We start from the raw sequence: 72089 nt of genomic DNA on the forward strand, positions 1-72089 counted from the left end.
AAACAGCCATTGTTTTCAAGTTGTTTATTCGTTATTAGATATCTTAGACATAATTCAGAAATCTTATGCATTAAAATATCAATTTTGGAGTTGGATAATACAAGTTAATTTGTATCTTTCAAGTTATGATGTGCATACGAAACAGAAAACTGAGAAGGAGGTTTATTATTACTATGGATTTAAAACCAGTGGGCACCGCTTCGAGTTAAATACCACGCATGCGCAGAAGCCGGTGATCCGAGTCGTTCTTTTCCCTATATATTCTATTAAGAGCGACCCTGGTCACCAACGATCGCCACCACGGTTACACCGGGCTCAAATCTATACGGCTCCAAACGACTTGTCATGTTTACAGTACTGCTGATGAAATAAACCGGAATCGACGGTGTGACGTCAACAATTAACCTTCAACGGCCACTCTCTTAACGGCGGGTAATTTATTAAGCGAGGTATTTTGTTGTTAAAGACTGCCATTTACGATATCAGTAAGTAATACTTTATTCCTAAAAGCAACAATGTGGTTACGGTTGCCTGTCCCTTTAAGAACCGGGTCGGACAACAAAAATGGGGCCAAAGATTGAAAACGGCGTTTAAAGATAATAACACATATTTCAGCTTGTCTGTAAATATGTGTCTTTATCTAAGCATTATTTACGATAGTATTCGCATCAACGTATGATGTACTATATGTATATATATAATAATAGTAAGCCCATCTCTGTTATGTTGCAATCCGGAAACTTTGTTCCGGAATTATAACTCATCACGGGTGCACTCGGCAATTACGCATCCCAGTTTCCTTCTTTTCGAATCTCACTATTCGCAACTTTAGGACTAGGCTATTGCGCATGCGCTAAATATTGACAACAAATCTAGCTCGAATTTGTTCAGTTTTTGTAAACAAAAGACCAATCGACATGTGTCACAGTATCAGTACGTATTACACACAGAAAACGATTTGCTTTATACATACATTACAACTTACAACACTCGTAAGGTTATTGAGAATAAATTTACACCAACGCCTAATGATATGCATATAATTTCTTGATGTATTACGGACACACATAATGTTTATATATGGATAAAAACCATTAAAGATGCTATTTACAACGTTTAAATAGTGATAGGGAGGTTCGGTGCAGTGCCAAGGGGGGCACTACTACCCCCCCTCCTATTTCAGTTATTATGTGGTACCCGAATCTCAATACTACAGGAGTCTACATGTGTAACAAGTGTATAGAGAAAAGTGCATCACAATGACACACTACTCGTACATACACCATTCTTTATAGAGATCTCAATAGCCTGTAAACTTTACCTACAGTTTTATACTTACCTGTTCAACAATGAGTTACTGCACAATCACGCAGAATAAATAATAAATATTTCAATATTTTTATTTATTCACCAATCAAGAGCCCTCCAGGGGGTGGGAGCATATACAATTTGAACAATTGAACATTATAACTACATGATACAATATACACATGTATACCATATACACATGCTAGAGTTTCTACAATTGACATTAGTCTTGAATTGGCTCATCATAATGCTGATTGAAAATGCACTGTACAAGTGTACTATATGGGTAGTAAAGTAAAACAATATTATAAAATGTTGTCATGAACACAGAGGGTACCCAGGGATGGTGCCTGTGCCAAGTCCATTAGACTGGCAGTCTTGTACCCCAAGAATTCGAGACTGCTTATTTATAGATGTATTTATGATGTCTTTATAGTGAGCCACATCTTGCATATTCTGTTTCAGTATTCTATGGATTTAAAGCAAACCTTCTGAGTAAATTTTAAAAAATTATGTTTCTTACTATTACAAGTTCTAAGATGCCATAGAATACGGTAGATTTATTTCTAATTCAGAGCCCCAACAGGGCATAAGGAGATGTTACATACATAAGGGGGGGGGGGCACACCAAAAGACAGAATTGAAACAGGACAAAAATTACATTGGACAAGAAGGAAGGAGGAGTCACTGCACCTCTTATGGTTATATTTCAAGTAAACGATTGGAGCTGATCTTCAAGCTAAATAACACACAAACATACACACCTATACATAAAGGTGTATACACACACATCTATATATTAAAAATCATTAATACACCAACATTGTTTGCAAGTAATTAAGTAATTAGCCATAGGGTTTAAAACATCTAATCTATATGCAGTAGAAAACTCCATGCTTACTTACTCCGACATGTAAACATAATGGAGCCTGAACCCAAAAGTCATAAATTTCACAACTATAGCATATGACTCATAATAATAATGCAAACAGTTTGCCTCCTTGCTCTCTAGAAGTGAAAAAGGTTTTCGGTGATAAAACATATTTTCAATATATGACCAATTTAGCTCCACTTTGGGTCCTAAACCCAGAGTTTATAAATTTCACAGTTTATTTTAATCTTGCCCAAGGGAGGTAGGGTCAATGAAATTTACATTTTTTGTTCCCCTTAACCCATAGATACTTTATACCAAATTTTGTTAGAACTGGTTCAGCTGTTCAAAAGAAGCTTCAAATGTTCCATTGTTTATAACTGACTGATAAAAACAGATAGCAATAAGTCTCCTGAATGATTCAGGTGACCTAAAAGTTTAAAGTCCCTTAACTCCGCAACGACGAAGGCAGAAAGACAGTATTGATGGATGGACGTGCAGACAGAATGATTACTCTAGGGCACCTGCCATATGATGGGGACCTATAAATTACTTTGATTTTTATACCGATAAATATGCATGAAAATAAATAGTTTATGTTATATAATATTATTTAAAGAAGTCATTTCTGCCAAATGTATTCTCCTTGATGTATTTTCTACTGAAGATGTGTAACCTTTAAAGGGAGTGATTTACAAAATGTATTACTTTCTCCAAAATTTTGTTTCTCACTTTCAATGATCAAAATCAAAATCTATGTGTTTAAAAGATTTTACTTAGAAATTAAAGTTTAATACATTATAAAAGAAGCTCATTTTAGAGAGTCTATTATTTTATTTTTTTTGTAAAAAAAAAGTTGGTGGTATGTTGCTGTTAACAGTTTATGAAATTTTCAAAAGAAATGGATATAGATATAAGTTTATTATATCTTTCACATTTTAAGCATTCTTACAAAATTAATAATTCATAGGTTTGTTTGTATTCATTAAAAGACTCAAGTCTTTGTTTACATAACACATATCTAAGGCTAAAATATTTCTTTTATTCTTGCATTCAGAAGGTCAAAATTTTGGATGTCAACATTAAATGAGTTATGTTTTTAATGGTTAACATCAAAAATCAAAAATATTTCATTCAACAATCGTGAACCCGTCCCTTTAACCCTGTCCATGCTGACTGGTATGCAATGATAACAACTGTTTATTAAATCTGTATAATCAATACATGTTTTAAGTCTTCTCATAACATCCATTAATCTTGAGAAAATATAAACTCTTTTATTTCACAAAAACCAACAAATTTCCTTGCAGGAGTTGATGCATCAATTTGGTACACATATCATCTTTTCGGGTACTTTACCCCTGTAAAGGAAATTTGATAATGTTAATTTTGTGTACAAATTTCATTTTTACAAATTCATAGTTCATCATAACAATAAAAGTAAATCTGCAAATAGTGTAAAATCCAAGTGGCATGGTAGAGCTAATCTTTATGAGAACTTCATTGGCAAAAATAAATTTAATTACATTTTAATAAGGTGTTTTAAGTAAATTAGCTTTTCAAGTTGTTTAAGGTAGCTCACTACACTAAAGCTTATACTCTGTATGACACCATGTCACAAGATGACAATTTAAATGTTTTGTGAAATTATTTGTATCGATCTATTTGTTTGTCTATCATTGTAGCTCAGTGGTTAAAGCATTGGGCTAGTGAACGCAGATCTTGAGTTCAAATCCCCCAGCCTTTTATTCATATGAATATTCATGTGAAATTTTTTTGGTTGAAAATCATGTTTTTATCCAAATTTGTATATTTTTTGCCTCTTTGGAATATATACTTATTGTATATCATCATATATTTTATAATTAAATCAATTCATACTGATTTGAGAAACTATTTCTGGGTGTAGTGAGTCATCTTAAATAGCTATTGTTGGCCTACAGAATTGACCAACTCTGCATGCAATGTATACAAGTTATGTTATAAAATCTTGTGGTTTTCTACTGTCTATCATAATTGAGAAGTGAGTCTGTATGAAAATCACAATGTTATACATCCCTACCAAGTTTCCTGGTAAATGAATCTGATGACTATGTATGTCAGTTTGTCTCCCTGGGCCTCATCAGTCAGAGAAGAGATCAAACTGAGACACCAAAATTGTCAAGGAAATTCCCTGATTGATACCTTCCTGGTTTCAAATATACATTTTCACTACATGTATGTTTTTACAAGTTTTATTTTTACATATTCTCAAAATTCACATATTTAAACATTAAAATATTGAGCTTTATTCAAGAAACCAGGAAAGTTTCGGCCCATTTTGAAATGGAATACTGCAGCAATGAAACAAATCACATTAAAACGATTGTATCCTCTCATAAATCCTTTAGTTTAAGTTAGTATTATGGGCCTATAGTCTAGTCAATCTGTCAAAATTTAAGCCAAACCTCAAACTAATTGGTACAAAGCTAATTACCACTAAAAATAAGGTATTTATGTGTACAAGTAACATTAAAACAATACAAAATTATAACTTGAGGAAAATTCAATTTTGGGGCAAATATTGGGTTTACATTGAGAAATCGTGGAAATGTGAAATTTTTTAAATACAGTAATTATATCATATCAATTGGTATCAGATTATTTAAAACTCAAATTACAGGATTGGATATGGACAATTAATATAAAATCTTTTGTATATTTTTTATATGTTGTTGAGACTATATTCTAGTATAACTTAAAGCAATAAAAGCTTTTGTAGCCATTAGTTTGAGGTCATCCTGTACATTGACTAGACTACTATTTAAAAATTGTTAATCAAAATGTAAGAAGAAAAGGAGGAAAATTTTATTTGCAAAATTTCGCTTGCATTAATTCACCTGCACAAACATTCCGCTATATAAGCACATCTGCCACTGTGAGTCTATAAGTGGACTGTTGAGATTATCTAATATTACACATTTTATCCTCCAATATAAACATAACTTGTAACGTATTATTAGTATGCAAGTAAAAGTTGTTAATGATAGAATATTAATAATCAAGAAATGATCTGTCTTGTCTGTCTAATCATGAATTCATTGACTATCCTGCAACAAAACACTGGCCTAGAGCTGCCGGCTAAGCTCATCTGCCATTGTCAATCTACTACTGGACTGACTTAATGCCTGTTACAGTTGTCAATCGGTTAAAAATTGAAATTGAATAGCACATACTGCTAGAGTGGTCTTGAAATTCTTTGAAGCAATAAAACTTTACATTAATAGACAGGCAGTACACAAATACCTAGAATAAAACAAACTGAAACAAAATAATTAACTGGAACAAATACATGTATATATTACCTAGCCTTACAAACTATTAGATGAAAACTGAACATGATTTAAGCACACAAGATATTTTCCATATACCCTTCCCCACTGTCTATGGTCTGTCAAAGTCTAAAAGTATGGTTGACACTATCCATACTTGCATTATGTATGACATTAAAAGGAATACACATACATGTATATCTGATGATAAAAAGGAATGACAATCTTATTTATCATCATCTTTAGTACCATTATTGTTTTGTCCACCTGTAAATATAACATCTTGTTTTCTTCCATCACTTTGTATAATTGTTACCCTTCTACCATATAGTGAAGGAGGAATTCTATACCAAAAGGGTAGGCCTTGAGGTTCAGTAGGATTGATAACTGGACCCTGTGGTTGCAATGGAAGGACCGGTGGCTCAGTGGGAGGAACAAGTCTTAAGGGAGGATATGGTGCTACAGATGGCCCCATTCTCTGACTTTCTTGTGATTCAGCAACCCGATTTTTACCTGACCTTTGACCTTGTTCTATACCTTGATTTATGCTTGGAAGAAGCACCTTCTCTTTCTCTTGCAGGGATGGCTTTCTTAAAGGATTTCTTCTCTTCTTCCCAGGATTTTTAGCAGTGGACCTAAAGCGTGGCTGTAATACATTATTGGCATTGGAAGATATTTTCTCAGTCCTCTTAAACCCTTTTAAGGAGTTTGGGAGGTTTTCACACCCGTCATTGGCAGAAATTATGTGATCCAATGCTGTGACAATATTATCCAGTCTATATTCCTGAACACGAGGACTATTCTTTATCTGAGACATTATTTTGTTCAGTTTTTCTTGAATACCTTGAATCTTTGATGAAGTCGAAGTGTCACAAATATTTCTTTTCTTAACAGGTGGACTGATAACCTTGTCAGTAATATTTTCATTATGAATGTTAGTCTGATCCTCTAATGTACATCTACCAGTATTACGATAAAGTAAGGACTGAACCTTGTGTAGATGTTTACAAATATTCCCTTCCAAATAGTCATAACAGTTGCAAGTAAGGAGATGTCTACACAGATCTATACAGGGTACTTTTTTACATTTCATGTAACAATGTGTTTCAGGACATTTCTGACAATGCGTCACTACTGTATATAAATTTTTCTGTGATTTAAGGGTGAATGTGTTTTCATAAACCTGACAGACTGAGGAATTTTGAATCTCGAAACTACTCTGATGTCGATCCAAAGTCTTCATAATTTCCCCTGAAGGAATATTGAACTTTTTAGCAGCCAAATGTTTGAAATACAAATTATTTTCAATCTGTAGCAGGGTTTCCAGCAGAATGTCTATTCTACGATTTCTTTTTCCTTCAAAGTAAATTGTTTTTAATTGATTGTGAAAGCTTTCCAAAAACATATTTGTATTAACATTGGAATATTCACCTTTCCTGAAACACATTGCCCACTTCTCTTTTCTCAACAAGTAATAATTATTGAAGTATGTCAGTAAATTTGGATTAATGTCAGACAATCTTTGAACCAGAATATCACAATATGTATTCAATAATGTTTCAGTCTTAGCATTCATTGCAGCACATAATAAACAATAAATTTCGGCTTGCTGCTCTGTGTCTTTAACATGCTGCTGAATTTTTAATCGCCAGTTTTTGTGTACATGCCAAATACATAGGAAATGTTCTAAGTTTGATCCATATACATTCTTTGCTGCATTCCAACCAGCATTGTCATCATCTGTCATTAAAATATTTACTTTTGTTTGTGGAGATTTGCTTTTAACAGCATTTAAAAAAACAGAAATAGCTTGTTCATTTTCTTTATTGGAAATACAAAATGCAACAGGATAACCACGTCTAAATTCATCTGGAACTAGAAGGGTGATCAACTTAAATGAATATAAGTTTGTTTTGTGGGTGGAATCCATGCAAAGAATTATGGGTGCATGTTTTTCATACATGTCTAGCTGTTGTTTCGTCATTATTGCCAACATAAAGTCTTCCTTAGCCAGTCCAATCTTGCTGTCATCTACATTTTGTTGTTTAAAAATCAGAATGGGATCAAATATTTCTTTCCTTAAAGCATCTACTCGAAGAAATGTTGATGTTGCATCATCACTGTGTCTAATAACAGATGAGTCAATAATCTTTTGCTTTAGATTGTGTATTGTCTTTCTGTCAATCAAATGATAATGTTTCAGGTCTGTCAAGTCATCTCGATTGTTTCTGTCACTAAATTTGTCTCTAACTTTGTCTAAAATTGTATTTATAGGAATTTTTAATGCTAACATAGTTTTTATGTCTGACTTCAAATGATCTGGAATAGGTAAAAATTTACTATCTTCAAAAGTTGTTGAGTGTGTGTGTGATTGTATGTATTTTGCTTTAACTGTTCCATCCTTCTCTACCAAAACTGAAAATCTTGATAAGCATAAACCATCTAATTTACATGAACCCTTTTTTTTCTCCCTCCTCTTTCTATCTTTTGTATCACATGCAATTCGCTTTTTCCCATCCCTATGACAAACCAGTGTGTATCTCTCAGAACCATCCTTGTTTACAGTTTTTGGTCTATGCAAAACATATCTTGTGTTTTTGTTTATAGACTCTTCTGTCAAATATTTCTCAAAAGAATCAAGATTTTCAAAGTTCAAATCTTCCACCCTAATGTCTGCATCATGATTATTTATCAAATGACTCACAAGAATTTCAACATGATAAAAATCTAAGTCGCATGATGGAACAATACATGGCATTCTTTTACCATTTTCTTTCTCATGTACAGATTTCTTGTGCCTATTCAAATTTGCTTTATCATGGAAAATTTTCATGCAAACTGAACACTGATTTTTCTGATAGATACCACGTTCTACATTTGTAACTTGATCATATGAATGTATTGTCTGTATGTAGTCTGTAGATTTTGTCATGGGAGGATTTTCTAGTATATCAATTGTCTCTCGTCTGTTTGTAGTCTTCAATGAGTTCAATGTATCCAAGTTAAATTTCCTACATGCAGAATGATCAAAATTCCAGCAATAATTACTTTTGAATGCTAATGATATTGGTTCTCTCTGATTGTCTGGTGGTGATGTTTCAGTCACTGTTTCATAATGTCCACCCCCTGCCCTTGTCCAAATCAAATGAATTCTAGAATTTGAATTTCCAAAGTCATGTTCAAGCGTCACAACTTCTGGATTATCCTGATCACCACCAACAGTTACTAATAAGTTGATTCCAAAATGCCTAGACATTGCCAAAATTGATTCCTGCCCTGCAAAAGTGCCTAACTGCCTAAGATTATTCAGTTCTTGTTGAATTTCTGGATAAGTCATTTGGTTACCATTAGAATGATAGAAAAACATATGAAAAACATCCAAATTTTGTTCAATTTCATGTATTGCTGCATTTCGTAGCTCTTGGTGATGATTTTGGTTTCCATAGAGGGCAAGACTAACAGACCTAAAGAGACAATTCCCATCCCCTACTATTGGTTGTCTGTGAAGTCCATATAATGTCAAATATTCATCCTGACGGGTACGTTCAAGTTCAGAATCATCTAACATTTGTAAATGGACCTCATTATTTATGACTCTATCAATTACTGAGTCAGTCTCTGAAATCTACAAAAATGTAGTATTCATGTTAAAGACCATGCATTAATATTAGACAATAGACTGACACTAGTGTAAAATCTATTGTGTTAGAAATCTAACAAATTTGTGTAAATTAGCAGTATCCACCACAGTTAATGAACATTGGAATGACTAATGGTCATGGACATTTATTCAATGCTGATAATATAATGTTCAATATTTCTTCTTAATACTCCTTTTTTGTGTAGACCTTTCATCCCCTTTATGTACTTTTATTTTAATATGGTAAGTTTGGTTTTCAACTTGGCTTCTTGATTTTGGAGAGGAAGTAGAAATTAAAAAAGCAGTCAATGATAAATGATTTTCATAAGTCTTCAGCTCAGGCTAATCTGACATTCCTCTAACTCTTACTTGTAGTTTTATATATATATAAACAAGTGATAGATCCAGTCATGTATATATAAAAGTGGAAGTAAATGGTCAGAGAAATCTCAGATTAAATAATGCAGGCTAAGAAATGATGACTGTAAATATATGTGATACAAATTTCTTATTCAACAACTTACTTGAAACCATGGCTCAGATGTAGGATTTACTTATACTTACATCAGTTGAATCCAAAGAAAACTGTTGAGGGTAGGCATCCACTGTTCTCTACAATAAGCATGATAAGACTATAATAAATTTAAATTTTTCCACTTGCATATCTTTGACAGAATACTCCTAATGTAAATATATTCAATGGAAATTGAAACTAGATGTCTTGCACACACATATGGGTATTCATATAATACAGTTTACTCCTGAAGAAATCAGTTGAGTATATATTCTATCGGCTTTGTGATATTTCTTAGTATATATATAACTTACTGGTATCTCAGGAAGCAACTCCAATAACGGAATATCTCCAGTCATCTAAATTAAAAATTATGAACCACAGTGACAAAAGAATGTAATACATGTACACATGTACATTTGTAATACCATATTCAAACATACATAAAGATAAAATACAGACATGAAAATACATAATATATTGTTAAAATTGTATGTACATGTATATGCCCCTCGAGGGCCCTTGATTGGTGACGAAACAAATTTAAAAAAAAATACACAGAGACAGAGAGAGAGAGAGAGAGAGAGAGAGAGAGAGAGAATTTACTCTTTGTAATAGGCCAGCATTTTGAATTCTAACTGGTATCATTGAAAAAATCAAAATCTGTAATTTTTGTGTGGAGTGGCTTGTTGTACATGTATGTGCGTACATATACTTGTATACAAACTGTATTTCAGCCAACCAACTCCAGCATTCTAATTTTAAAGTAACATCCATATTGTATATATTCTTACAGGAACTGAGAACTGGTCACTGCCATCTTTCATCCCAAAGACTATAGTAAAGAGCACTACAACCTACAAAAAATAGACACATTCATGAAGTAACTGAGATATCTCTCTATAAGATTCAACATAATAAATGATCAGTGTTCCATCATTTTTAAAAGTAATTTATGACAATAGACAACTTTAAGCTAATTTAGACTAAATTAGATTGGATTTCTTAGTGTAATGGCATAGCTAAAAAGTTGCGTAATAATTTTTAACATGTATAAAATTTAAATACTAAGTTGAACTACATAACCACAATACTATTCTAACATTAGAGTTCATAACAATACTGTTATATGAATTTTCAAGATGAGAGACCTCCTTTCGTGTTGTGAACTGTCCACTAAGCCTATCCTGTGTGCATTGAAGCATTCCATTATTTTCATGATCATCACTGACTCATTAATAAAGTTATATAACTTAGATAAATTACAGCTGGGTTGCATGGAAATGCATATATATAAATGCTAATACACACGCATGTTTATGCGATGAATGCAATACATATATTGAGTACTTGTAATAAAGCATCTGAATAAATTACATGGAAATTAAATTATTCTGACACATTTAACCTATTAATACCACCAATTTATGTTTTGAACAAACCGGCTTATAAAATTCCAGTATTCATTAAAACCATTCTTATGCTTGTTCTATGAAACAACATTTAAAAGCAGTGTTTTACGTAACATGTGTTGTAGAATATCCATCACTAAAGGGACGTTCATGATCCGTTTGTTCAAAAATGCACTTTCAGTGAAAAAAACACCAGTAACTAAAAGATAAACATTACTTACGAAAAACACTGTCAAACTTCGCGCCATGTTGGATGCAGAAGGTGAAGGTCAGAAATAGCGCATGCGCAATAGCCTAGTCCTAAAGTTGCGAATAGTGAGATTCCTTCTTTTCCATTCAGCAGCCAACCAAGAAGGTCGGTCAAATTTTGGGGAAGAAAAACATTTTAAATATCTTTTACTAAATAAGGAATAAGTTGTTTCCAATTTCAAAATCATTAAGATTAATCATGTCAGATGATAATTTTACAATGTAATAACTACGATGGCTTTTACAATTTGAGGATTTGAGCAGATTTTAATGTTAGCACACGTGGAAGGTTTATACTGGCGGCTTGTAACTGCGTCAATTATACTTGAATTCTCATATGTGTAATTGAAATTACATAGATTCTTTTTATTTCAAATTGATGTAAGCATGCCGCCGGTACGACAAAAACGAGGTAGCAGAAAACCAACAGGGGGGGGGGGGGGGGGGGATGCCCAATCCCAGGTACAAACGGAGCCGCCGGTCCCGCAGGGTGGAATAACCAGCGACGAAATACCGTCTAGTAATGCCGTCCAGCCCTTTCAGACAGGTACAAATGCACTTCTGTCACAGGATTGGGGTTTTACCCCCATACCAGTAAATTCAGTGCAATTTTCATTGGGGCATAACGTTAATGAAATGATCAGGCAGAAAATTGTAGAGGGAAAATATGTAGACCTGGCTCTCTTGTTAAAAAATTCAAATATTGAAGACTCGGCTAGCGAGAGAATTTTTCTGATTGGAAATGATGGTCAGATGCAGAGTAAGCTAAAGAATACTCTTAAAATTACATCTATTGAAAAATGGACGGACGCTTTTCTCATTTATTTGAGTGTGTTCACGTCTGTCCATACAAGTAAATACCAGGACATGCTCAAGTACATGCATGATGTACGTACGGGAGCTGGCAGGTCCTCTGGGTGGAAAATATATGATGAGCAGTTTCGGCTCAAATTAGCAATGGATCCCACCAAATCGTGGTCAGCCATAGACACAGAATTGTGGGTTATGTACATGTATATGGTTGGGGGGCATAACATGGCACCTGCAGGAGTTCAGGGGGTAAATAAATGTTACATGTTTAACTTTCAGGGGTTTTGTGGTAGGAAACATTGCACGTATGCTCACCTTTGTATTAAATGTAGCCAAGAGCATGCAATGACAAATTGCCCCCTTGTTGTCAATGTTAACAAACAAGCTCCTTCTTTCAGTCCCAAACAACCTTTACGACAGGGGCCCCAACAAGGGAGTCGACCAGCACACCACATCCCGCAAAAGTCCCCTCGATTTGCCGCACCCAGGCCTCTGGGAGCTCGGTTCAACTCCTATTAGGGTCTCTAATTTAGCACAGTATCTGCACCAATATCCAATCAGGCATGTGGCAAAGGAAATATTACATGGGTTTACTTATGGCTTTAAGTTGAATTATACAGGTCCTCGAATTTTTACGTTTTCCGACAATTTGAGGTCAGCTAGTCAATTTAAAAATCAGTTACAGGAAAAAATCCTTAAAGAAGTTAAAGAGCGAAGGATAATGGGCCCTTTTTTACAATCTCCTATGCCTAATATGCATATTTCACCTATAGGGCTTGTTCCAAAGTCAAGTGGTGGTTGGAGGATGATTACACATCTGTCGTACCCTCCATTCCTTGGCATCAATTCATTTATTGACCCGGAATTGTGTACTGTGAGATACACAGCTTTTGATACAGTTGTTGACATGATCACTCGGATAGGTCCTGGTGCAGAGTTGGGTAAGGTGGATATTAAAAGTGCATTTAGGTTACTTCCAGTATACCCGGGTGATTTTGAGCTGTTAGGATTTAGATTTAGGGATCATTACTATATTGACAAGTGCTTGCCCATGGGATGCTCAATTTCTTGTGCAATTTTTGAAAAGTTTTCAACATTTCTTCAGTGGGCAGTTATAAACAAATCGGGTTTAAGGACAGTCGAGCACTATTTGGATGATTTTATCTTTGTGGGTAGGAGTGGATCGGGGGACTGTTTGCAGTTAATGACAATTTTCCAACAGTTGTGCAGTGAATTAGGAGTTCCATTAGCAGGGGAAAAGACACAGGGTCCAGTTACTTGCTTAGTGTTTCTGGGACTTGAAATAGATACAGTGCTTAGGAATGTTAAGATCCCCAGGGAAAAAATACAGGAGCTGAAAGGGCTGCTTAGTATTCTGATCAATAAAACTAAGGTTAAGTTAAAGGAACTGGAATCATTGGTGGGAAAATTGAATTTCTTTTCCAAGACTATCAGAGGTAGTAGGGCATTTAACAGGAGATTTTACGATTCAATGATGGGGTTATCTTGCCCAAATAGTCATATTAGACTCACTAGAGCATTGAAAGAAGACATGTTATTATGGCTCCATTTTTTTGACAATTTTAATGGTGTAGCTTATTTTCCTCATTCAGCATGGGTTAATTCTAGAGCGATCCAGCTATACACGGACAATGCTGGGACTGTCGGATTTGGTTGTGGGTGTTATTTTAAAGGAAACTGGACTTACTATGAGTGACCTTTAGAATGGAAAAATTTGGATGTCTTGAGGGACATAACATTTCTTGAGTTGGCCCCCATACTGTTGGCAGTAATGATTTGGGGGGAGGATCTAAGTTGTCATAAGGTTCAATTTCACACAGATAACAGTGCATTGGTTAGCATTTTGAACACTCAGTCGTCAAGGTCTCCACGGATTATGTATGTGATTAGGAAGCTAGTATTGTTGTTTATACAATTTAACATAACATTTAAGGCCAAACACATTGCTGGTATTGATAATGGTATAGCTGATGCCATTTCTCGTAAACAGTGGGGAAGATTATGCCAACTTGCTCCAACAGCAAACCAGATCCCAGATCCAATACCAGCAGCATTTCACGATCTGTTGTCTAGCGTGAAGTTTCTCGACTACTGACGGCAGCAAATTCCTCCAATACATCAGCAACATACAAAACAGGGCTTTTAGCTTTCGATAGGTTTAGGAGCGTGACTAACGCAGAAATGATATGGCCACCCCCAGTAGAGCAAATAGTCAATTTCATTGCTTACTTATCACTTAAGGGCTATGCAGAATCTACTGCTAGAGCTTATGTAGTGGCAATTGGGTATGAGTGCAAAATTCAGGGATTAGAAGACTCTACAAATAGGTTTGTTATTGGATGGCTTCAGGCGTCTGAAGTCCAGGGCGGATACTAGGTTGCCGATAACGGAAAAAATTCTGACAAACTTGATGGGAGCGTTAAACACTGTGTGTTCGAGTCTTTATGAAGCCAAATTATATAAAGCAGCATATACATTAGCCTTTTTTGCCTTCTTGCGAGTTGGAGAATTTGCCTTATCCAAGGGCAACAATCTTCAGTCAATTTTGGGGGTTGATGATGTTAGCATACAGAATCACCAATTAGTAGTGTGTCTTAGGTGTTCTAAAACTGATCAACTGGGAAAGGGGGTCACAATTATGTTAAATAGGCAGGGCTCAAATATTTGCCCTGTTCAAGCTATGGCCAATTTTTTACTAGTAAGACCTCATTTTACAGGACCTTTGTTTTGCCATTTTGGAGGGAAGCCACTTACCCGTTATCAATTTTCGGCAGTTTTAGATAGAATTATTATGGCTATTGGCTTGGATAAGAAATATTACAAGTCTCATTCTTTTAGGATAGGGGCTGCAACAGTTGCAGCAGACAAGGGGTTTTCAGATGAAGAGATTAAAATGGCTGGCAGATGGAAGTCCACTGCTTTTCAAGCTTATATTAGATCACCACTTACTCCAACATCTCCCATATCTTAAGTTTTCCCAATTTTTGGTATGCATTACAGTCTGTATGAAAACAGACAGAATAACAGTTTGGATAGTCGGTTCGTCAATCATAAAAAAGGCATCAATAGCGGCAAGAAATAGACCGGGGGGATGGAGCTTAGGCCTGAACCAAAGAGGAGTAGATATTTGGTGGCAGGGGTATGGCGGTCTAAAATTCATACACCTGGTCAAAAAAGTCAGATACTTGGCCACTTTAGAGGACCCCCCCCCCCCCCCCCTAAATATTTGCTTATCCATTGTGGGGCCAATGATTTAGGCCAAACTAAACTCCAGAGCTTATTGCATAGAATCAAAGCTGACATCAAATTGCTTTCAAGTATATTCTCTCACACCACACTTATATGGTCCTTCCTTCTCCCACGTATTTCTTGGAGACACTCTCAAAATGTAAGGGCTATAGAACAGGCTAGAAATAGGTTGAATAGGTGGGCAGCCAATCAGGTGTTTGCTTGTGGGGGGAAAATTCTCACCCACCCCCAATTCATAGGGAAACCAGCACAACTTTATCACTCAGACGGGACTCATTTATCGGACTTGGGAAATTATATTTTTCTTAGCAATATCCAAGGGGCCCTTGAATATTTCGCAAATGGGGGAGAAAGCAAACAGTTTCCTTGTAAATAAAGTAAGGTAGGCATTCAGACTGGGGGGGGGGGGGGGGTATTTTAGGCAATGGCACAGTGGTCGGTTCTATTGAAGGTTCCTACCCCCACCATGTGGTGGTGGGCTCCCTGATTAATTTTCTGCAATTGCACAAATGTAATCAGGTTGCCCATATGGCCAAATCGTCACCTTCAAGTTGGTTGTGAAAATATACGTTGACTGTTGATGATGGTTGAATGTTGATTTGACAGTTTAATTTCATTTTATGTAAATAATTAAGAGTTGAATACTTGTGTGTTGCATGTGTCGGTAGCATGATTGAGATCAACCCAGCATGTTACTTGCCCTTTCGGACGACGCATAATATGTTGTTGTTGGGGGTGAGCCCTGTTGTTCGGCGACCCCACAGATGTTGTTTCTGACCACTGTGGCCAATATATTCCATACAATAAACCCATACATTTACATCGTGTTTTTATTCTGAAAAAGACAATGGTGGTGAGACTGATACGTCTTTGATAAATAGATAATATTCAATTTCAGCGATCGTTTCATTCAGGTACTTGGCCTTGCTGGTCATATTCAAGACCTGGTTGTGGATAATGTAGTTTCCCTGGGTGATTTTCCTTTTCCGTGAATGCGAATGACCTCGCCTTTGTTATGGTTAAATGTCATTAACCAATTTCTGTCCTTTGTACATGTATTACATAGTAGGCTACGCTATCCCGACATCTAAAACTAATACTTATTTATGGAATATTTTATCTTTGTAACCGATGAATTAAATTCCCAAACATTACTTGCAAAAGATAAAGGTCTTAAAAAATCTATAAATTCTAAGTAATTTAAATTACTGTGATAGAAATTTTATAATTAATTAAACATTTCTTATGACCTCTACTTGCATAGTTTATAATAAATATGGCTCTAGCACTCTAATCTTTTTTAAATTATAAGCTTGTAAGAATAAATCTTAACTTACGTTTACACCAGCACTTCACGAATTCTTTCGTAAAATTTACAATTCGTAACTTAGAATACCGCAAGTTACACTATTAGATGCGTGATTTAAGATATGTTAGTAAAACTCAGTTCAGAAACTTAAAAATAAAATAGATCTAGTCCAATGCACCTGTATACCTAAAACACATTTTATTCGTAAACATTGTACCATTTTAGTCGTGTACCTGGATGACTTTTACCATTTTCATCCCGCAGTCAAAATAGCATGACATTAATTTGAAAGACCGCAGTGAACTGAACTGTCGGCACAATTAACAGCGCCATGCATTATTAATTAAAATACGGTTCTATTTCGTCTTCTTGGAATTGATTTTCAGATTTATGATGCAATCTTCGAATGCATAATAGCATAATCTTGAGTTCGGAATAGTAGATGGAAATGGAAATGTGGAATGTTCATTCCAAGTTTATAAATATACCATACATGTAATTAAATACCCTTTATTACAATATGCAGGGTTTCTGAATGAAACACAGTGTTGACATTGAATGATAAGGCGCGATAATCAAGGAATGCTTATTGTAGACATTAGAAGAGTGATGCCGCGTTTCTAACTTTGAGAATGAATCATTTTCTTTTTATCATTTATTTGTAACTCAGGAAGAAGCACTCACTCGGTATGCTGTTGTGTATTGTTTTACGTCACATTTTAGAATTTTTCACTCATATTGAGACGGCAGATGTAGGTGCTAACAAATTTAGACCTATGCTTAGCGCTCGGGGCTGTAATAGTGAGGGTTCTTTAATGTGCGAACGCCCACGGTCAGACGAAACTCCGCTCCGAGAGACCCGATACGGTTACGTCTTCTGCCAAACACTTGGCGAAGGAACAGTCACTAACTATGTTAAACTTACTAACTATGTTAAACTCACTATGTTAAACTCACTATGTTAAACCCACTAACTATGTTAAACTCACTAACTATGTTAAACTCACTAACTATGTTAAACTCACTAACTATGTTAAACGTGTTGGGTTTGATGCGACGCAGAGATTGAAACCGGATCCCTCCTTCGCAAAGCAAACGCCCAAATCACGACCGGTATGACGTAACATCCAACAACAAAAAAACCCCAACCCCATAACAACCCATACCACCTTTACATCACAGAGTTTATAGCTCAATGGATCCTATATTTGTACACGGATTACGATAGTGTTTTGTATGTGCTGCAGACACCAAGGGAGTAAATGGAAATAATTACGTCATTGTCGAAATTGTTTAAGAATAACCATTTCGTTCTCGGTTTTAGATTTTGTTGGAAAATATTTTCCATCAAGATTTTTCAACTTTGCAGGTTATTCTCCGACAGATTTCCAATGGTTATCAATATTAGATCCATACATAAATCGTCCCAAGGGTATCCGGGTTAGAATAGGTCCTCAGTACCCCTTGCTTGTCGTAAAAGGCGACGAAAGTGGGCGGTCCTTCGTATGAGACCGCTAATATTGAGGCTCCATGTCACAGCCTGTGTGGCACGATAAAGATCCCTCCCTGTTCAAATGCCGTAAGCGCCGAGCATAGGTCAAAATTTTGCAGCCCTTAACTGACAATAGTGACGTTTCCATATGCCGACATTCAGATTCTTGACCGGGACGTTAAACAATATTCAACCAACCCATCACCATACCTCAATTTATGAGTGTTCACAAAATATTAAAGTTTGATAGTAACTTGTTCGTTTTCGGGAAGTGTAAGTTTGATAGTAACTTGTTCGTTTTCGGGAAGTGTAAGTTTGATAGTAACTTGTTCGTTTTCGGGAAGTGTAAGTTTCGAAATATCGCAACTGTAGTACGACGCAAGTTTTTTTTTTTAAACTGCCGCAAACGAAGTTTAGGAGGGGCATACTTGAATTGTCTTGTCTGTCGTCCATCTGTAATTTGTTCAAACTATATCTTGAGCACCAATGTATAGATTTGATTAAAATTTTGTGTATATCTTATATGAATAACGAAGTTGTGCACCTGTCAATCTGATTGAGATTCTTTTTAACATTCAAGAAAATTGTAACTATTTTTCTCCTTTTTGAGGGGTTTTGTGTTTTGTTGTCACCTATACCAGAGTATAGTATAATTCACTTTTACTCCATCATCATCCAAGTACCTTACGAGAGTATTAGCGCCATTAGTTCTAGATGTTGTAGAAACAAGGTACGATGCTAGTGAATTGTACCTGAAATGTCATTATACAGGGGGTAATATCCATGCATCAGGTGCCTGTTGGCTAAGCTGATATATAAGCATTCTCCTTTAAGGTACAAGGTAATGTCTACACAACGGGGAGAAATTACGTAGTGAAAATATATATTTCTCTATGTATATGAAACGAATAGATAATCAGCAAGAAAACTCATGATGATTAGGAAATGAATTTCATTTTTGAAAATACACGAGTGTATGAACGCTTAGAGATTGGTGAGAAGTATGCTGGAGTGAAAACACTCTGGGGATCCGGGTTAGAATAGGTCCTCAGTACCCTTTGCTCGTCGTAAGAGGCGACTAAATGAGGGCGTTCCTTCGGATGATACCGTGATAACCAAGGTCCCATGTCACAGCAGGTGTGGCACGGTAAATATAGGATCTCCCATGGTTTGTGGTTTGATATGATTTATATTGTTGTATGATTCCGATCCTCGAGCATTGTGAAAACACACAACGAGTTGCATGCAAATCATGCCAAACCACAAATCATCGGTGATTCTTTTTATCACATGGTAACCACCCACCCACCCACCCCCGCTCATTCATTTACGCTGGGAATTTTGCTTCCTTACATTTTGTAAACTACGTAAAATTACGTTTGTTTTTGACGTCGCCCCCGGCGACGATTTGGGACAAGATTTTAATATCAATTAGAGCGACGAATTCGGATGTACTATAGTACTCCCTAAATCGTCACCCGTCCTCAATCGTTGCCCGCCAATATTTTATTGACGTTTTTAGGACAGATTACAGAGAAGTTATTTCATTGTACCCCCTCTTATTTGGGGGGTACATAGGTTTCACTTGGTCTGTCTGTCTGTCACTCTGTCTCTAGTGTTTGTCGACCTATTGGGCTGATATTTTGTATGTAGATTCTAAGTGACCCTCTGACATGACTCACGAGTATTCTGGAATGAGAGTTTAAAGTGCTGCGAGCTGTGTACAATTTTCAGCAACTCTGCAATATCTCTGGTGTTTGAGAACCGATATACGGGTTACATGTGTTCCTGGCATGTGCTTCCCGCAACATGAAATTTCTTGATCGCGAGCTCAAGGCGCCGTGAGCTGTAATCAGGTATCCATCTGCTGTTTATGAACCGATTGAGCGGTGGCTAACAGGCATAATCTAATATAATCTGAGGTCACTAACAAATCTGCTGTTCACAAGACCTAACAACCCCATGATCAGCAGAATGACCCTACAACAAAAGGCAAAACGATTCATTGTCAAACACATCCCCCTCTCTCTGGAGGACTGGACGAAACAAAATTCATATAGACAACAATGACACCACCACCACCACCACCACCACCAAATAAATATACAACTCTCTCAATAGTAACACCACAGGGCCGTAAATTAACCTTCAATTTGGAGGAGGCAGGAAATTAGGCGGGGGTCTGGGGGCCGCCCAGGCCCCCAGACGCTGAGCACATTTTGTGCACACTGAACACGTTTCGTGCAAAATCCTTGATTCTAGGGCCTTCTAAGATGTTACTTGACTAACTCATTCTAAAAGAAAGATTTGGAATGCTTTTTAAGGGAGGTATCATGTTCTTAGTTATTGGAAACAACATAAATTCTAATGAACTTTAAATTTTAATTTTTTTTGGCTCAAAAGTTGGAGGAGGCAGCTGCCTCCTCCGCCTCCATGTAATTTACGGCCCTGCACCACTACCAACCAAAAACTACAATAACAAATACTGTGATCATGATACATCTTTTAAAAACATATACAACAGAACAAGTACAACACGAAGTAGAAGATTAAAATGTCTTGCTTATAGGGTTCAGAGAACCTTTTGCGGTCATAGCTGGACCACAGAAGAAGAAGAAGAAGAAAGAGGAGGAGAGGACAAGGAGTTAACAAACAGGGCCAGTTTATATGTAAATTATCTTTCCAAATACATGTAGATGCAGCAAGAGGGACGACAATTTGGGGTCTGAGGTTATGCACAAATCGTCGCCGGCAACAATTTGGGACAAGCGACAATTTGGGGTGTTATATAAGAAACCCCAAAATCGTCGCCCATCTTAAAATGTCGCCGGCGACAATTTGGGATGGGCAACGATTTGGAATGTAAGAACGTCACAAACAGCGTAAGAAAACAGTGTAATAATTAAAATTTATGTAATGGGATTATATCCACTGGATAAAGGAGTAAACATGTGATGACCCTTCTCTGCTCAAAGGCCGTAAGCGCCGAGCACAGGCCTAAATTTTACAGCCCTTCACCGGCAATGGTGACATCTCCATATGGAAGAAAAATTCTCAAGCGGGACGTTAAACAATATACAATTAATCACCCTGCTTTCTTTTCTGTCAGAATTCCCAGTCGTTAAAATACACGTACTATATTTATCAAGATTCATACTCTCATTGTTCACAAATGCATCGCATTCATGAGGAAATGACCATGATTACAATTTGTAAAGATACCAAAGTCAAATTCATTGGAAATATAAGTACATGTATTATCAAATAATGTCTAGAAAATTAAAAAAAATGATATGAATATGCATGAATTGGGGATTTCCAGTTTATTTGAAAATGGGATTTCACACTGCTTGGACTGTTTTCGCTCTTCTCCGATGTAAGAACTTTCTACTTCAATATTTTTCTTATCTTTAGATTCTTTATGTTCACGACTTCGTAACTGAATATAAAAATGGGTTATCTGTCTATTTCTCTATCTATTTTTACAAACTTTAAGATTAAAAACGATTATTAGTTTTGATTGTTTAGATGTGTATTGGTTTTTATCATTATTCATTCCCTTATCTCAATCAAAGTTAACAAATACTTCATTATATCCATGGTGATTTTTCTGGGGAGTGTCAATATCTTAAGAAAATGTACCCACAATTACGGTTTTTAAACTCAAATTAAAGAATATTGAGCGAATTAAAACCTTTTTATATTAATAAAAATAAATAAATGACAGTTTATAGATATGAATAAATTCATAGGCATGTGATAAGTCGACATTTAATTTACATTACAAAACAATTCATTCACAAAAGAACAGCTGTGAACAAATGTGATATTTATCATGTACGGGTCGCGGCTAAACATGAATGAACTTTGTATGAAAGTACAACAGAACTAAATACGTTACTAAAACACGTAGGTTCTCCTACATAATCTTTTCTTCTTCAAATTATCAATTGTTATTCAAATATAATATTTCTTTCAAATGGCGTTTGAAGTATTTGTATAATCATTCATTTCCAAATAGCGTATTACAGGTAATGACTTTTAAAGGGTAAATTAAACATTAACAAAAATACACATTTACTCTTACGTGGAAATCGAAATTGAAACCCTTTCTGTAGGGATCTCCAGATTTTATGTCTGTTGATTAAATGCATGACATTTTACAATGTACAAAACATTCTACCCATGGGGCATCTACATGTATGTCACTTTAAAAATGCAATAAATGTACATGTACGAGTATATATAATTTTGTAACGTGTTGCGTTTATCGTAGAGGACGCACGGTCTATAATGATAAAATAAAATAAAAGTGTATAATACTAAAGTATATAAACAGAGTGTATAATAATAAAATAAGTATAATAAGATATATATAGGCACCTGATCCCACCTATGGTGTGTCCAGGGGTCCGTGTTTGCCCAACTATATATTTTGTAATGCTGGTAGGAGTTATGAGATTGATCACTGTTTGTTATTTTCACCTTTCATATATATATATATATATATATCGCTGGTTCGACCCCGGGCTGGGGCGAAAATTTTCAGTACCTAGTTGTGATTATTTAGTGCTTTATATATTAATTAATTGATTTTCACATGTAACGTTTAGATCCTAGGGGTAAACGTAAGGTTGGGTGTTATAATTGTTTGTTTGTGCTTTATATATATATATATATATATATATATATATATATATATATATATATAAAAGTTTATAGTAATGAAATAGAAATATATACAAAGTGTATAATAATAATAAAAATATATAAAATTTATAGCGATAAATATGTATATATTCAAAGTGTATAATGATAAATAAATATATTCAAAATATATAATTATAAGATATGTATAAAGTGTATGATGATAAAATTTATATACAACGTGTCTAATAATAAAATATACAGAGTGTATAATAATAAAATATACAGAGTGTATAATAATAAAATATACAGAGTGTATACTAATAAAATATACAGAGTGTATAAATAATAAAATATACAGAGTGTATACTAATAAAATATACAGAGTGTATAATAATAAAATATACAGAGTGTATAAATAATAAAATATACAGAGTGTATAATAATAAAATATACAGAGTGTATAATAAAAAAAATATACAGAGTGTATAATAATAAAATATGTACAAAGTGTATAATGATAAGATATATACAAAATGATAAGAAGACAGGGAATGCTTACTCCTCCTAGGCACCTGATCCCCCCTCTGGTATATCCAGGGGTCCATGTTTGCCCAACTCTTAATTTTGTATTCCTTTTGGGGGTTATAAGATTGATCACTGTTCGCTAACTTCACTTTTCATACAAGTATTTGGCAATTTGTCGTGGAAAAATAAGTGAAAACAAAGCTAAAATTTCTAAGTCTGACGAAAAAATGCTAAAGGATTGCATCCTATACTGGCAGAATTCAACATGCACGGCACAATGAATCAAAGAATATATGAAATTTATCTTGAACAAAAAGAACCAATTCTAAAACAAGACATCTCCTTTAGATCTGTCAGATTCTATCTGAATTGTGCAAAATTGATCTGAAATATTTTGGTAGATTCATGAATGTGTATTGTTCTATCTAAAAGTTTGTTGTAATTTCTTCATATAAACGAAATTTTGGGATTTCAGAAATTGTTTAATACAACCTAAACATTCATCATGAAAATTAAAAACAATTCTATTCAGGAATTGGCTTATTTCACACAATGCTAGACAATCAAAGTATTGTGAAGGTTAACAAGGTCATATGGTCCAAAAGAAAACACATTTAGTTGTTTGTTCAATGTCCACAAGATATTTATAATTCTGTGGTTTGCAAATTGTCATCTGTCGACAATGGAGTAATTCGATAAAATGAAAATTTCGAAATCTAAAAACAGGAGCTACCCATGCTGCAGCCAGTTGGTGGAAAAACCTCCCGAAACATGTTAAAGCATAAACGTTTATATATATACCGGGTATAAATATATAATATTTAGCTATCGATCTTGATTTTACAGTTATAAGATCTTTTGTCACACTGTCATTCAAATGTGTTTTATTGTTGCATTCCTTCTCTTTCCCTTGTAAAGTTATAAATAAGAGACTTTGTAATTTTTGTTTTATTATATATTATTACCATTACGACGAAATTCCAATATATCTTTATAGAAATGAATTTTAGGAAAAAAATGTTTCAGCATGGTTTCAGAATGTACAATTTGAATAAAAAATACTTATGAATACTTATATTCTGATTTATACTGTAGAGTTAGGTCCTGGAGTTGAAAAGAAAGTTACTACGACCTAAAATATATCGATGTTATCACTTAGACACCGTATGGAGAAAACTAGCAGACTGCAAGTCTTCTTCAAAAGCGTTATCAGTTTGATACCATCCACATACGATAAAATACTCTTTCAATTTTGGTAGCAAGATGAACGAGGGAAAACAGTTGCTGAGAGACCGTTTCCTCGGAAACCATTCCGTGTACATTCACTTTATCCTTATGCAAGATTCGGTATTTTATAACCTGATACTAATATCTACGTGTTATTGTCATTTCACTTTTGATTCATGTCTATACGACCGAATCAGATTACCCGACCATTAAAAAACGTACAAGTTGTTTTTATAATTACTAATTTTACTAGTGGGATAGGAATTTTTCCGCCTGAATCCCCACGTTCTTTGTTTGTATACAGAGGTGAGAAAAAACGCAAGTAAATAAAACACCAATATCACCTACATACAAATTTAACTGATAAGCACCATCTTTCTCAGAAGTAGATGTGAAGTACGTACAAGAGCTAGTACTCATTAGTAACAAACCCAGCAAACTATATAATTCAAATGATTATAAAACTGACGTCCAGAGGAAATGTAATCTGTTTTATTTGTTTTCAGATCTATTCTTTGTTCATAGCCTTGATGATATATCTCTTGAAATGAACAACCAGGACAAAACTAGGTTCTGCGACGATAGACGTATGTATGATGCTGTATGATGTTGTATCGGTATTTTTATCTTCAACTCATATTTACATTGAAACATCATCACTGCTCTTGACAATGTCTATGATCATTCTATCAATCATCCATCCATACATAAAAGTTATTTATTTTGACGTAAAAATTGCATAAGAACGAACGTGATGTAGAAATGCAATTTTACAGATATAAATAAGCTCTTCAGCTCCAATAACCACGTCTGCTGTGGGGGTATTTTGCATCCCAGAAATGTTAATGGTTCAGTTCAGGAGTGCTGCAATAACGAAATCTACAACAAACGACTAGATCTATGTTGCAATGGGGTTCATCATTCCAGCTATAACATAGGTAATTAACGAGTCTAATCATGACATTGATTTTCGACGTATTAGTATCTTGATTGAATTAAAATACATCAGTCTTTTTCAGATCAACACGGATGCTGTGGTTCAAAAGTTTATAATTTCACAGATGAGATGTGCTGTGGTTCACAAATTCACAGACTGAATTCTACAAGACTTTGCTGTGGCAACGAAACATTTGACGCTCGTCTTCAATGGTGCTCTTCAGACCTGGGTACCATGGCTATGCACGAAAACAAATGTGGAGAAATGAAATACGACATTAGAAAGAACATGTGTTGCAACAAAAAATTAATTCCTAGAAAGCAAAACGACGCACGTTGTTGTGGCTCTTCTGCATTCAATCATTCATCACATTACTGTTTGAGGGAGAAGATTCTACGTAAAGGATTTCTGTGGTGCCAACATCGTAAGTTTTGTAATTTATAAGTGTACATGTATCTACTAATACTGCACTCTATTAATCTATTCATATTGTGATGTTAGAATAAAATATTCACTGGATCAGCACACCTAATCTTTATTTAATCGGATCAACATTGTGCTTTTAAAATGAAATTAAGATTTATTATTTCATCATACATTGTTGATGTTTTGCGTAGTTCAGACAAAATCAGTATCGCCGACTTCTATTCCAAAATAGAAATGGACGTCAATAAATTAGAATGAGTATACAAAAAAAAAAAGAAAAGAAACTGAATCAGGATGAAGATGCAAACAATTATTTTTGAAAAAAAAAACATTGCATGCTTGGTCAATTAAAACACGAAATAGATCAGAAAAATGAAAGAAATAATAGAGATGATGGAAGGAGAGAGAGATGGAAACAGGGGAGGACAGAGAGAGAGAGAGAGAAGAGGTGGGGGAAGGATACAGAAGGAGAATGGTAGAGCCCCCTCCACTCCTACATTAATCTTCCTCTGCCATGTCATAGGCTTTGACAATTTAGATCCAGAAAGATATATCTTTTGAATTTGAAAAGATCTCTTTTCATATCGAAGAGTTTTATTTCAAATGTTATCAACAATATCTCATAAAAAGAATATATCTCTTTCAATCAAACTTCCACCAGAGTTCGTTTGCTCACAAACCAAACTCTTCCACTTAGGCATTATGGGGTAGCGATTTCTTAGGCCGCGTGTACTGTGACGTCACTGTAGAATGACGAAAAAACATAACGTCAAACGTAAACAACTTTCAAAACAAGAACGTAAACATCAAGTTCATTACTTTACACAATAATTTGAACAGAGTCTCCCTACTTTTTTATGATCTTTTGATCATTTTATGTTTAAAATAAAATCCATACTTTAATATTAATGCTCTTAATATCAATATCTTCACACTTTTAACTGCTAACTACTTCTTTAGTGTTATTTGCCTGCGTGATAATCGCGGATTCACAATATACAAATCTGTATATTGTGCTGCGTCACATAGCAGAGGTATATTCGTAGGTGACGTAATGAGGCCTCGACGGGGAGTTTGCTCTTTCAATAAATAGTAAGGATTTTTTTTCACCACAAGGGATATCGATTTAACTTAAATATATATCTATTTTTACTAAGAAATATTAATTAGGAGATGTATCTTCTAAAATTATTGTTGACTTTGTAATTATCTAATGATCAGTAATTCAGAAAATTACTTTGTTCAACACTACTCTGATTCTACACACAAGTACTCTGAATTTGATTGAAAAAGATGCTGGGATTCCTCTTTGACAATATGTACGGTCTTTGGTGATCAAGTCTTTTAACAGTCTGTTGGTAATTCCATGGGACCGTGGCCCAGCATTTAGATATATCGCCGACGATTTATCTATCAAGAATACTCATTTTCATTCATGAAAACAGTGATATGTTGATTCGATATATCCCAGTGAATTGATGATAAAAGACACCAGAGAATATTACATATCTACTTCATGTTTTGGTATTTTATTGAACATGGATGTTTACGGCAAACTGACAAGTCAACTTTATGACAAATGGGATGAGTTCAGCTTCTCCATCGTCATCTTCCCATATTTATGTAGCAATATTCCATTATCACCTGCATATGGTGCTTATGTCTCTCAACTAATCAACATATCCGATACGCAAGAGCATTTTCTGCGTATGATCAATTTCTAAATTGAGGCAAGCTACTGACAAATAAGTTGATATTACATGGGTTTTAATAGTCTCGCTTTAAGTCGTAAATTTTATAGTCGTATTTGCAAATATAACGTGTCGTTTAGTCGAACACTGTCCGATTTGTTTTATATCCATTGTTAGGCCGTTCTTTACATATCGATTTTAACTACGGATTACTCCGTTTACCTGATCAAGATATAGGGTTCACGGCAGGGGTGACCGTTCAACAGAGAATGCTTACTCCTCCTAGGCACCTGATTCCACCTCTGGTGTGTCCAGGGGTCCGTGTTTGCCCTACTCTTAGTTTTGTATTCTTTGTGGAATTTCTGAGAGTAATCATTGTTAGTTATCTTCACTAATCATAATTAGATGTATATTTGTAACATGATATTCTTAGATTAAAACTACCTCTTTAAGATAAGAAATATATCTGTAAAATGATTTATTTTCAGCGATATATTCTTCTGGAAATAAATGGTAAAACAAAGTGTGTCTGTATGTTTTTCAATTAAAGAAAGGAACTATATGTTACATATAACCACAAATATTTGTACCGAAAATCATTCATAAACTGGAAAAATAAAAACCTATTCTGATATACCCGATTTATAAAATTCTGTTGAAATGCAATAATTTATCAAAAAAGAGATATCTTTCAGATAAGTATTTTTTCTTCAAATGTGAATGAAAAGGTGGAGATAACGATCATTAATCCCATAAAGAATAAAAGACTAAGAGAAGGACAAACTGACCTTGGACATACCAGAGATGGTATCATGTGCATAGGAGGCGTAAGCACCCACTGTTGACCGGTCACATCCGCCTTGAGCCGCATATCTTGCTCAGGTAAACGAAGTAATCCGTAGTCAAAATCAGAGGACGGCCTAAAAATCGGTATGAAACTCACGGTCGACGGGGGATGCTTACTCCACCTAGACACCTGATCCCACATCTGGTGTTTCCCCAACTCTCTATTTTGTATTGCTTATAGGAGATATGAGATTGATCACTGTTCGTTATCTTCACCTTTATAGGAGTTATGAGATTGATCACTGTTCGTTATCTTCACCTTTATAGGAGATATGAGATTTATCACTGTTCGTTATCTTCACCTTTATAGGAGATATGAGATTTATCACTGTTCGTTATCTTCACCTTTATAGGAGATATGAGATTGATCACTATTCGTTATCTTCACCTTTATAGGAGATATGAGATTGATCACTTTTCGTTATCTTCACCTTTATAGGAGTTATGAGATTGATCACTGTTCGTTATCTTCACCTTTATAGGAGAGATGAGATTTATCAGTGTTTGTTTTCTTCACCTTTATAGGAGATATGAGATTGATCACTGTTCGTTATCTTCACCTTTATAGGAGATATGAGATTGATCACTGTTCGTTATCTTCACCTTTATAGGAGTTATGAGATTTATCACTGTTCGTTATCTTCACCTTTATAGGAGAGATGAGATTTATCAGTGTTTGTTTTCTTCACCTTTATAGGAGATATGAGATTGATCACTGTTCGTTATCTTCACCTTTATAGGAGTTATGAGATTGATCACTGTTCGTTATCTTCACCTTTATAGGAGAGATGAGATTTATCAGTGTTTGTTTTCTTCACCTTTATAGGAGATATGAGATTGATCACTGTTCGTTATCTTCACTTTTATAGGAGTTATGAGATTGATCACTGTTCGTTATCTTCACCTTTATAGGAGTTATGAGATTGATCACTGTTCGTTATCTTCACCTTTATAGGAGATATGAGATTGATCACTGTACGTTATCTTCACACAACAGATTGCATTGTAACTACTGAATTTTTATAACCAGACCACTATAACGACCACATGCTCCGCGAGATGCTGATCTTAAACGAAACTGCTGCAATCTCTGTAACATCAACATTGATATCATGAAAAGAATTGTTTTGGAATATCACAGAATGTATTTTCTTGTTTCACAAATTTGAATTAATTCTATTGGGATGTGCAAATATAACCCGATAAGGCTGTAACAGATAATTCACGAATTAAGTGAATTTGTTTTTGGTCTATAGATGGCGAATACAATCCTATAATACATGACTGTTGTGAAGGCAAGCTATTCAGAAGAAATGGATCTGCGTGGCGCTGTTGTGGTAGTAAAATGATTAACTATGACGAGTACAATTGCTGCGCTGGAAATCGTTACAACAATAGAAACGAACAATGTTGTGGAGGTATGTATTCGGTCCCCGTGTCACAGCAGGTGTGATACGATAAAGATCCCTCCCTGTTCGTAAGCGCCGAGCATAGGCCTAAATTTTACAGACATTCACCAACAAGGGTGACTTCTCTTGTGAAAAAGTGAAATTTGAACAAAATGAAAAAACTTTGATCCGCTTTACAATTTGTATTCACTGAATCCCATGTATATGAAAAGGCTAACGTGTGCAAAACACAAGCTATCGCGTGCCTATCCAAGCCATTGATTGGCTACCAAACTTGAGGCCCCCAACGGGATAAAGTTATACGAGGTCCCCAATAGGGTAAATGACACATATATACGCTTTAAACATAAATGCTATTATGTTCCATAATATTGATTTTAAATCTACTATAACTCTCGTTGTTTGCATAAACAATAACATTTGATGTGAACAATTTGCGTATGAATCATGATAAATACACAGTACAATGATTTAATGGCTTGGGAATATTCCAACAGACATGAAAGTAAAATTTAAATATAAAAAATAAATTTCATTTTTGAAACTACACGCTTCAAGCCAGCATACTTTCATGAAGCGCAAGGCGCTCCGTATAGGGTGCTAGTATAAAACGCAGCAGTTCACGCTCTCATGTATTTTCAAAACTGAAATATATTTCTTAAATGGACATAAATGTTTGATTCACAGGCAACGTTGCCAAGTTAGAGGATACTTGCTGTGCCGGCGAAACCATTGACCCGAAAACACAGGTGTGTTGTCAGAAAACTCTATTTACCAATGAAGTAGTAATTCAAAAGGAAAAACCATATCACAACAAATGCTGTCCATCTATAAATGGCGGGAAATCGTATGATTCTGTCAATTATGCCTGTAGTTGGGAGAACAGAATTGTTAGTAGAAAGAACAAACGTAACATTTGTGGCCGAAAAATATACAATCCTGGGAATGATCTATGCTGTAATTCAAAAGTGTTCAAAAATGCGGCAAGAAGAAATATGGCCTGTTGTTTGCCAAGCGCATCTGTTTATAATCCCAGAACACATGTTTGTTGTTTTGGTGTCAGGAGAAAGGGCTATAGGTAAGTTAATTCGCATTTTCAAATGTAAATACATATATGAAATGTGAAATATTCAACCAATATATTTTCCTGTTTTTTGTATTTTTGTTTTTGTTTGTTGTTGTTGTCTTAATAAGTGTGTCGATTTTCTTTAGTAGACGCTTAGTATTGTTTCCTGTGTATTGTAAGATGCATGAAGACGCTTTATTATCTAGATGTGTAATACTAATGTTCTTCTTTGTTTGAAATTAGTTGTACAAAGACACTTTATCGTCCAAGATGTCCAAGAAAGTGTGGCAATAAAAAGACTACATTGAAGAATTATTGCAAATCTTCACGAGGTATTTGTCATCACTATTTTAGTCCTCAAACAGTAAAAGTATATGCATTATAATAATCATGATAATGATATTAATAATGAATTACAAGTACAGTCCGTGTACATTCTGTATTTATGAATCGACATTTACAACGACAAAGTCTAGAATTCACTCACACTGTAGTAATCAATATCATTGTTACATGTTGCTGTTTTTAATCAAAGTTAATTGAATATGATTGTAATTATTATTTACTAATCCAGTAATAAAAATTAGAATAGTGATGAATTGTCATAAACTCGCACTATTCGTATTCAGACATTAACAATATTTATTTGTTGTTAACGATTGAAAAGAAAATTTTAAAAATCCTAGGTATTGAAAATATAAGATTCAAAAATTGACATTATTTCATAGTTTAATATTTTTCTAATCAGATAATCTAGACACTGTACCTTCCTTTCTTTACGAAAAGTTCTTTTTTAATTTTACAACTTTTTTGATTTATCAATTGTTTGGCAGTCGTAGCTTAATGAACTATCTGACAATCGTAGCTTAATGAAATGTTTGACAATCTTAGCTTGGTGAACAGTTTGACAGTCTTAGTTTTATGAACAGTTTGACAGTCTTAGCTTTATGAACTGTTTGAAGTTTTAGTTTAATGAACTATTTGACAATCTTAGCTTAATGAACAGTTTGACAGTCTCAGCTTTATGAACTGTTTAACAGTCGTAGCTTAATAAACTGTTTGAAGTCTTAGTTTAATGAACTATTTGACAATCATAGCTTAATGAACAGTTTGACAGTCTTAGCTTTATGAACTGTTTAACAGTCGTAGCTTAATGAAATGCTTGACAATCTTAGCTAATGAACAGTTTGACAGTATTAGCTTTATGAACTGTTTGGCAGTTTTAGCTTACTGAATCGTTTGACAATCTTAACTTAATGAACTGTTTGACAGTCGTAACTTTATGAACCGTTTGACAATCTTAGCTTAATGAACAGTTTGACAGTCTTAACTTTATGAACAGTTTGACAGTATTATCTTTATGAACTGTTTCACAGTCTTAGCTTAATGAACTGTTTGACAGTCTTAGCTTTAAGAACCGTTTGAAGTCTTAGTTTAATGAACTATTTGACAATCTTAGCTTAATGAACAGTTTGACAGTCTTAGCTTAATGAAATGTTTGACAGTCTTAGCTTTAAGAACCATTTGAAGTGTTCGCTTGATTAATTGTTTGACAGTCTTAGCTTAATGAACTGTTTGACAATCTTAGCTTAATGAACTGTTTGACAGTCTTAGCTTAATGAACTGTTTGACAATCTTAGCTTAATGAACTGTTTGACACTCTTAGCTTAATGAACTGTTTGACAGTCTCAGCTTTATGAACTGTTTAACAGTCTTAGCTTAATGAACTGTTTGACAATCTTAGCTCAATGAACTGTTTGACAGTCTTAGCTTAATGAACTGTTTGACAATCTTAGCTTAATGAACTGTTTGACAATCTTAGCTTAATGAAATGTTTGACAGTCTTAGCTTAATGAACTGTTTGACAGTCTTAGCTTAATGAACTGTTTGACAATCTTAGTTTAATGAACAGTTTGACAGTCTTAGCTTAATGAACAGTTTGACAATATTATCTTTATGAACTGTTTGACAGTCTTAGCTTAATGAACTGTTTGACAGTCTTAGCTTTAAGAACCGTTTGAAGTGTTCGCTTGAATAATTGTTTGACAGTCTTAGCTTAATGAACTGTTTGACAGTCTTAGCTTAGTGAACTGTTTGACAGTTTTAACTTTATGAACTGTTTGACAGTCTTAGCTTAATGAACTGTTTGACAGTCTTAGCTTTAAGAACTGTTTGAAGTGTTCGCTTGATGAATTGTTTGACACTCTTAGCTTAATGAACTGTTTGACAGTCTTAACTTTATGAACAGTTTGGACAGTATTAGCTTAATGAACTGTTTGACAGTCTTAGCTTAATGAAATGTTTGACAGTCATAGCTTTAAGAACGTTTGAAGTGTTCGCTTGATTAATTGTTTGACAGTCTTAGCTTAATGAACTGTTTGACAGTCTCAGCTTTATGAACTGTTTAACAGTCGTAGCTTAATGAACAGTTTGACAGTCTTAGCTTAATGAACTGTTTGACAATCTTAGCTTAATGAACTGTTTGACAATCTTAGCTTAATGAAATGTTTGACAGTCTTAGCTTAATGAACTGTTTGACAGTCTTAGCTTAATGAACTGTTTGACACTCTTAGCTTAATGAACTGTTTGACAGTCTCAGCTTTATGAACTGTTTAACAGTCTTAGCTTAATTAACTGTTTGACACTCTTAGCTTAATGAACTGTTTGACAATCTTAGCTCAATGAACTGTTTGACAGTCTTAGCTTAATGAACTGTTTGACACTCTTAGCTTAATGAACTGTTTGACAATCTTAGCTTAATGAAATGTTTGACAGTCTTAGCTTAATGAACTGTTTGACAGTCTTAGCTTAATGAACTGTTTGACAATCTTAGTTTAATGAACAGTTTGACAGTCTTAGCTTAATGAACAGTTTGACAGTATTATCTTTATGAACTGTTTGACAGTCTTAGCTTAATGAACTGTTTGACAGTCTTAGCTTTAAGAACCATTTGAAGTGTTCGCTTGAATAATTGTTTGACAGTCTTAGCTTAATGAACTGTTTGACAGTCTTAGCTTAGTGAACTGTTTGACAGTTTTAACTTTATGAACTGTTTGACAGTCTTAGCTTAATGAACTGTTTGACAGTCTTAGCTTTAAGAACTGTTTGAAGTGTTCGCTTGATGAATTGTTTGACACTCTTAGCTTAATGAACTGTTTGACAGTCTTAACTTTATGAACAGTTTGGACAGTATTAGCTTAATGAACTGTTTGACAGTCTTAGCTTAATGAAATGTTTGACAGTCATAGCTTTAAGAACGTTTGAAGTGTTCGCTTGATTAATTGTTTGACAGTCTTAGCTTAATGAACTGTTTGACAGTCTCAGCTTTATGAACTGTTTAACAGTCGTAGCTTAATGAACAGTATGACAGTCTTAGCTTAATGAACTGTTTGACAATCTTAGCTTAATGAACAGTTTGACAGTCTTAGCTTAATGAACAGTTTGACAGTATTATCTTTATGAACTGTTTGACAGTCTTAGCTTAATGAACTGTTTGACAGTCTTAGCTTTAAGAACCGTTTGAAGTGTTCGCTTGATTAATTGTTTGACAGTCTTAGCTTAATGAGCTGTTTGACAGTCTTAGCTTAATGAACTGTTTGACAGTCTTAACTTTATGAACTGTTTGGCAGTCTTAGCTTAATGAACTGTTTGACAGTCTTAGCTTTAAGAACTGTTTCAAGTGTTCGCTTGATTAATTGTTTGACACTCTTAGCTTAATGAACTGTTTGACAGTCTTAACTTTATGAACAGTTTGACAGTATTAGCTTAATGAACTGTTTGACAGTCTTAGCTTAATGAAATGTTTGACAGTCATGGCTTTAAGAACCGTTTGAAGTGTTCGCTTGATTAATTGTTTGACAGTCTTAGCTTAATGAACTGTTTGACAGTCTTAGCTTAATGAACTGTTTGACAGTCTTAACTTTATGAACTGTTTGACAGTCTTAGCTTAATGAACTGTTTGACAGTCTTAGCTTTAAGAACCGTTTGAAGTGTTCGCTTGATTAATTGTTTGACAGTCTTAGCTTAATGAACTGTTTGACAGTCTTAACTTTATAACAGTTTGACAGTATTAGCTTAATGAACTGTTTGACAGTCTTAGCTTAATGAACTGTTTGACAGTCTTAGCTTTATGAACTGTTTGAAGTGTTCGCTTGATTAATTGTTTGACTGTCTTGGCTATGGACTACGACGTTACACGACGGTATGCATTATGAAGCGAGTGACACATCCAGGATTTGTTAAAAGTGTGATAGGCTGGGGCCTACGCCAGCAATTTTGAGACTAATCTTATACTCTTGCTGTTCTACTATTTGTTTTTATCACAAAGTGGAGGGGGACCCTCTAAATCCGTTACTGACGTATGCTGGTGTTTAGCGTCGCAGTTTATACCCCCATGTATTTTCAATATTTTATTTACATTCTACTTTTTTTTTATGCCCGAATTTCCAGTCGTTAAGATAAATGTACTATACGAAAGGTGAAGATAACGAACAATGATCAATCTCATAACTCCTATAAGCAGTACAAAATAGAGAGTTGGGCAAGCACGGACCCGTGGATATATAGTACAGTATATTTATCTACAAGTATGTTTATCAAGATTCGTACGCGCATTGACCATTCTACTTTCATTTCTGTCGGAATCTCCAGTCGTTAAGGAGGTATATATATTTACATTCTACTTTCATTTCTATCGGAATCCCCAGTCGTTAAGGAGGTATATATATTTACATTCTACTTTCATTTCTGTCGGAATCCCCAGTCGTTAAGGAGGTATATATATTTACATTCTACTTTCATTTCTGTCGGAATCCCCAGTCGTTAAGGAGGTATATATATATTTACATTCTACTTTCATTTCTGTCGGAATCCCCAGTCGTTAAGGAGGTATATATATATTTACATTCTACTTTCATTTCTGTCGGAATCCCCAGTCGTTAAGGAGGTATATATATTTACTTTCTACTTTCATTTCTGTCGGCATCCCCAGTCGTTAAACAGGACGTACTATATCTACCAGGAGTCAACTTCAGCGGGCTCATTTCCTATGGCTATCATTACAATTTATAAAGACACCAAAAGCAAAATCATTAGAAATGTAAATAGTTTAGTGTTTAAAACCAATCTTAGATTTAAACAATTACTAAATGATAATAATGGTAAAAAAATTCATAACGAAAGGATCTGAAACATTACAATTGTACTTCTAGTAATAACCTCTATCAATTACAACATGTTTTATCTTATACTATATCATTTGAAAACGATTCATCTATTTTGAATCCTTGGAAACCTTACTATCGATTCTTTTATTTTGATTCCAGGCAAGTTTAATCAAACTTCCCGACAGTTCAGGAATATAAGAAAGCCAATGCGATCTATAGGGCGGGGTAGATCATGCCAGTGTCTATACCGGAAGAGAACGAGGACAGCTAATTCATCTTGTAGATTCAAAGAAAGTCGTTGTGTGTCATACAAGGGTTTAATTGGGATATTAGTAACCCGAAAAAGTGGAAAATATATACTAATGTACTATAGAAAGAAAGGAAGAAGACTCATTAATGACTTTTGCGACTCAACTTTATGATATTGTTCATGTTAGTAGATTTATAGTCAGTGTTTTAATTTCGAAGTTTTATAGGAATTATGATTATGTTTGATGTACATTTAAAATGTTCATGATGGCAGTAAATTATCAGGAAGGTTTTCATATTAAGCTTTATCTGGGTAGTCCAGACCATGTGATGGTTCGTATCGTTGTCCGTCACAAATTGTCGTCTGTGACATTATGTAAGGGTTAATGTACTCGTATCGCTCCATTCCTTAAAAGTAATGGACCGAGGCCCCGAAGGGGCCGAGGTCCATTGCTTTTAAGGAATGGAGTGATACGAGTACATTGACCCACTTAAAATCCACCTTGCTGGATTAATAAAAACTAAACTTTGTGCATTTTAATCATGTCTTACGTTTTTCATTCTTTTGTTGCATGCATTTATATCTACTTGTACAAAGGTTGACCTACTTTCCGAACACTCCATTCCTGAAAAATAATGGAGTGTTCGAACAAAAGAATGACGTCATAGGTGGATTTTAAGTACTTCCCCTTATGGTACATATTGTCGCCGACCTCAATATGTGCCGAGACAAGGCATACTTTTTGCATCACGGTACACACTGTCGTCTGTGATAATACGTGCCGAAGGACGACTATATGGGAAAAGAGTACCAATTCATTTCCCATCTACCTTAATGTTAACCTTTGGCCCTCTCACTAATTAACTATATCGATTTTAAACAAATGGCCGCAAACATTTCAAAGTTCATTCCAAGTGTTGATAAAAAATGACAAAAATATATAGGGTTCCGTGCCTTTTATAGGCCATATTTGTACTTTTTTACAACACATAGCAATCTGCAGTAAATTACACACTTCATTTTAAGCACACCCCTACCATGGTAATTTCCTCAGTCATTTCTCGATTTTGTGCGATAATTTTGCATCCTGACAATTAATTTGAACCTCTATAATATTTCTTTCAATTCCAAATAATTTCACTCTTGATATTAGCCAATCACGCAACACCTAGACATTTATACCTCCGCTCAATCTTGGGTAAACTCCGTCCGGGTTACGCATACGGGGGTTTGGTACTCTCATTCCATATGGACCGTGAAGGTATGTACATATCGTTGCCGAACAATTTGTACCGAGACCATTCTTTTTTCAAATACTATCACAAACCTTCTCAATAATGATTTATTTATTTCTCTTTTTTATGTTCCATTTAAGAAATTTTCACTCCCTTCAGAGACGCATTAGTTTTACGTAAAGTCTCACAAAGTTTTACCTTTGTGTAATAGAGAGAAATGTTATATGTTTTCAGTAATTTCATTAATTAAAAATCAATTGCTTTACTTTATTTACAGAAGATGAAATACAATATGAGAATAAAGATTTTTTTTATCTACTTTTATTTGTAACTGTTCCACCTATTTTCATGTTTGTTTCATAGTTTATCTAAACTACTCCTCCCCTTACACTTCATTAGTTTGCTTTGTTTTTGTGCATGTGCCTTTGTTGTTTGACTCGTATTTATTGATTAACTCGTCTTAATTTATTTATTTAAGGTATTCAATGTATAATGACCATATTTCATATCTAATAAATGGATGGTGGAATTTTTGTAATCATGGTATCATTTTGAAGGGTTCATCAAATAAAAATAATCCACCATAGGAATTTTCAAAATTTTGTTTACTGCTTGATTTATTTCACCTAGAATTTAACATTGAAGTATATGGGAAAAGCATGTTTTATTACAATATTTTAAAAAGAAATTATATTTTCATACAAATCTCTCGGTAGAAAGTTACAAACACTTTCTCTTAGTGAAAATATGAAATAAAATTAATCATTGACCACACTCATTTTTAGAAAATTAGATTTTTCTTATTTTTACAAAGGGCAGACAGCTCTTCCAAAAAGTCTTAAGTGCAAAAAGGTCAGCTTCTAATCATTTAACAGTCATGTGAATTTCATCCGCTTCACTTTCATCATTATTTAACAATAAACACTTATGTTAATCTGAATTCTTCAAAATTGTTCATTATCCTTTCATTATACATGGAATACCTTAATGCCCAATAAATAATTGAACGTACAACTTATTATCTTATTCGTTTCGGCCTTGGGTGTCGACCTTGAGATTTCAAATTGTACCACTATTGTAATGTTCCAGATTCTTTCACGTACGTTTTGTAAACTCTTCCAAAACAGTGTTTCAACGTGTAAATCAGTAAAGTTACTTCGTTTCGGCCTTGAGTATTGACCTTGTGTTTCTAAATCGTACCATTACTGAATCTTTCACGTATTTTTTTTCTTTTAAAACAGCAATTCAAGCACATCTCATCTAAATTCTTTCGGCCTTGAGTTTTCAAATCGTCATTGTATTGTTCCGGATTCTTGTACATAAGTTTTGTATTCCTAAACAGACATTCATTCAAATCTAATTTAGTGGTAAATCTAAATTATAATGATCTAGTTTGCTAATATAACCTATCATTGGGTCAAATGCTGTCTGACGTGTTTCATACCGATTACCTGATCAAGATATAGGGTTCACAGAGGGTGTGACCGGTCGATAGAGGATGCTTACTCCTCCTTGGCACCTGATCCCACCTCTGGTGTCTCCAGGGGTCCATGTTTGCCCAACTCCCTACTTTGTATTCCCTTATAGGAGTTATGAGGTTGATCACTGTTCGTTATCTTCATTTTTCACTGCGCACATCATTTTGAATGATTGAAACCATTGAATTGATTAATTAAAAAGTACTTTCCCCAAGATTATTTTTTATAGGTTCCCAAAGTATATCCACGATCAAAGTGGAGGTATTTCTACATGAAGAAACAATGAGGAGACACCGTTCCCCAGTCAAAAGTGTAGCCGTTAGGTATATGTTGCCGGTAATGGGTCCTGTGGATGGGATTGATTTAAATGATGTGTTCCTCAATAATTTACAGAGGACATGGTGTTTGTGTGTTGAAACTAAAATTTCAGGAAATTTGGCGAGGTTGGTCATGGGTCAGTTGGTTGGTGCCCCCCCCCCCTTTGGTGGGGTGACTTGCGAACAAGACTCACCCGTTTGCAGTCGTGTGGCATTTGCGTACACCAAGTCAACTGATTCCATGTAATTGAGCTTACTATTGGGTTACGTTAACATACTCTAATAAAGTAACCTTCCGCGTTAACCCGAGTGGTCAATTTTAAACTTGTTGATTGTTGTTGCATTTGTTTGTGGATTGTTGTTGCATTTGTTTATGGATTGATGTTTCATTTATGTGGATTTGCCCAGATGTATTGTCATTGGCGTCCCACAAATTCTTGCTGTTTGTTGCACTTGTTTCGCTTTTTTCTCTCTGTATAGATCACATTTCATTTTATGAATACCTACACTGTATGCTGCAAAAATTGCATGTATTAAAACGTTGGTCTCACACAAACATGGCATGCATCATGTACTCGGGGTCAGTATTTTTTTCCCCAAATCATAGGCAATATGATCCTAGATTGATTGTAAAGAAAGATTCCATGTTTATTAGCCGAGTTGCGTACAGCAAATCTCGACTTTTAAATTGGCGAAGGATGAGCGTGCAGTCGGGCTGGCAGCGTCCACAATTAGCTTGTCTGGTCTCTAACTTTCATACTTTTTGGTGCATCTTTGAGAGACTTACATAACATGATCACATCCAAAAAGGAAGGTTCCAATTTATTTTGAGGTCCAAAGGTCAAGGTCACTTTGACACAAAATGCCATAGATTTGAGCTTGTTCGGTTTCTAACGTTCATACTACTTGGTGCGTCTTTGTCAGACTTGCATATTTTGATCACATCCAAAAGAGGAATGTTCCTATTTATTTTGAGGTCAAAAGGTCAAGGGTCAAGGTCTCTTTTTCACTATATACTGTAGATTTGAGCTTGCCTCTAACTTTTACAATAATTTAAAAAAAACAATTTGGGGGGGGGGGGGGCTAAAAAGTAAAGGACAAAAGTCCATGGCAAAATAAATAAAGCGAAGCGAAAGGTAAACATGTTTTTTAATTTCACAGAAACAATAAGACATTTATTAATAATGTTTTATACAAATTACTACTTTGAAATGACACACACAATATTACATTTATTATTACTGTTATCTACAAATAAGTCATTGTAAATTACACATACAATATTTCAGTTTCTAAAAAGTTTGTCTATCAAAACGTAAAGTCTATATTAAGTCCATTCTGCACTACAACACTAGGGACCAGGTCTACACCATCCTGTCCTGCCAGTCCAGTGTCCCGGTTGAGGAGTTTACCCAGTTCTTGATAAGTTCCTGTTTCTTGGCTTCCTTGGTCGCAGTGCTGGGGCCTGCAACAATCTGTGCGTCTTTCAGATTCAAGCCATCTCTCCAGGCACCAGTCACAAAGTCTTCTTCTGGACCTTCTTCCTGGTCCAGTTGTTGGTTCTGCAGCGTTGGATACCTGATGCTCATCAGGTTGTGAAGGACCAAGCAGGTCTTCACTATCAGCTTCATAGTCTATGAGGGCCTCCATGACCGAGTGGTTAGAGCATCGCGCTCAAATTCACACGGCCTCTCACCTCTGTCGGCACGTGTTCGAATCCCGCTCGCACCGGTAAGTGAGAAAGATTTCCAGTTTACTTTCGGAAGGTCGGTGGTCTCTTCCCAGGTACATTGTATCTGGGTTCTATCTTCCACCAATAAAAACTGGGCGCCACCAGATAACTGAAAAATTGTTGAGTGTGGCGGAAAACATCAATCAATCAATCACAGTCTATGACTTGTGCTGCATAGTGCCCAGAATCACCCGGAACCTGTTGCCAAGGATCCCAAAGGCGTTGTCCACGACCCTCATGGCTCTCGATAGCCTGTAGTTGAAGATGCGCTCCTCCTGTGATAGACCACGGAGACTGTAGGGCTTCATCATGTAGGCTCTCAGGGCAAAGGCTTCATCTCCAATGAAGAAGTATGGAACATCTGTATTGTCTTGTGGGAGAGATGTAAGCTGTGGAAACCCAAGCAGGCCTTGTTCAGCTCCATGTTTCACCTCACTGGAGGTGTATATTTGGGAATCGGATGCTGATCCCAGGCCTCTAAGTTCTACCCACAGGAACTTGTAGTAAGCATCTACAAGGGCCAGCAACACGATGGAATATAACTCCTTGTAGTTGTAGTACAAGGAGCCACCGTGTGTAGGACATCTAATGGCCACATGCTTGCCATCTAGTACTCCCAGGACATGGGGGGGGGGGGGGTTCTATCTCTGTCTCAGCTCATCAAACATCTCTGGTGGTATGCGGAGGAAGTTGTGGAAGGAGACTTGGTCTTCACCTCTGAGTTCAGCCATTAGCTTGTCATAAACACCAAACTGGGGTCGCCTTCCTATCCAGGGTCTCACCCATCTCTTTCTCCCTCTCCTCTTCCTTTTCTTCTTGGATTCTGCCTTGGACATCTTGACCTGGTGCAGTGCCAACTGCAGGAGATTGTTGTGATGCATGATAACAGCAACAGCATACTGGTGTTTCTCTTGGTCTGTCATTCTTCTGAGGTCTTCACTCTGTGAAAGTTCCAACAGGGCGGTGGCCTCTGCAAGCCCCTTTATATGGCTGCCCAACCCTTCTGAACGCTACCAGTAGGTTACAGGCGCGTTACAAGGACGTTACACAGACGCTGCAAAAATTCAGAACGCTGACAGACGTTAGGAAGACGTTGAAAGAGCGTTAAGAACGCTCGGCGAACGCTGCGAAACGTTGGCGACACGCAGGAAAGACGTTCGATGGACGTTACACAGGCGTTACACAAGCGTTACCCAAGCGCTTGCCACGTGCCGGACACTAAACCCTGATGGGTGGCGTCTGCCTAGCGTGCAGAGAACGTCATGACTTTCGAGTAACGTTTGAGTAACGCCCGCCAACTTTCGTGTAATGTTCCTCTAACGCGTAAGTAGTGTTTTGATTAGAACATCGTCAATTTTTGTGCACACCCAAAAATATTTTTGACCCTCAGCGTTTGCTGACGTCCCTCGACGTTCCCCAGCGTTTGCCGACGCTCGTCAAACTTTCTTGTAACTTGTTTCTAACGTTCTCGGCGTCCCTCTGCGTTTCGCAACACGTTACTCGAACGCTAGTGAGAGCGTTATAGTGTGACAGAGCTTTTGAGGAGGTACACTATATCGTCATAACGGCTGATTTTTTTAAAACATTGAAAATGATAATATCAGCAATAACTGTATATTCTTTTTAAATCTAAATTTATAGCCACACGTAGCTCAGTTGGTTAACTCGTTGACTGTTGACCGCGGTATCAATTTCAGCAGGGGTTTTGAATCTTCAGCTTACTTTCTACTAAAACTGCAGCGGAAACTTTGATTCCGCGCCGCAGATCCCCGCCCCGGGGGAACTTGCTAAACAAACGATGGTGAAAGCATTTTAAAATATTTCTTATATCTATTAAGAATACAAAGAGTAACACGGGTATATAAAAAAGAAAAGTCACATAATACATTACGATTAGCAATAAAACATAAAATTTTATAATGTCCGTGGGCTTCGTCAAGACCTTCAAATTGATATGTCACATAAAACTAACTGCATTGAGGGTTTAAAAGACCCGTGTTTACTCATTCGATTCAAACATGTTTCTACCTGTATAATGTCTCGGATGATTAAATTACCTTTAAATCTCCGAAGCGTGTGTTCTCAATCTTGACCTCAATTAAATTCCATTGAAAGGTTGACGAAAAAAGGGACGCGCTGGTGGACACTTTATTCTTATTGTTTCCCGCACGTATGATGTCATGCGATTTCCAAAGATAATTATTTCTCGAGAACAATAGGGAGAACAATAGATCAATTGTTTCTACATGCGCATCATTGTCTTGATGCCCGTCCAATTGTGACGTCATGGGATTCCCCACCCTCTTTGTTGCCATTATCAATATATTATCGTGTGTGTTGTTATGGTTATGGATGACGTCATTGGCTCCTCAAAGGAGCCCATAGTAAAGTATCTGGCCCAGAACCCTCACTTTTACACTACTTTTATGAATCATTGTCAGTAATTCCTGCTTGTAACTTCCGATGTGCATTGACCTTGGAGGTCACCAGTTCGGAAAAAGCGAAGGAGAGGTACTGAGCACGTGTTAGATTTGAAAACAGTTCATATGCCAATTTTATAGAAAATTCGCAATCAAAATTTTATTTGAGTGGCACATTTGCGTAATTAATACCTTTTTACACTTGCATAGTATTTCTAGTCATTTATGAAACAACGTAATATTTTAAAACAAACCACACGTGTAGTTACTCGCGTCAGTTTCCGTCTTTGTATATGGCCTCGGTCTCAGCAACCCGATTATGTTCGGCAATCATCGTTCCCATGTCCGTGTATACGACACAATGGCGGTTTATACGAAACGCTCATTGTAGGTGTGCTCTCAAACAATATTCCCTTCTTTATTTTTGCAGAATTTTTCTTCAGATCTTGGAGATTATATTAGTTATACCGGTAGGTGTTATTTGGTGAATAATTGGATATTTGAAAAAATACCGTCAGTTACAGCTTGTATTGCTTTACCCAATCAATTCAATCAATCAATCAATTACAAATTATATAGAATTTAGTGATGGTTTAATTTAGTTCGGGCTGTTATGAGCTCAGCAAAAATAATAACTTGCAATAGCACAAAAGGCAAAGTACATGCATGATGTGATCAACGAAATGCGGACTATTCAACACTGCATCGGACTCTGCAAATCTTTGTATCGTGTGAAATTATCTAAAATATATATTGCACATTAACATGAATAAATATTCCAGGGTCAAACTGGATATCGTTTATAAATTTTATATAAGTATTGTAGAATTGTCTCCCCTATTTGAAAATGCCTTTACTTATCTGGGAATTGCAGTCAGATGCAAAGTTGTCAATGTAAAAATTAGGATCGGATACAGGAATTGCGGTTACGGGGGGGGGGGGGGGGGGGCGCCAGTTTATGAGGCAGGGGGTCTCGGGATGCCTTGAGGTGGGACTCAGGGGGCGAAGCCCCCAGAAGCTCCTGGATTTTACATGTTTTTTTATAGGGCTTGAAATATGTCTCCAATTTAGTCATTTGCACTATTTTCCTATCATTTTTTATAAGGTGAAATTAATAAAATGACGCATATTTTAAGGGTTTTTCGAAAAAATTAAGTTCTCCCAATAAAGTAATTCAAGAAATCAAAAGATTTTCATTTATTTCTCCGAGAGTGTAAGAAATTATTGCTTCTTTTATCGCTAGTACATTTTTCTAAACAAGTTGCGCCCCCTTAAATCCGCCACTGAAAATCAAGGTGAACAAGAAGTGTTTGTGAAACCCAAATGCTCCCAATTATGGCCAATTCCAAAGATGGCCAAGGTCACAAGGACAAATATTGTTTGTTTTGCTGTTTTCCGCCAAACTCAACAATTTTTCAGTTATCTGGTGGCGCCCAGTTTTAATGGTGGAAGAGAGAACCCATATACAATGTACCTGGAAAGAGACCACCGACCTTCCGAAAGTATAATGGGAAACTTTCTCACTTACCGGCGCGAGAAGGATTCGAACCCGCGCCGATCAGAGGTGAGAGGCCGTGTGATTTTAGAGCGCGATTCTCTAACCACTCGGCCACGGAGGCCCCTCAAGGACAAATATCTTGGTACCAGTAGAAAGATCTTGTAACAAGAAATGCTCAAGTGCAATATGAAGAAAGCTATAATATTTACCATTTAGAAGCTATGACCAATTTTCAATTCTTTAAAAGTAGGTCAAATGCCAAGGTCAAAAGTATTAGTACTCATGGAAAGGTCTTGTCACAAGGAATATTCATGGGAAATATCAAAGCTCTAACACTAACTTTTCAAAAGTTATTAGCGAGGTTAAAGTTTCAGACAGAATGACAGAATTATAGAATGACAGACTGGACAAAAACAATGTCCCCCGATCTTCGACCTCGGGAGCATAAAAATGTCAAGGGTGAGCTGTGGAGTTGTAAATTGCGTATCATGTCCCCTTTGATCACGATCATCGGTGTGTTTGGACTTCAACTAATTGAAACGATGTATGCAATGTCAATCAATCTATTGCAAGGGCATGATGCATACATGTATATGTAAGTATGGAATTGTGTAGATGAAGGGTTTAATCATTTGACAACTGCTTCGGGTCTCTTTAAATATGCGTCTTTGGTTATCAGTTTCATGTTGAAGTGGAAGATATCTTGCAAAATACACGTGTTTCGGTAATTCCCAATGTTTTGACAATATATACATGTATGTATATTGAAATAATTTAGGTTCACATAAGTTTTTCTGGAAAGTATAACCACCTTCATTTCCTTTTGGTGAAAAAATACAAATTCAAAAGGGATATGTCTTTGCAAATCGTAATTTTCTTGCTGACCTAGTTACTTGGTTAAAATTAGGTGCACATGTATTATGTGATATATGGGTCAATGATCAGTTCTTATGCATGCTTTGGAAGAGGAGCACATTGCGTGAGGGGAAAATGTGCAATAATGGGGATGAAAGTATGACAAGCGGAAGCATGTGGGTATGTATTGTGCTCTATCTTATTGAAACTGTTGTTGATCACCTTTACTGCGGTGCAGTGATTTTACTATACTATTACTATTATTATAGATTGCATTGCTTTTCGTATCACTGTTTTAAAACTTTTGAGTTTTACACAACTTTCCGAACCTGTGTCTCTGGCATGAATGAGGGGGCTGTTTACTATGGGCGAATTTATTGATCAAAAACTAGTTTGAGTTTAGGTTCACAGTTCGAAAATAGTTTCCATTAAGTTGGAAACCAGTTTGATGGTTTAATGGTTTGACACTATATGAAAAGTTTCGGCTTTAAACCCCCCCCCCCCCCCCCCCATCAAAATAGCCACATGTCACATAGCACGTGTACGTATCTATTTGAATTCTTACAATCACTCAGAAAAAGATATAGTTCTTCAACTTTTATGTGTTTAATATTTTCATTTAATGAGAGTGTAAATATGTCCATGCTCAATTCTACCAATACTCATTAAAAAGGCGACAAAGGAAGGATCGTGTCATCATGTTGAGGCAATACTACTGAAGCGGTTAGCCAGGTTCGATCGCCGGTGGCCAGATAGCTCAGTTGGTAGAGCACCTGACTAGAGGTTCAGGGGGCCCGGGTTCAAATCCCGGTCTGGACCGTTACATTGTCTCCCTTCCTGTTACACTACCTTTGTATAGAATAGATGATTTAGAATAAACGTACACAGTTGAGTCCCTAGTTACTAAGTTAGCTCGATATTTGATATCTGGTGGTCAAGATGGTTGTATGAAAACTAAAGTTGAATTATGTTAAATATGTTTCTACACAGCTAACACTACAAACAATTGCTGATTATATATTTGGAGTGTGTGAGGCAATATCTCTCAATCTTGTGAAATGTATTTCGCCTCTTATATGTTCTGAATTAATAATGAATATTTCACAGCAAGGATTATTATTTCATTATTATTATTATTTTATTCATTTATAAAGCGCAAAATTACAAATAGTTTCTATGCGCTGTACAATGTTTGTGCTAATAACCATTGATAATATAGGATTAAACATTCTTTTTGAAGAATTTATCGATGTGTAAACTCCGGACATTTTACTCACAAACTGAATAAAAGTGCGAAGCACTTTTATGTTAAGTTTGTGAGTAAAATGTCCGGAGTTTACACATCGATAAATTCTTCAAAAAGAATGTTTGATTCTTATAATTCCAATTCATTCACTTTATTAAAAATTGCAAAAATTTGAATAGTTTCCCCGCACTATGTTATTTGTTTTCAGGCGTGTACGAATACATCGCGTTTTCGGATTTATTGATGTATAAACTCTTGTTCAGCTTTATTTTTGTCCAATCAAAACAATTGTAATAAATGACATTGGAATTATTATACTAATAAAAGACCTGCAAGAGCTATAAAGAAAATGATAAAACAATAGAAAGAATTTAAATAAAACATGGTAGTAAAATGACAAGTGGTCGACTTTGACTTGACAAGATACAATTGGCATATCAGTATGAATTGCTTAATATGATCAAATTGTTGGAGACGGAAAAAAAAAGTTTTAAAACTTGATTTGAAAGCTAAATTGTTTTCTCTGCAATAAGAATGTCATGAATTTACCTAGGTGCAGGCTAGACTTGTTTTCTAGTCATTTGTTTACATAACAGCCGGCGCCATAGGTCTCGTTATGCAAAAATACAATTTCTATGAAAATTCGTGCCAGTCATATAGTAGTAATGTTTGTGTTTCTTAGAATACTATTCATTTTTTTCCTTTACTCAGAATTAATCTTCACGTCAGAGCTTCCTCGTGAATCTGTTATCTGTGTATCTTTAGATCTTTTGCAATTTAAACAATGTATCAGAAATTCATTCTATAAAAGGTTGTTAAAATTTACCGGAACCACAGACTGAAAGTCATTACAATAGCATGAATACGAGAAATTCTTGTGATGTTAATTAATAAAGGGGGGATCCTAAATATCACCACACGAGGACAATCTGTGTGTTATATGTACGATGAAGGTTGTTTACAAAGAAAGATAATTTGAATGAAACTAATTAATACTATACAAACTGTTTTTCTACTTAGGAATCGCAAAGACGAAGGACACATAAATCATCCCTGGAACTGTAACGACACAAGTGAATTGAAATCATTACTATGACAATCAGTTCTTGGATATGGGACTAAATCTTGGCGACATTGAAGACTATACGCATTGTATCCACTTGTTGAAGAAAACCATGATGTTTTGAACTGGAGGCTTTAAGCAACGCTCTTCATATAATACGATTGATTATATATTGTTTAACGTCCTGCTCGCGAAGTTTTCACTCACTTGGAGACGTCACCATTGCTGGAGAAGGGCTGCATAATTTAGGCCTATGCTTGGCGCTTACGGCCTATTAGCAGGGAGGGATCTTTATCGTGCCACACTTACTGTGACAGGGGACCTCGGTTTCTGCGGTCTCATCGGAAGGACCGCCCAATTTTGTCACCTCTAACGACAAGCAATTACATGTATGTAATAGAAGGGTCATTAAAAAAATACATAAATTCTCTCGTATATATAGTTTTTAAAAATAAAATTCAACACATTATTGTATTTGAAATCATTTATTTTATCGTGTCTACTGTTATGTTTTTAAAATGATTTCACAACTTATGAATACGCTTTATATGACAGCGAACTATAAACGTGCATGTACTTTTATATGAGACTGAATAACTAGACGTGAAGGCTGCTTATAATGAATTCAAGCATGAAATAGTTTAACATTAATTTTGTAACAGGTAAATATTTTTCTAGAATGATAGCCGTGCCCATATTTCCTGAAATTTCATTCATTTTTTAATGGAAAACTTGAGTACATATGTACTCTAAATGTCACTTGGTACAAGATATTAATTTTTAGTTCTTTTTTTTTTCTCATGGTCTCCAAATACAAATTGCCAGTTACGTGGTATAATTAACGATCTTATAAGCGAATTGATTTGTAGCGGTGCAACAGATGCGACTTGTTTGTAGTATACAGGCTAAGGTACATACATTACGAGTTATACATTTCATTTCCGCATTGAGAGAGTGGAATGCACATTTTTTTTTATCATTCTGAATGATGTAAACACCAGATGTTTCATGTTTGTCATCGGCTGTTTCAACACTAAACCCCATTATCACATTAGGTTCGATCCTATTCAAATAGCTTAGACCTTTATCTTACTCTGTCCTATGTCTGGCGTATGAGCCAACATGACGCGCGCAAGCACAGGTTGAATCTAGTATGTATGGATGGAAGCAGCAGGAAGTAGGCAACGTCTGAACACCTCCGTGCAAATATACGGAATGAGAATTTTTTTTCTAAGCGCTTGGAAAATCATAAAATTCACCTTAAAAATCGGTTAGTTACTTATAGAGTATCACCGACAACAACATGAGCCACCATTACAAAAATGGACAAAACAATTTACTACTTGAACTCCAAATTACAACACTGCTTGATCACTTCTAGAACTCCAAATTACAACACTGCTTGATCACTTCTAGAACTCCAAATTACAACACTGCTTGATCACTTCTAGAACTCCAAATTACAACAGAGCTATTCACTGTTACAACTTCAAATTTCTTTTTTTTTTTTTTTTTTTGGTTTCATTTTTTTGCTTAAAAAATGAATCGGTTTGTGAAAAAAGTGGCTGAAGTCCCAAACTTTTTTCAACCATTGTAAGAAAAATCATATATTATTGGTAAACCTTTGGAAAATATTACAGTTTTCATTTTGCTAGTATTACAGTGGGTTTCCATTGTTCACAGTAGTTTTAAATTCGAAGTAGACTGTAATTCATTTGCAATCTCCGCTAAATAACTGTGTGATCTGCATAGAAGATGATAAACATTTTCATTTACATAAATAATTCTTCAATACCATAAGTAATTGTAGATAGACCAATGACAATTCTTCCTATCAAATTATCTTTTAAATCATATAAGAAAAAATGAAGATAACAAACAGTGAGCAACATGAAATTCTATAAAGAAAATAAAAATTAAGAGCATGGCAAACACGGATCCTGGATATACTAGAGGGAACACAAGTGCTTAGGAGGAGTAAGCATTCCCTGTCGAATGGTCACACCCGCCATGAGCTCTATATCTTGATCAGGTAAACGAAGTTATCTGCAGTCAGAATCAGTGTCTTATGATTGGTATGAAACTTGTTCTGTGTATGATTAGTTTTTAAATCAAAGCAGGCTGCTGACAAACAAAATGATAGTACAGGGGTTTGAACTCAGCATTTCGCAGCTTTTATGATCGTTATAACGATCTAAGTTGCCCATATAACTTATCATTGGGTGAAAGAATGGTGAAGATAACGAACAGCGATCAATCTCATAACTCCTTTAAACAATACAAAATAGAGAGTCGGGCAAACACGGACCCTGGACACACCAGAGATGGGATCTGGTGCCTAGGAGGAGTAAGCATCCCCTGTCGACCGGTCACACCCGCCATGAGCCCTATACCCTGATCAGGTAAACGAAGTTACCTGTAGTCAAAATCAGTGTGCCAAGAACGGCCTAACAATCGGTATGAAACACGTCAGATTATGGCTGCGGATTACTCAATTTACCCAATCAAGATATAGGCTCACGGTTGGGTGTGACCGGTCGACAGGGGATGCTTACTCCCCATACGCACCTGATCCCACCTCTGGTGTGTCCAGGGGTCCGTGTTTGCCCAACTCTTTATTTTGTATTGCTTGCGGGAGTTATGAAATTGATCACTATTCGTTATCTTCGCCTTTCATGCAAATGTCCGATAGAATAAAGTAAAATATTGGCTTCAGTTAATGTAGTTCTACCTTCCAGTGACGTCATAAGATTTCGCAAAGTCAATGATTTAATAAGATGACAGGACCATTGATTTTGTTGGGAGTTCAATAGTTATTGGTAAAAAACAAATCTTGTTAACCATGGAATATTTCAAAAGTCTAAGTTATATATGAAGTATCAATTACATGTATATGTTTCAAAATATTGAATCCAAGAGCAATAACTCTGTTTTCATTACATTATCTATCAAGTCCAGCACAGAAGGTTATAATCTCTATTTTTGGTCATTATGCATTTTTACACTAAGGACAGGGAAAGCATGTAGGGCTCACAGCGAGTGTGACCGGTGAACAGGGAATTTTTACTCCTCCTAGACACCTGAATCCACTTCTGGTTTGTCCGGGGGTCCGTTTTGCCCCACTTTTATTTTTTCTATATGGAAATCATGAGATTGGTCACTGTTCGTTATATCTACTTTGTGGTACTTCGACTACATCTAGTGACGTGTGAGTAAAAAATCCTTGATGGAACGTAAACGAACAAACAAAGCATATATAAATTTATTTTATAAAATAAGACATGGGCTTCGAAGACGGAGTGAAAAACAAATGAGAGAAAGAGAGAGTAAAAAGTAGGAAAGAGAAAGTTTCAGAGCTCCTTCGCCTCCGTCCTCCCAAAATTTCAATATCTCTGAAAATCAAACAAGAGCAGAAAGAATTTTATTGTGTATTTTAAATGTATCTTTAGAAGTAAAGCTAAACACAAAGATTGGGAGACGTTGCTTCCCAGAAATAACAACTTTATCTGGAATTCAATATCGTACATAATCTTCAAAAATATTTTTAAACATCAAAGCTTCGTTGGTTTCAGTGCAGAGAATGTTTTATAGAATAAATATTTGTATAGCTGTAAATTGATAAATAAAAAGTAATCTAACTTATGGGAATCAGAAATCGAAATTACCAAATATTTTGCCATTGTGATAAGAGTGAAGAGTGATTTAAGTAAAAGGATATGGATACAACCCCCACCCCCCACCCCCCAACAAAACCTCGTTTGGGATTATACTTTGATTGTAAACTGTTCGTTATCTTCACCTTGCATTGTATACCTTTGTGTGTGGTTACAGTAGAAAAAGAAAGGGTTTTAATTGATAATATTATCTTATTGGCAAAACCATGTATTTTATTAATATTAGTTTGTAAATAATTCTATTCTTTGTTTGATCCATTGACGTTTTTTATTATCCAACAGACAACAACTATTTCTCATCGGTAGCAAAAGTGAAATGTTATCATTTGAGATGGAGAGCTTTTGAACACATGATTATGTTAATTGATGGAAGTTACTTTCATGCTTTCATGCGAATATATTTTGGTTTGAAAGACACGGTATAATTTACATTTTATTATTATTGCTGCCACCTTCAAATCTTATCCACATTGTGCTATGAGTGTTACACATTGGGTGGGGGGATACCCCAGATGGCTAGGGGGAGTATACCACTCCTCCTAGGCACCTGATCCCACCTCTGGTATGACCATGGGTCCGTGTTTTCCCAACTCTCTATTTTGTATTCCTTATAGGAGTTATGAGATTGATCACTGTTCGTTATCTTTCCTTATCATGGTATCTTATGTAATACTATAAATTGTGTTGTCCTGTGTTGTCCTGTTTTCATGTGTGGAAAAGCAATCCTCGTCCCCTGTGGCTAGTCATGACAAATTTCATTCTATATTCAGTTATTAATGTGTGTTTGTTTGTAACCACGCATGAGGATTGGGCGACAGGCTGCAGGCTATCTGATGATAGAATGAAAGTGATTAATTTGTTTATCATCGTAAAGGAAAATAAGTTATGTTGTATAGAAGAACGTGTTGTTTTTCACATCTTGCGGAGGAATTTTATTTATATAATGAAAGGGGAAATATAAATATCACTGAAAAATAGGGTGATTTGTGAAAGGATGGGGGTTACATTCTCACTACAAGGAGGGGGGGGGGGGTTACTTTCTCACCACAGAATACCTAAAACCGGATCTGACACGCCCGCATATTTAGATATTTTAGTTTGTTCGAATCAATTCATGATCAGAATCTTTATGCATCATACAAACTGTTTTTTCTGATTTTTTGATTTTAGATTTTCGTTTACATATATACCACTGACACTAAAAAGGCCATGACGCTGTCGATTTTTTACCACGCAACCCGTGTCTTTATCAATAGACCTGAGAAAAGTAGGATGTTGTTGGATTTTGTGCTCTTTTATATATAAATAAATAGATAGACAACTATGAAATATGGCGTAAATATATTGATGTGTTGTACAATATGTATGGGACAGTGAAAGTTGAAGATAACGAACAGTGATCAATCTTATAAATCCCATAAGCAATACAAAATAGTGTATTGATACATTGCGGAATTTGTAAGGGCCAATATATTGATGTGTTATGTTATAAGTGTAAATGTAGGAACTATAAAGTGATGTGTTTTGATATAAGTGTGTATATAGACCTTATAAAGTGGTGTTAATAGTGTATTTGTAGAGGTATTGGATTTATTTTTCCCATCAGAAAAGTATTTTTCGGCATGAACTTTATTTTTCTGATAAGAAATTTATTTTCCCCACAATCAAACTTATTTTCATTAGAAAGTCGTTTTTCCATAAAAAGTTTCTTGAAAGTTGAATTTCTCATCTGTCAAGTGAGAGTCATTAAGACAATGGACATTATGAAGCTAGAAGTTGTTGTAAACAACACTACGTTTGATTTTCTTAAGTAGAAATGGAACGATTGGCGCCCATTTGCCACTTTTGATTTGGGTGACTGATCTATGAACTTGATACATATATGCCTACTTATTTACTATCAGCTTCTATTGTTCTAAACCGTTTGATAGACAAAGAAATCTCATTGCTGGGTCCAGTACATGTTCTTCCAAGCTCCTATCTTTGCTCCTCACGAAAATATTAACAGCTGTGAAGGAGAAACTTCAAATGTACTGTGCCACAATATATACCAGAAGTGGTGTAAATCAAATGTGGATTCTAAATAATTTTAAAGAACTGTTAGTTAATTTGAACTCGCAAAATCTCAAATCAACAACATCAAAACGTATGACTTTTCAGCACTCTACACAACCATTCCTTACGATAAATTAAAGACTAGACTTTTGACATCATAAACAGTTGCTTCCTTAACAAATAAGAAGCAAGGAAATATTTCTATCTAGTAATCAGTCATCCAAAAATGTACTTTCCTAACCGCTACTCCAATTTCCGCACAAGTATTCTGAAATTGAAATAAAAGATATGCTGGAGTTCCTCAATGACAAAATCTTCGAAGTATTTGGTGATCAGGTCTTCTAAAAGTCTGTTGGAATTCCAGAGGACACGAATTGTGCTCCTTTGATAGCTGAACTGTTTTAATATTCTTATGATGGAAAGTTTATTCAAAAGCTTGTAAATGAGAAAAAATGTCTTGCTGTGGCCTTCAACTCAACATCTAGATATATCAACGACGTTTTATCTATTAACAATTATCATTTTCACTCATATTTCGATTCGATATATATGTCGATTCGATATATCCCTGTGAACTTGAGATAAAAGACACCACAGGGTCCTCCACATGTGCCTCGTACTTAGATATTTCATTGAAAATAAACATTGACGGCATATGTGTACTAACAACTCAACTTTATAACAAACGGGATGTTTTCAGCTTCTCCTTCATCAACTTCCCATATTTATGTAAGAATATTCCATTATCACCTGCATATGGTGTTTATATCTGTCAACTGATTAAATATGCAAGAGCTTGTTCTGTGTATGATCATTTTTTAAATCGAGGCAGGCTACTGACAAACAAGTTGATACTGTCACTGGGGTTTCAACAGTCTCATTTAAAGTCATAATTTTGGCACACTGATTTCGATTACGGATTACTCCGTTTACCCGATCAAGACATAGGGCTCACGACAGATGTGACCGGTTGACAGGGTTGCTTACTCCTCCTAGGCACCTGCGTCCAACTCTGGTATGCCAAGGGGTCCTTGTTTGCCCAATTCTATGTTTTGTATTGCTTGTAGGAGTTATGAGATTGATCACTGTTAATTATTTTCACCTTTCATTCTACCACATGTAGAAGTATTGAATTCCAAAAATAACTCACTGCAATTCATACAATAAGTAAAAGCTAAGCATCAACTCTTTTTAGATGATCTATTCTGTTAACATACCAGAGACGTTTGATATGGATAAAAAGTGAAAGATATGTACAGTAAAACAATATTTTGAAATTGAAGACTTTCAAATTTACTTTATTTTAGAAGAATGTAATCTTGCTGGGAACACGTTACATGTAACCAACTGAGCTAACCAAACTAGGCATTAAAATTTAAAAGGAATATACAATGTAACAAATTTTGCTAATATTTATATTTTCATTCATGTTCCAAAAGGAGGTCAGCCAATATGATGTTGCTGTATACCACCTTAAATAAATGCATTTATTGTTATTGTAAGTAAACAATAATCTGGGTTTTTAGCCCCTAATTTGTAAACAAATTTTTTATACTCTCATGGGTTGGATATGGGTATAATTTACGAAACAAATAGACGACAGTCTCTCATGGAAATATAAAAGGTGAAGATAATGAACAGTGATCCATTACATAATTCTTATAAAGAATACAAATTTAAGAGTAGGGTCAACACGGACACTTGGACATATAAGAGGTGGGATTATGTGTCTAGGAGGAGCAAATATACCCTTTCCACCCGTCACACCAGCCGTGATTCATATACATGTTTTAATCAGATAAATGGAGCACTCCGTAGTCAAAATTAGTATATAAACAACGGCCTAACATTTCGTATGAAACACGCCAGAAAGCATTTAACCCAAAGACAGATGGCATTGGTATTGTTGGTAAATTAGATCGTTATAACGGCCATAAAATTTGCGATATGTTGACTTTAAACGAGAGCCTTTTAACCTCTGTAACATCAACTCCTTTGTCAATAGCCTGCCTCACTTTAAAAACTGATCGTACACAGAAGCTCTTGGGTATGGAATCAGTTGAGTGACGTATGCAAGTGATAATGGAACATTGCTAAATGAATATGGGAAGTTGACAATGGAGAAGCTGAATCCATTCCGTTTGTCATAAGGCTGAGTTGTTACTTTGCCGTTAACATCTACGTTCAATAAAATATCTAAGTACGAAACAGATTTTGAGGACTCTCTGGTGTCCTCCATTTGGAATATATGGATCGATATAGGAATGAAAATGATCAATGAAAATAGATAAAACGCCGTTTACATATCTGAATATCAAATTAATGGCCACAGCAAGATATTTTTTTTCTTGTGATGTTGACGTTTTTGAATGAATTCTGCCTCGTAAGAATATAAATACAGGTCAGCTAACAAAGGAGCATAATTCGTGCCCATGAGAATTCCAACATAATAATAGAAAACCTGATCACCAAAGACTACGAAGATGATGTCAATGAGGAACACCAGGCACATTTAATATCTGCTTCAGTGTACCTATGCGAAGAATCAAAATTGTGGTTAACGAAGTAATTTTTGAATGACTGATCACTAGATATGAATATTCCTTTTTCCATTTTTGTCGAAGAAATAACTGTCTATGATGTCAAAAAGTCTAGATTTTGATTTATCATGTGGAATGGTCGTGTAAAGTGTTGAAAAGTCATATGTTTTGATGTTGATTTGAGGAAAGTTTTGTGATTTCAAATTCACTACCGGTAAGTCTTTTTTAGATTTTTTATAATCCACATTTGATTTACACAGCCTTTGACCTATGTTGTGGCAAAATAAGTTTGAAGTTTCTCCCCTCAAGCTGTTGCTGTTAATATTTCAGTGATGTGCAAAGATAGGAGTTAGGTAGAACATTTATTAGATCCAGGAATGTATCTTTGTATGAGATTTTGTGAAGTATGGGAATCTAATATATTTATGGGAGTTCATTTTCATTCATCCCATTGACTGATATATCAAATGTGTTTAATATTAAAGCATGACTTTGAAGAATTTCATCTAGGGAAAGGGCAGTTACGGTATAAGTATGATTACCGAATGTGGAATCAATGCTAACTTCGTTCAAAATGCATGTGTAATAATGAGATTTACAAAGACAATGTTGTTATAAGGTTTGTCAGCTGGAACTAAAACATATTCCTCATGTAACCTATCTAATCTTTTAATCACTTCTGGTTGACTAAGCACATATGGATAGATGGTACGCAGGTTTGTTTTGATGTGTCTAAAACGTGATTCTGATATTCCTCTTATACTTTTTATCCATTCTGACAAGATATTACGCTCTTCCTATTCATGTTTAGCCCATCGTCTGGTATACTATTCGACATAATTCTTAGTAGATATGAAGTTATGTAGCCAACTGAAAAACCAGTGTTCTCAGACTTTAGTATCGTTGGAAATAAGTGAATTCAGGTCCTCATTTTCAACTTTATCAACATCACCAGTAATGACATGACCAGCTAGACTTAGTTGAGGGAAGGCGAAGAACACGTTGGAGGATGATGTGTAAGATGGTCTAGTTCTAGTCACTGTAAAGTTTGTAATTAAAAACAGTTTGAGGAATTCCAAGTAAAATGTAACCAGCAAAAATAACTGAACATTCGATTTTCATACAAAGCATTTTGATTTTTTATAGTCAATTTCATTAAGCACTCTTATAATGTTGATAAAGATTTTCCAAATGACATAGGGAAATATTAAAAAGTTGTTGTCTTCCGTTAAACATTAACATCGGTTATAGAATATAAATTTTAAGATATTTACTTCTTTATGACATCAGAATTTGAAAAGATTTGGATGTTAAAATATCAATGCAATCGATAAATCAGAAAATAAGAACATTTGGTATTGTATCTGTGTGTTTCAGTTATAGGGGTATATATGTACACACAGTATTTATAAGGAAGTTTGTAGTTACCCACGCGTTTTTCCAGACTATATGTATTTAGACATGTACATCCTGTACATTAACATTTAGGACAATATTCCACTTAACATCCCAAGTTCTATTGCCTTTTAGACCCAATATAGTAACTAATTGTCCACGGAAAATCCCGGATTCCGTGCCTGTTTCCTTGTTTTGTGATCTATAAAAATCAATTTCCTTTTGCCATATTTAAAAATGTAAATCTGATTGATCAGTATAGTATTTATGTAATAAATCTATACGTCTTTCAAACAAAGTTGCATCTTGAAAATCAAAGTTACAAACACAGTATCCACGATCTATCGTTCTTGTCTACATTGACTGAAACTGACGTGTTTTTGAAAGAAGTAGTTCGTTTTCATTTTACTCTGAACCGTAGCTAAACCACTAATCTTAGAGATGGTTTGTTACATGACATTGAGAATGATTTTCTCGTGTTGTAATTCAAAAGCAGTGTAGTTATATAGAGGAATATTTTGTTAGTTTTTGGTTGTAGTAGTTATTGTTGTTTTATAGTTGCAGCTGTTATTTCCCAAGTGTTGCTGTTGTTTTGAAGATTTTCTTTTGTAGTTGTTCCAGTTGTTGCTGTTGTTTTGGAGTAGCATCAGCAGCAACAGCAGTTTTCATTAATCAGTCAATTCTTATAAAAGGAATTGATATATGTGCGTACGAACTTGTTTTCCAATTTCAACAATTCAAATGATCTCCCTCATGCATAGCTCTTATCCTTAGACGAATTTGACTTCACTTTTTTTTGGGGGGGGCACACTATTTTCCCCTATAATAGCTCTAAAACTTCATTGTTATTTCGGATTTAAATATTTCGGTTGAGCATCACTGAAGAGACATTATTTAGTGCATCAAAATTGGTACCGCATAAGTTTTACATATGTACTTAATCGTGTTCTTCTTTCTTTGAATGCAGTTTAAACCAAATCAGTTAATGCATTCACGGGTATGTCACCAACATTATAATTTCTTTTAACAATAAATAGGAATGTTCAAAATCCTCCTCACAAGCATATGGATGTTTGCAAGGGGTGGAGGCGAAGTTAGAGGTTATTACCTCTCCCTATATATCTATATACAAGTTCCCCCACTGTTTTGGGGACTTAATTGAAAACTCGTGGGAATAAATTACATTCCATACGATAAATTGTATTGATTTTACATATAAAAGTATGACTTTAATTCTCATTTCCATCATTTCCGGAAAACACTTGTTTGTAGGAAGTGTCGGTAATGAAATATGGAAATCAATACACTAGTAAAGAAAGATAACTCTTCAAGCTATAAATGCAGCTTAATATGACAAATTAACAAGTATAACCATTGGGAGTTGTCTCTTCCTCTCAAATTGGAGGTTGACTGATAAAATCTCTCTCTCTCTCTCTCTCTCTCTCTCTCTCTCTCTGAAAAGTCTACAGACGTATATTTTTCTTACGTTTCTACTTGATATGAAAATATAAGCATAGAGTCAATTTTTGATATATGAATAGGAATGAATAGGCGATGAAAGCGAACAGTGATCAATCTCATAACTCCAATACAGAATACAAAATTTAATTAGGGCAGACATGCTCTTCTTGACATACCAGAGGAGGGACCAGAAAATGAAAGCATCCCCTGTAGAACGATCACACACGCCGTGAACTCATATATCCTGATTAGGTAAACGCAGTAATCCTTATTAAAATCAGTGTTTAAAGAACGGCCTAACAATTATGTCAGACAACATCAGTGGCGTAGCTTCCATTGAGGCAACCGAGGCAGCTGCCTCGGTAAAAAAAAAACAACAACACCTTTTACGTTGTTAAAATGCCTCGGTAATATTCGAACCCAAGCTACGCCTATGAATATTTATCTCAATGACAGGTTGTGTTGGTAAATTAGATCGTTATAACGAACATAGAATTTGCGAATTGCTTACTTTAAACGAGACTCGTGAAATGCCTGTAACATATCAATTTATTATTCTATAGCCTGCCTTGACTTGAAAACTGATGATACACAGAACAAGCTCATGCATATCGAATCAGTTGAGAGACATAAACACAATATACAGGTGATGATAGAATATTGCTACATAGATATTGGGAGCTGACGATGGAGATGAAGATTGATCATAAAGTTTAGTTGTTAGTTTGTCGTTAATATATATGTTCAATAAGATATCCAATTCTGAAGCAGATGTGAAAAACTCTGGCGTCCTTTATTTCGAGTTCACTGGAGTATATGAAATCGATTTATGAATGAAAAGGATCAATGTTGATAAGTGGAAAAATGATTACTGTTAATAAGTAAAACGTCGTCGATACATTTAAATCTCAATTGTAGGCCACAGTAAGACATTTTCTCTTCTCGTGTAGAAGCTTTTGAAGAACTTCTGCCCCGTAACAGTATGAAAACAGGTCAGCTAATAAATAAAAAACACAGTTCGTGCCCAGGCGATTTTCAACAGACTGTTGGAAGATCTGATCACCAAAGACTACGAAGATATTGTCAATGTGGAATTCAAGCTTTTTGTAGTATCAACTTCAGAATACTTTTGCATAGAATCAGAATAGTGTATAACAACGTAAGTTTTTGAAAGACTTATCACTAGATATAGATATTTTCTTTTTCTATTTTTGTTGGGGAAAAAACTGTCTATGATGTCAAAAAGTCTAGCTTTTGATTGATGAGGAATGGTCGTGTAAAGTATTGAAAAGTCATACGCTTGGGTGTTGTTGATTTGAGAAAAAATGTGTGATTTCAAATTCACTAAACGTTTTTTCGAAATGTTTAAGATCCACATTTGATTTAAATCACTTCCGGCATATGTTGTGGCACAATAGGTTTGAAGTTTCTCCTTCACACTTGTTAATATTTTGTGAGGAGCAAAGATAAGGGACTTGGTAGAACATTTACTTGATCCAGCAATGTATCTTTGTAAGGGTTTTGGTAAGTTGAGGAATCCAGTATAGGGACGGTAAATCACATTCATTCGTTCCATTGACTGGGATATTTTAAAACTGAAACATGATTTTAAAGAATTTTATCTTTTTAAAAACATTTTTGATAGAATTCAGCAATATATCTCTTTAAGGGTTTTTGTGAAGTTTAGGAACCAGTACATGTATATATACGGTAACTGATTCCCCCCATTGATTTTTATATTGAATATGTTTAAAACTGAAGAATGTTTTGGAAGAATTTCATCCAATAAAAGGGAATTTGGAATATAAGAAGGATTACCAAATGTGGAATTAATGTAAGGTTTAAAATACAAGTGTAATGATGATCCTTACAAACAAATACAATCAATCTTCGTCAGCTGGAACCAAAACATATTCTGCGTGTAATCCATCTATTTCTTTTATTACTTATCGTTTACTAAACAAAGAAAGTCACCCAGTTTTCTTTTGATGTGTTTAATACATGATTTTGATAATCCTCCTAGATTCTTTATGAAAGGTGAAGATAACGAACAGTGATCATTCTCATAACTCCTATAAGCAATACAAAATAGATACTTGGGCAAACACGGACCCCTGGATACACTAGAGGTGGGATCAGGTGACTAGGAGGAGTAAGCACCCCCCCCCCCTTTATCCATTCTGACAAAGTGTTAAGTTCTTCAAATTAAGTTCTTCATATACAGTTTCTTCTTCAACAAAAACGGAAATATTCATATCTAGTGATCAGTCATTCGAAAACTTACTTTGTTAAACACCACTCTGATTCCACGCACAAGTACTCTGAAGTTGAAATAAAAAATATGCTAGAGTCCCTCATTGACAATATCTTTGTGGTCTTTGGTGATCAGGTTTTCTAACAGTCTGTTGGAATTCCCCATAGGCACGAATTGTGTTTCTTTGTTAGCAAACTTGTTTCTATATTCAAATGCTGTCTGACGTGTTTCATACCGATTGTTAAGCCGTTCTTGGCACACTGCTTTGACTGCGGATAACTCCGTTTACCTGATCAGGATATGGGGCTCACGGCGGGTGTGACCGGTCAACAGGGGATGCTTACTCCTCCTAGGCACCTGATCCCACCTCTGGTGTGTCCAGGGGTCCGTGTTTGCCCAACTATCTATTTTGTATTGCTTGTAGGAGTTATGAGATTGATCACTGTTCGTTATCTTCACCTTGCATTCATATGAAGCAGAATTTATTCAAAAACTTCTACGCGAGAAGAAAAAAATCTCTCGCTGTGGCCTTCAATTCGACATTTAGATATATCGATGACGTTTTGTCTATTAACAATAATAGCTTTCATTCATATGTCGATTTGATATATCCCTGTGCGCTCGAAATAAAGGACACCACAGAGTCGTCCACTTCTGCTTCATACTTAGATATTTTATTGAAAGTAGACATTAACGGCAAACTGACAACTCAACTGTATGACAAACGGGATGATTGCAGCTTCTCCATCGTCAACTTCCCATATTTATGTAGCAATATTCCATTATCACCTGCATATGGAGTTTATATATCTCAACTGATTCGATATGCAAGAGCTTGTTCTGCGTATAGTCAGTTTTTAAATCGATGTAAGCTACTGACAAACAAGTTGATGGTACAGGGGTTTCAACAGTCTCGACTGAAGTCAGCATTTCGCAAGTTCTATGGTCGTTATAACGATCTAGTTCGTTAGTACAACTTCGCATTGGGTCAATTGCTGTCTGACATGTTTCATACCGATTGTTAAGCCGTTCCTGTATCTATGTTTGTAAGGGTTTTTACGTAGTTTAGGAATCAATTATAGGTACGGTAACTCATATTCATTTGACCCATTGACTTGGATATTAAAAGTGTCTAAAACTGAAGTCTGGTTTGGAAGAATTTCATCTTTTGAAAGGGTAGTTGGTGTATAAGTACGATTACCAAAAGTGGAATTAATGCCAAGTTTGTTTAAAATACAGTGGTAATAGTGAGCTACAAAGACAATGTTGTTACAAAGTTTGTCAGCTGGAACCAAACATGTCCCTCATATAACTTATCTAATTCTTTGATCACTTCTGGTTTACTAAACACAGAAGGTTAGATGGTACGTACTTTTGTTTTAATATGTCTAATGCGGGATTTTAATATTCCTCTTATATTTTAATTAATTCTGACAATGTATCAAGTTCTTTATATATATATATATATATATATATATATATATATATATAGCCCATCATCTGGCATCATCGACGACAGAATTCATGATAGAGATGAAGTTCTATTGCCAATTGAAAGACCGGGGTTCTCTGTATTTAGGATTTTTTTTAGAATAAGTGATTTGAGGTCCTCATTTCCAACTATACCAACATCACCAGTAATGACATGTCCAGCTGGACTATAGTTGAAATAAGGTGAAGAACAAAAACACGTAGGTGGATTAAGTATAAGATGGTCTATATCTAAGGAATGCAAAGTTTGTTTATAATTAAAAAGTTTGGATGCAATGGTAGAAGTATATTTGTAGGAAATACTGGGTGTAGACTTGAACTTGAAATAAGTTGGAATACATGACTGAACTCTTTTATGACGAAGAATGTTGCTTATGTTGACGGCAACTACTTTTGTATTTCTTTGTTTGTAAATTTGAGCATAAGGAACTGGCGGCATGATTTGGAAGGAATATAATCCATGATCCGTGGTGGTTTAAAGAGCCTGTGATTGGCAGGTGTTGAAAAATCCAAGTATAGACTAGCTGTCGCTCTTTCAAATAACGTATTTCTTTGTTAGTAAATTTAAATTTAAGGAGCTGATGACATGATTCGGAAGGATTATCATCCATAACTCGCGATGGTTTAAAGATCCTATGAAGGGCAACATCTATATTCATAAAATTCAGGCTGTACTCTAGTGTTGAAAAATCCAAATATCGACAAGCTTCGAAACTTGCAATGGAACAGAGTAAAGTTATGTGCAAATATGATGTGGATCTAATTGTCTGTTGACGTAATGTGAAGGTGACTCAAGTGTGACATGTTGTATTTTTGGTCTTTTATATGAACGATGTCCACGACTGCGTTTACGTCTTTGTGTATTTGGAAAAAATTCTTTGGTATTGCATTAGCTTCTAGTGGACTAGTCAGATTTCCTACATTGTATATGTTGTCCTTGCACCCATTTGGAAATACAGTGCCTAGAGTCTTTATCCGGTGATCTTTTCGGTTTCTATGAAAAGGGGTACTTAAAGTCGGGTTGTTGGCATGATTTATATATTTTTTCTAGAATACTGACCCTTATTAACAAGATGAAATTGAAATGTTTAAAGAGAAGTTGATTGCCACCATTATTGATTGAAACATGTGTCCCAATAATCTTTTATTTGGTGATCCTTTAATTTGCCCGACATAAAGCAGTCCGCAAAGGTTACATTCAATATTGCGTAGATAACTTTAGAGGATTGACTGTTTTAAAAAAGTATTGGTACAAAAACTACGTCCAGTGAGATTACTAATAAATGAATTCCTAGTGATCAATATATGACAGGTTTTTATTATTTTGACAAGTTGTATACATAGTATGACTTTACTTAAACCACATAATGAAAATTGTAAACATGTATATGATATCATCTGCTTCTACATGGTTATATGTCTGGTGGTTGTTCGTTTTGTTTTACGTCTCGTGGAGAAATGTCACTCATATTGAGACGTCACCAGCTGTAGGTGAATTACCACAAATTCAGTCCTATGCTTAGCGCTTACGACGTAGCTGTGAGGATTCTTTATCCTGTCAACGCCTGCCGCTACATGGGACCTCTGGTTTTTTTAAAGGTAATATCCGAAGATTTCTACTAAATACCGAACGTTTGGCGAAGGAACAATGGCAGACTTGTTTACGTCTTAGGTTTTTGGGGGAACATGAATTACAGAATGTCTTACTAATGGTCGATAATGAAATAGTGGATGAACCTGTATTACTAACTTCCTTATTCAGCCATGGTCGATAAGATGACAGGGGATGCACTTGATTTATTGCATGCCCTCTTCTTGGTCGATAACATGATATTGGATGCACCTGAATTACTAAATGCCTTACACATGGTGGATAAGGTAATAGTGGATGAACCTGAATTATTGAATGTCTTACACCTGGTGGATAAGATGATACTGGATGAAACTGAATTACTGAACTTCTTACTCATGGTGGATAAGGTAATAGTGGATGAACCTGAATTACTGAATGTCTTACACATGGTGGATAATATAATAGTGGATGAACCTGAATTATTGAATGTCTTGCTTATCACGAATACGATAATTGTGGATGAACTTGAATTACTGAATGTCTTTGTGTTATGGTGGACAAGATAATAGTGTATGATCCTGAATTACTGCATGTCCTACTCATGGTGGATAAGGTAATAGTGGATGAACCTGAATTACTGAATGTCTTACACCTGGTGGATAAAGTAATAGTGGATGAACCTGAATTACTGAATGTCTTACACCTGGTGGATAAAGTAATAGTGGATGAACCTGAATCACTGAATGTCTTACACCTGGTGGATAAGGTAATAGTAGATGAACCTGAAATACTGAATGTCTCACACATGGTGGATAAGATAATAGTGGATGAAACTGAATTACTGAATTTCTTACTCATGATCATAGTGAATTATTATGAAATTACTGAATGTCTTACACCTGGTGGATAAAGTAATAGTGGATGAACCTGAAATACTGAATGTCTCACACATGGTGGATAAGATAATAGTGGATGAAACTGAATTACTGAATTTCTTACTCATGATCATAGTGAATTATTATGATGATATATTTATCTTTTGTTGATATGCTCTTTCGAGGAAGTGATTTTTTCGACGATTTGTTACTAAGTAGACATTCAACCAAGAGTCATTCATAATATCAGTAACTCATTTAAAGAACATTGCTGATTAAGTAGAAGGAAAGGAAATTATTTTGAAATATATGAAAGGTGAAGATAACGAATAGTGATCAATCTCATAACTCCTGTAAGGAATACCAATGGAATCAATCAACCAATCCATACAGAGTTTGAAACGACCACATAACAACTTATACTAATACCTGTCCTACATATCCTGTGGGGACCGGGGCTAGATACTAGTAGTCATCAGAGCCACTTGCTTGTCGTTAGAGGTGACAAAATCGGACGAGATCGTAAAAACAAAGGTCCCATATACAGCAGCAGGTGTGGCACAAAACTATCCCTACCTGCTCACCTGTCGTGGTAGCTCAGTGGTAGAGCGTTCGCTTCGTATTCGGGAAGTCTTGAGTTCGAGCCCCGCTCGTGCCATGGACGGGTCAAATGTAAGACATATACATAGATAGCAGTTGCTTCTTCGCCAAACGCTCGCCATTTAGAAGTGAGAATTACAGGTGTTTAGGATATGACCTTAGAAACAGAAGTCCCGTGTTGCGTCACGTGTTGGCACGTTAAAGAGCCCTCACTGTTACGGCACTGGGCGCTAAGCATAGCTCAAATTTGTGGTACTTCACCTACAGCTGATGACGTCTCAATATGAATGGATAATTTTCGACGGAACTTAAAAGAAACAATTTATCAACTTCCCTGCTCAAAGGCCGTAAGCGCCTTGCATAGGCCTAAATTTTACACCCTTTCACTGCCAATGATGACCAATATCACGGTGATGTTATTGTCCTGTAACATACTTTTAAAATGATTTTTATGTTTCTATTGCTAACTCATGTTACAATGTAGGTATAGAGTAATGTATCCATAGATTTGTAAGTAATAGTTACAAGACCAAAATTTTTCATTATGTTAGACATTGAACAGTCCGAGATGCGTACGATATCTGACGTAGCGAATTGTTAGAAGCTTATAACTTCCTTAACACATTTCACTAGTTTGTTCTGCTTCAGTTCCCTTGTGACTGTCCAATAAGTTAAGCGACTGCTTGTCTTGTTCTCATCTCAATACTGGTGGTTTGATAAGAAGAATTACGTTTTAAATTACACACAAAGTATAATAAACAAGAATGTATTTCGTTCTGTCTTTACAGTGATCCATTGTAGCATACACTACCTAACTACCCATACGTAGAAATGAGCAAATTTTGTAATTTTCGAATGCATGTTCAATTTCCTCGTACTCATTGGGGGATTTCGTTTTTTTGTTACACAGGATTCGTTAACAGAACCTAAACCAAATGAAGATTCAAATTACATTCTTGATTAAATAATCAACTACTGGGAAGAGATCCACAAATAGGAATGTTTCGATGCAAATAACAGTTAAATCTACAGAATTCTGTTTCTGTGAGAAATCCTAAGAGAACAGGAGAGAAACAGCAAAGGTGAATCAACGTCACCATGCATGGTCAAAAGTCAGATGGCCCAACGTCACCATGCATGATCAAAAGCCAGACTGCCCAACGTCACCATGCATGATCAAAAGCCAGACTGCCCAACGTCACCATGCATGATCAAAAGCCAGACTGCCCAACGTCACCATGCATGATCAAAAGCCAGACGGCCCAACGTCACCATGCATGATCAAAAGCCAGATGGCCCAACGTCATGCATGATCAAAAGCCAGACGGCCCAACGTCACCATGCATGATCAAAAGCCAGACGGCCCAACGTTACCATGCATGATCAAAAGCCAGACTGCCCAACGTCCCAACCATCGAGAGATGGTTGCCAGTGTCAACATTCAGAAGAATTCAGATGTCACTGTTAATGTGAAAATTAAGGAGGAGTGGCAGCAATATATCTAACTGTATATGTTCTTAAATCAGATGTACAGAAATTAAAACGTTTCTGTGATATGATAAAATTTTCATTCTGATATCCGTTAAAGAGGTTCGCACCTGAGATTTGGAGTAATATCAATTTTTTGGGAAGTGTATTTTCGATTTCTACATTGAAGGAGAATTGAGAAATTTAAAAACTTGTTATTGAGCTATAGTGTTCTAACATGACTTTTTTGTACTTAAAATTAACTCTAGATCAGTCAATTAAACGTGATTTGTCTGTTGGTGTCAATACAACATAAGCAACACAAATCAATCATTACATAAACTAGATTCATAATTATGTCTTCTAACAATACATATAAAAAAAGGTTTAACACTAGTAATGGAAATGAATAATGACCATCTTGCACTTGAAATACGAAAAAATTCATGATATAAAATTTGAGAGTTTAAAAGGACATATTAGGAGTACTGTCGATTTCTAAAAATTTCATATAATTTTCAAGGTCTTGTCTTAGAATTAGAAATGGAACTAAAAAAAGTGGGATAAGAGGTCAATTTTTTTAATTATTGGCGAAAATAAGAAATTTGTATACAAAATTTCGAATAAATTAATTCAAACTTTTATAAGAATCGGTGTTCTGTTTGCAAATATACATCAACCTTATTAATAAATACAACATCTGAACAAACTCCAAGTCTCAACTACTTTATCAGAAATTGTAAAACTAAATACATGTGTATAAAAAAAAAAAAAAAAAAAAAAAATTGGAAAAAAATATATTGAATGAAACAGAAACTGTAATATCATGCAGACTTAGAACTTTTTGATTAATCAATCCTTCCGCCACAAAATATAGTCCATGCCAATCGCTTTCAAAATTTGAATTGGCACAAAATGTTTCAATTGGATAGAGTTCAGTAATAGTTTTGTAATATGTTTGCATATTGAACAAGTAAATACTAACGCAGCAGGGTTAAGGTGTCCCGAGTAAAGTTAAAACAAACATCATAAAATGTACCTCGGTGCACTTCATACTATATGACGTCACAATATAAAAGTACGTCACGACATACAGGTCTATAGTTGTATCGCCGGGAAAATGTCATAATATTTTCTCGCTATTTATTGCCGTTATCTAGTGTACAAGCTGTATGTGGTTAAATCTGTTTGTCAGATGATTCCCCCCCCCCCCCCCCCCCCAGTTTTCTTCGATAACATATAAGTCTCATATTTTTATATATCGTATGTGCACGAAAGACTGTAAAGTAATCTTTACATCACTTCGTGAGCTTGATATCGCCCCCGATGTTGTATAGTCATTTGGAATAAAGAAAACCAACACATGTACATATCGACTCGATACAGGCGAAAGATGAAGATATTTTATTTCGATCAAGGCATATTCAGAAAGGTAACTAGTTGCAGATTTAGGATTTAGGATTTTGATACGGAAGGTACAATATATTGCCTCGTTTAGATACGATTTGGATGTGAATGTGGAAAATGCCCAACATTTGAGTTAAGATTATGAAAATTGCTATATTTGAGAGGATATTGTCATACATGCCAACTTTCCCGATTTAGGCGGGATCTTCCCGATTTTACCCTCCGGTCCCGCTTTCCCGATCGGGAAAGCAAAATTACCCTAAAATCCCGATTTGAAATTTTTTCCGACCAAAATTTCCGATTTCACGATTGAAAACGAGTTTGAAAGCGGGATAAACGTGAAATCTCGTGACCAGAATTGGAAATCCCGCGTCATTTCTGAACTGGCCAATCAGAAATCGGGACAATAGTCAGCCATTGCTGTTTACCTGTGTCGCATGGTGTCGGGTTGGTCTGCCTGTGTCGGGGTGTTTATTGGACAGTACGAAGCATGTTTTGATAGTAATTAATCGGGAAGACGGATTTCAAATTGACCTATCCTTTACACAAACGTGAATGACAACGATGCTAGTGTCACCACCAAACAATCGGACATTCCGCCTCTCGCTGACAGCATCCAAAATTTGCAATAAGGTACGTCAAGTATATATTTTTTCCAACTATAATAATATAGGCTATCCAAATCTATCCGTCTATAGCGATGTATTATATAGTCTATATAGTGTAGTATTCATTAAATATACTTTGTGATGCGTAATTCGCACAAGTCTGTACTGAATTTTTTATTTAGCAAGTAGCCTTAATTTACAAGTAAAACGGAATATTTTGATGTGGTTTTTTTTCCTGGTAATTATTTCAGATGTCATGGGTGCAAAGGTTTTGTTCGCAAACTTCATAGCAGGACAGATCACTCCTTTTTTGGTTGCAATGCAGATTATTCCACCAGTCTCTGCAAGCCCATGTTTACAGACAAGCAAGATCGCCTTTGCAGTCGTACCTAAATGCATGTGCTTTAATTTAAATTTTGATATATAAACCGGCCAATGTTTATTGTATGGTGTAAAAGGATGCAACCTTAAATATTATTTGATATTATGTATGTGACTTGTTGAAGATTTTTTGCTGAATAGATGATTTTAATAAAATATTAATGTATATCTTTCAAAGTTTTTTTTATATAGTTAATGGTCAAACACATTTGATGTTGTGTTAATATATGATACATTAACAATGATTTGATTGATATTTTATTTGAAAGGACAAATATTTATTTTCATGCTAAAATGTCGTGAATTTTGAGCTTTGAAAAAAGGTCGTCGCGCGCAAAATCCCCCATGGGGATTTTTAAAAGTTGGCATGTATGTATTGTACTGATTCGTATCACTCTTTAAATTTACTATATCAATGTCGACATATCAAGCCCAAACTGCAAATGATTTGAGTGCATCTTTCACCTGTAAAGAGGTGATTAAATAACTAAAAGTCTAGCGGATAAAAATAGCTCTTCGTCACTTGTATGACGACGTAATAGTTAAGCAAAGGATTTCCCCACGTGATACAATGTTTGTTTATGTATTGACAAACAGTTTTTACTAAAAATACGCGACGCTTGAAAGAATTTTACTTTTATATGAATATGCTGTTATTACTTGTTATTTTACTCGGGACAGTGTTTGAACAATGGTTGTATTCCTAAGGTTAGCTGACACACATTCTACACGCCCCCCACCTCTCTCTCTCTCTTAATGCAAATTATTGTTTGATTTCTGATTGTGTAATTTATAATGCATGTACATGTATATAGAGGGGGAGAAATTACAATTATATCGAAATTGCATTGTTCAGGGGTCTTTTTAACCACAATTGAATTACGAGAAAATAGCAGTTGTGGACAGGTAAATGCTATCAAAACTCAGGTATACTGGGCTTCCTTGACATCTAAAGAATGCCTGTAGGTACTGACTGTTATTGTTATCAAAACACCTCGTCTCTGGGGTAGCTCCAGACCACAGTGTCTGCAGATGTCACTCCACCTGAGATCTATTGTTGAATGTTTGATTGACAGACAGCTTATAATTTGGAGGTGTTAACTTAAAATTGGGTCTTTAACCCGGCTGTGAAGTTGTAGCATCCTCCGCAGTCGTGCTCAAAAGCTCAGAAGCTAACTTCCTTAATGTGTAAAAAAAATTCAAAGAAATGAATTAAATGATAAAACAAATATTGTGTTAAGTTTTCTTTGAAATTTGTATTTTTGAACTTCGTCCAGCATATATCCTATTTTACTTCTTAGTATCCAATAAGTCAAAATTTAACTATCAGTCACGGGTAACGTAAGGTTGCTCACTACACCTTGAAAGCGTGTATCAAATCAACACGAAATGATTTAATCGTGAAAGATATGATGATATATAATAATGTAAGTACATATGTCAAAAAAGAAAGTAATATTAAATTTTGGAGAAAAATCCTGATTTTCAAAAATTAATTTCAATAAAGAACATAGAGACATTTGCAGATTTAAACTCAGTGTCTTATTAAGCCGATACCATAACCGCTGAGTTACGTAGATATACAAACATAACGATCGATACAAGTAATTTAACAAAACATTTGAATCGTCATCTTGTGACGTATGGAGAGCCAAAGAGTTCAATATTCTATCTTTGTAATTATGTATTTGTTTTTTGTTTTTTTATTTTTATAATTTATTCTTTTTTCATATTCACATAATCATCAGTAATAGTAATGAAGATACATATTAATCATTTTATACATTCTCACACTCTTTCACACTACTAGTTCAGCATTATTGGTAGAATACTTCTTATTCTAGGTTACAGATCAAAAATCATTTTCCAGTTTTCCCAAAGTCTGTCGAATTTCAAAACTTCACATGATTTAATTGCTACAAATTTTTCAACTTTGTATTTGAAAGAAAGATAATGTATCAGCCCAGTAATATGAGGAATTTTGTTTTGCTTTGAACAATTGAAAACATATTGTTTGGTATACAGAATTATGAAATTAACAACTTTATTACACAAACTGAAAGGTGTTTCACCAAAAATAACATTA

The 72089-nt window shown here is 35.3% G+C and overlaps 2 protein-coding genes and 2 long non-coding RNA genes across 4 annotated transcripts; 3 read left to right on the forward strand and 1 right to left on the reverse strand.

Moving 5' to 3' along the window:
- Positions 1-5716: 5716 nt before the first annotated feature.
- On the reverse strand, positions 5717-10503 carry LOC125651055 (uncharacterized). The gene is made up of 3 exons (XM_048879650.2): positions 10439-10503; positions 9959-10003; positions 5717-9742 (listed from the first exon to the last, which is right to left on the reverse strand). The coding sequence occupies exon 3, from the start codon at positions 9056-9058 to the stop codon at positions 5717-5719; it is 3342 nt and encodes a 1113-aa protein (XP_048735607.2). The 5' UTR covers positions 9059-9742; positions 9959-10003; positions 10439-10503.
- Positions 10504-11755: 1252 nt separating this feature from the next.
- On the forward strand, positions 11756-38623 carry LOC125650149 (galaxin-like). Its single transcript, XM_048878153.2, has 8 exons — positions 11756-11852; positions 25095-25175; positions 25365-25526; positions 25608-25949; positions 29745-29906; positions 30585-30975; positions 31207-31295; positions 36288-38623. The coding sequence occupies exons 2-8, from the start codon at positions 25136-25138 to the stop codon at positions 36548-36550; spliced, it is 1449 nt and encodes a 482-aa protein (XP_048734110.2). The 5' UTR covers positions 11756-11852; positions 25095-25135; the 3' UTR covers positions 36551-38623.
- A 25897-nt stretch (positions 38624-64520) lies between these two features.
- LOC130054735 (uncharacterized) lies at positions 64521-68251 on the forward strand. Its single transcript, XR_008803035.1, has 2 exons — positions 64521-66550; positions 67051-68251. It is a non-coding gene; the product is annotated as an uncharacterized LOC130054735 (long non-coding RNA).
- Positions 68252-68810: 559 nt separating this feature from the next.
- LOC130054733 (uncharacterized) lies at positions 68811-70171 on the forward strand. Its single transcript, XR_008803032.1, has 2 exons — positions 68811-69647; positions 69874-70171. It is a non-coding gene; the product is annotated as an uncharacterized LOC130054733 (long non-coding RNA).
- Positions 70172-72089: the final 1918 nt, after the last annotated feature.

The sequence above is a fragment of the Ostrea edulis genome, chromosome 5, assembly GCF_947568905.1.
Source record: "Ostrea edulis chromosome 5, xbOstEdul1.1, whole genome shotgun sequence".
In the NCBI taxonomy this organism is placed as follows: domain Eukaryota; kingdom Metazoa; phylum Mollusca; class Bivalvia; order Ostreida; family Ostreidae; genus Ostrea; species Ostrea edulis.

Bases quoted from the DNA above. Each gene is read 5' to 3' on its own strand.
- LOC125650149 (XM_048878153.2), top strand. From the start codon at position 25,136: ATGAACAACCAGGACAAAACTAGGTTCTGCGACGATAGAC. The intron at 25,176-25,364 runs GTATGTATGATG...GCAATTTTACAG, and splicing joins TAGGTTCTGCGACGATAGAC to ATATAAATAAGCTCTTCAGC. The intron at 31,296-36,287 runs GTATTTGTCATC...TTTTGATTCCAG, and splicing joins TTATTGCAAATCTTCACGAG to GCAAGTTTAATCAAACTTCC.
- LOC125651055 (XM_048879650.2), bottom strand. From the start codon at position 9,058: ATGTTAGATGATTCTGAACTTGAACGTACCCGTCAGGATGAATATTTG.